The sequence below is a fragment of the Megalobrama amblycephala genome, linkage group LG14 (genome assembly GCF_018812025.1).
Source record: "Megalobrama amblycephala isolate DHTTF-2021 linkage group LG14, ASM1881202v1, whole genome shotgun sequence".
NCBI lineage: Eukaryota > Metazoa > Chordata > Actinopteri > Cypriniformes > Xenocyprididae > Megalobrama > Megalobrama amblycephala.
The window spans coordinates 3,502,748-3,574,836 of NC_063057.1; the positions used below are offsets into that span (position 1 = coordinate 3,502,748).

At 38.1% G+C, this 72,089-nt stretch overlaps 2 protein-coding genes across 14 annotated transcripts in view; both read right to left on the reverse strand.

The window, feature by feature from the left end:
- Positions 1–4,954: 4,954 nt before the first annotated feature.
- On the reverse strand, positions 4,955–25,338 carry mdfic (MyoD family inhibitor domain containing). The gene is made up of 5 exons (XM_048154827.1): positions 24,924–25,338; positions 24,498–24,657; positions 22,468–22,602; positions 10,014–10,307; positions 4,955–5,813 (listed from the first exon to the last, which is right to left on the reverse strand). The coding sequence occupies exons 2-5, from the start codon at positions 24,589–24,591 to the stop codon at positions 5,563–5,565; spliced, it is 774 nt and encodes a 257-aa protein (XP_048010784.1). The 5' UTR covers positions 24,592–24,657; positions 24,924–25,338; the 3' UTR covers positions 4,955–5,562.
- A 28,274-nt stretch (positions 25,339–53,612) lies between these two features.
- The window catches only part of foxp2 (forkhead box P2), a 156,053-nt gene continuing 137,576 nt past the window's right edge, over positions 53,613–72,089 (reverse strand). For 10 of the 13 annotated variants that reach the window (XM_048156379.1, XM_048156377.1, XM_048156375.1 and 7 more), the window contains 9 exons: positions 70,432–70,515; positions 67,186–67,396; positions 66,597–66,673; positions 66,367–66,468; positions 64,283–64,404; positions 64,122–64,191; positions 63,271–63,482; positions 62,884–62,913; positions 53,613–57,210 (listed from right to left, as the gene is read on the reverse strand). In XM_048156379.1, the coding sequence (XP_048012336.1) occupies positions 57,066–57,210; positions 62,884–62,913; positions 63,271–63,482; positions 64,122–64,191; positions 64,283–64,404; positions 66,367–66,468; positions 66,597–66,673; positions 67,186–67,396; positions 70,432–70,515 (1,053 nt within the window). In that variant the 3' untranslated portion in view covers positions 53,613–57,065. The remainder of the gene's footprint in view (positions 57,211–62,883; positions 62,914–63,270; positions 63,483–64,121; positions 64,192–64,282; positions 64,405–66,366; positions 66,469–66,596; positions 66,674–67,185; positions 67,397–70,431; positions 70,516–72,089) is intronic. The other 3 variants (XM_048156383.1, XM_048156382.1, XM_048156384.1) reach the window with 2 other exon arrangements.

Sequence of the window (72,089 nt, forward strand, 5' to 3'; positions counted from 1 at the left end):
GACCAATCAGAGCACAATGCACTTTTAAGAAGGATGGGCTTTCATAGAGACAGGAACTAAACAGAGCGTTACTGACAGCCTGGAAAGAGAGGTGCTGCAATAATATAAAATGTGTGAAAAATAATGTTTTCTTGAACATTCAAGCATGAAAACCTATTCTAGTAGACCCAAAAACAAATTCAAAGGGCATAATAGGTCCCCCTTTATGTTCTTTATTATTCAATAATATCATACTACACACTTGCACAAATCAAACTGCATATTTGTGTGTCCTCTTATGATGCAAGCACGGTGCAACTAGAACTCTGAATATGCGATTTTAGAGCACTACAAAAGGTGGCGTGCAACGGCATAGTTATTTTCCGCCATCCGAGGTGGGGGTGGTGGTCACGGTTCTCTAATGACTTATTTAATATTGTAAGAGAAATGACACAGGGTCCAAGGAGCGCTACGTCTCTCCAGCCTGAAAACAGAAACAATGGAGCCACCTTAATTGTGACATTACAAGCTGTGGCACAGAGAGGAACAGAGGGGGTTTGATTAAAAGGAGAAGAGGTGGGTGACTTTGTGAAAAGGTCACTGCACACTTACCTGGACTTCTCAACTCCCCCTCTTTCTGAACAAGAAAAAAAAAAAAGTGGAAGAATATGAAGAAAAAGAAGAAAAAAATCTCCCATGTGATTAGAGACTACTTCCAATATTTCCAGCAATGCCATTAGTGAAATAAGATGGTAATTTTCTGGCAGGCGGTATCTGGGCAGAAAATGACAGAAGGATGTGTGTGTGTGTGTGTGTGTGTGGGTGGGAACAGAAGGCAGCACAGGTGGGGCGGTGTCGAGGTTAATTGAGAGGTTAACAGGGACAAAGGTTTGTCATAGGTCATGGAAGACCATCATCCTGTGGGAAAGGCTCCGGTTCCTCCTGACTTATGCATGTTCCTGATCTAGCGGCACAATTCCTATGCAAGAATGTGTAGAGAATGCGTTTTTATCAATGGCAGATTTCAGTATCTAGAAACCAAGGTGGTTGATGGCTAAATAAATTAATAAAATATTCAGTATATACACTACTGTTCAAAAGTTTGGGGACAGTAATATATATATATTTTTTTTTTAAGAAATTAATACTTTCATTCAGCAAGGACAAATTAAATTGACATAAAATCTATCTAAAATAAATGCTGTTCTTTTGAACTTTCTACTCATCAAATAATCCTGAAAAATACAATCACCTTTTTCACAAAAATTTTAAGCAGCACAAGTTTTTAACATTGATAATAAAATAAATATTGGTGACCATGATTTCTGACAATAAAAACTGGAGTAATGATGCTGAAAATTTAGCTTTGCCATCACAGTAATAAATTATATTTTAAAATATATTAAAACAGAAAACAGTTTGAACTGTTTTAATTAGTGCTGTCAAATGATTAATCGCGATTAATTGCAATGCAAAAAGTTTGTTTACATAATATATGTACTGTGTATATTTGTTATGTATATATAAATACACACACATGCATGCATATATTTAACAAAAAATATATTATATTTATATATAAAATATTTTTATATATAATATAAATTATATATAAATATGTATACATGTAAACATTTCTTAAATAAATACATGTATGTGTGTGCATTCATATATACATAATAAATGTACACAGTACACACACATATATTATGTAAGCACAAACTTTTATTTCACAATATGGTTTACCTGTATTTTTGATCAAATAAACACGAAGACTTCTTTCAAAACATTTTTAAAAAAATCTTACCATCCCCAAATTTAACAGAATTAACAATAGCGTAAATATATGCACATAAATTAAATGCTAGCAAATGTGACATATATATTTTTGAACAGTTATTCAACACAAAATGAACTAAGCCGAATTTCAAAACAAAAATGTGCATTTTGCATTGCACATAATGATGGTATATTATATAACTGACATAAGGGAAACACTTCTGTTAACTGACAAAAGGGCACAAAGCCACGTCTTTTGGAAGCTTTACCAGCCACCTTCCAAAACTCCTCAGCCAATTTAATAGACTGTACAACTCCTCTAACCTTTAATTCGGTGTGACGTACCATCCTGAATCTATCACAAACCTTCAAAATCTCTCTGGAGACATTACAATTTGATACGCCGACTATGATGCTAACGATATACATTATATCCATCTCTGAACCTTGTACAGGTGAGTCAATTACTGCATGCCTGAATGCGATGGGAAACAGCCCAGCTGCACTGATGCATGACATGCACCTGATAAACATTCAGACCACGGGCGGCTTTCTGAGAAGAAGAAAAAAAAAAACGTGTAGCCGATTTTCAGTGAATAATCACACAATTCAGCATCACAAAGCAGGTACAGATGTCTTAGTCTCCAGTTTAACATTTTATTTTTAGAAAATTGTAATGTTGATGGTCCATTAACAAAACAACGCTTGGTACATACTGAAGATATTTAAAAAGTGATTTGAGGACAAAGAGGAAACACATAAAAACATCAAACTCTGCTGAATACAGTATGCTGGACAGATAAAAATGCTAAGCTTTATTCACATTCTTTTCTCTTTTTATTTTAAATGTTTCAGAATTAAAGAACCTGAATTTTTGTATGTGGAAAGCATGATTATTTTTTTATAGACTATTACATCTTTGTCTGGTCATCTGAAATTGCAATTAGCTACAGATTGGCAATTAAATTTAAACAACTGTCTCTAAAAGGTAATTTCCTTTTCTATCTCAATCTTTTTCTCTGAGAAAGAAGATTTTACATTAATGTCAGTGTATATATTTCGGTAACAATGTATTTATGTGCATTTTTAAGATTTCTTAAATATGTTAAGAAACTGATTAAAATTAACTTGGAAATGAAAATCTCAAAAATATGACTTGAGTTTTAGTTTGCTTACTATTAAAATGCATTTTATTCATTTGAAAAGCCTTTACAGTAACAACAAACTTCTATAAAATCTTAAGTCAACTATATTTTTTGCATATTTTCAGTGTAAAAGAGCCAGTCTTAGTCAGTTTGGTCTAAAAGTGGGTCTCGTCAAAAGACACACAAGAACTAGTCTTATTCTGGAGAGGTAAAGTCTGTAGAGGTAAAGTTGTTTGTTTTGAACCGGTTTCAGTTGAAAGTTTCAGGTCAGTTCTGTCACACTGTGTTCTGAAGTGCAGCTTGGCAAGTATGTCGTAAGCAGTTTTGACGAGATGAGTCAGACGAATCACAAACACACGACGTACCGAAGGCATTACGCACTATGAACAAAAACTAACTGTGTTAACGTTATGATGCTAACATAAGCTTACATAATGCCGACAAATGCCAGCTTTGTACAATTCACAAGAAAGTCTCAGGCAATGCAATCTGAATTACATGTATGATTTAACAGTCAAGAAAAGTAACACTTTGCAATAGTGTGTTCAGTTTTCACCTAAGTACTAAAGCAAAAAGGTGCTTTTGTAGTGTATATTTAGCAGAGGCTTAATTAAAACACAAAAAAAAGTCAAGTTTATGGGTAACTTGCAAGATGCATAAAGTGGATTTCAGCATCTGCAATCTACACTATGGACCCTTTTCACAGAGTGTGATGACGTGTTCATCAGCATCGTAATTCCTGCAAAGTTTTTTTTTTTTTTTTTTTTTTTAACTTATGTACATTTATGGCACTATACTTTGTATTATATTACCTTTGCATCAAAAACTAGTTAGGATGTTTCTAATACAGCGGTTGAAGGATTGATGGTAAAATTTACATTTTTTTTCTCTTCTGACTGCAGTTATCAATCTCTCTATTTTTTCTTCTTTTTGAAAGTTGTGAAAACACTATTGAGTTTTTCTTTTGCTATTTGAGAAAAAAAAAAAATAATAATAATAATAATAATAATATATATATATATATATAAAAAAGGATTAGTTCACTTCAGAATTCAAATTTCCTGATTATTTATTCACCCCCATGTCATCCAAGTCCATACATCCATGTCCTTCTTTCTTCAGTCGAAAAGATTTTTCTCCATATAGTGGACTTCAACAGTTACCAAAGGGTTGAAGGTCCAAATTGCAGTTTCAATGCAGCTTTAAAGAACTCTACACGATCCCAGATGAGGAATAAGGGTCTTATCTAGTGAAACAATCTGTCATTTTCTAAAAAATAAAATAAAATAAAAAAATTATGTACTTTTTAACCACAAATGCTCATCTTGCACTAGCTCTGCGATGCGCCACGCATTACATAATCACGCCGGAAAGGTCACGCGTAACGTAGGTAGAAGTACCGAGCAAGTGTTTACAAAGTGAACGTGCAAAGACTAAGTCAAACGGCCTTTAAAAAAACAAAGTAAAACAATGATCTTAGATGATTTTGAAGTTGGAGGAAAAAATGTGATGGGAGTTTTTCGCCCTACCGCGGTACTGTCCCCTATATCACGCGTGACCTTTCCAACGTGATTACGTAACACGTGGCTCATCGCAGAGCTATTGCAAGATGAGCATTTGTGGTTAAAAAAGTATATCATTTTTTGTTTTGTTTTTTGGGAAAATTACCAATCGTTGCACTAGATACGACCCTTATTCCTTGTCTGGGATCGTGTAGAGTTCTTTAAAGCTGCATTGAAACTGCAAGTTGGACCTTCGACCCGTTTGTAACTGTTGAAGTCCACTATACAGAGAAAAATCCTGGAATGTTTTCCTCAAAAACCTTAATTTCTTTTCGACTGAAGAAAGAAAGACAAACATCTTGGATGACATGGGGGTGAATAAATTATCAGGAAATCTTAATTCTGATGTAAACTAATCCTTTAATGTAGAAGTTTACCCAACTATGATGACTTTTGCTTCTGAGAAACCTGGAAATGTGAAAAGGGTCCATTCCATGTATCCAGTTCTTTTGTGTATCTTTAAAGCACCAGCAAGCTAAATTGCTAATGTCGTTTCAAGAACTTAGGGATATTTTAATTAAATGAGCTACAGTAGACACAGTTTAAATATCATTTAAACAGCCCTCTCTGTTTTTCAGAAACAGTTCAAAATAAGAATCCCACTTAACACCCACAAAGGCTTGACCTCTGACGGTGTAAAAGCGCTATGTTTCCACTCAAATTACAGTGATGTGCAGAGCGACCTCAAGTCATGTGACGTCTACCGTTTTAATTTCAACATCTGCAAGTTTTTAAAATTATAAAGTGTGAAATGTCATTGAAAACAAAAGAAACATGTTAAAAACCTCTGCAAAAAGAGATGAAAACTCAATTGAAACAGTAAATAGGACAAGCTCTGATACATTAAAGCATTGAATATAAAGCGCTGAATATCTATGCTTTTGTGCACTTTTAGTCTACGAGGATATGTGAAGTGCATAATGTATTTTTGTCCTTTTGTATGACCTTTATGGTCATCTTGAGCTCAGGAACAGATTTTTCACAAGTGTGAAAAGAACACACTCAGTTGCTCTCATTCACACACCCACACACACACACACACTCACTCTTTCTCGCTCAACATCTGTCCTGGCTGTTGCCTGCATGCATCTGGGCTTTTATGTTGGGAAACAGATTCCGCAGCACTCCATGCAGATCTCCAGGCAGTCCGAGGACTCACAGCACGCATCCATAATGCCACAGTCCATGTCACAGGGGCAGTTGCAGTCATCTCCCAGGTCGTCTGCGCAGCAGCAGCAGCAACAGGCTTCTGATGTGCAGGTGCCGCACGAGGCCTGAGCCACCACCATATTGCACAGAGTGAGAAATTCACAAAACAGGCAGGCCAGGATGCAGTGGACACAGCAGTCTGTTTTCAGAGTATTGCAGTGGGCAGAACAACAACAACAAAAAACATCAAATAAACATTCAAAATTATTTTGAAGTATTTAAAGTAGTGACCTTTTTCATGCGTGATCATTTTTGCTCTTTTGTTTGAAAATTATGCACTTCACCTTTAAAATGTAATTTAGGCTTAAAAACAAAATTAGGCTTAATATTTATGAATAATATTTTTATATTTTATATTATATATATATATATATATATATATATTTTAGTTTTTTTTAACAATTTTTTTTGGATCATACTGGCTGACAAGAAAAGACTACAGTACGTTTGTCTATATGTGTGAAGTGTGTGTGCGTGTGTGTGTGTGTGTGGGAGGTTAAGACTGTGGTTCAGCAGCGGTGAGAGCAAAAGAGGAATCAGAGAAATTCAAAAGGAACAAATTCCACTTTTGGGTTGATTAGTAGCTTTGTGAATAATGGGGTTATTATCATGCAAAAGCACAGGGTTGGTCACGTAAAGCTGATTAACAGCGTCCAACATTTTCGCCAGCAAATTGGCGCGTTAATGCTGTCGTTTCTCTCATCTCTGATTAACATTTAACCTTCCTCTCGCAGGGCCGCCACATACGATGCCAAATTACTGTTGTTTAAGATGACATGGATACACAGTTTTGCAGGAGCACAGAAAGGCCATCTGTTGGGAAATTTTGTAAAAATATATATAATATATAAAATAAAAATAAAAACATGTATTAATTAGAGTAACAGTAAAGTGTAAAGTAGCCCGTTTGTGCATATATATATATATAAATTATTTGTCAGATCGCTGATCAGCAATCAATTGGGATATTGAATGCAAATAAATAAATAAAAATCAATAAAATGTATTTATTAATTAATATTAGCATAAACAAAAGTAACCTGTTTGTGTATAAAAATAATACATCAACAAAAGTTGTTTTAGATCACTGACTTATCAAGAGCTGAATCCTCAAATTGCTGCAATATAATACATACAACTCAAATTTATTTTATACAACCAGACTGCAGTGTGCTAATAGGTACAAGACACTGCAGAAAACTATAAACTACCAACTACAAACAAAGCACCAACGTGAAAAGAGAAAATCTTTCACTCAAACTAAGCTTCAATAAGCAGCATGGCGCTCACACTGCGCTCCCGCGTAAACAGTGCCGTAGAGAATAACAGTGAACCCCTACCAGCCCGGACGTGCCGCTCGGACATCTAATCAACTGTAGAACCCAAACCGTGGTGCATTGGAGAAAGCACAGCGATGTGGTATGTATCGTTATCAGTCTAAAACGTGAATTTGCATGGCTTTCATCAGTCCGTGGTGAGCTGTCAGAGAGATCGCTGGGTTTGATTGGGGCTCTGGTGGGGGGGTGGGGGGGGAGCAAGGACGAGGCCTGAAGACCACTGGATGTTCATGTTTGTTTGATCAAAGTGATTTTTTTTTGTAGGCGGTCGAGCTGACCAGCGGTGGTGCTGTGCAGCCTGGACAGTGTTTGAACATGAAACAAGTTTGCATGCAGGCCCACCAAAGGCTTAAAACATCAGCTTTCTGAAAAGGTCAAACGGGCGTACTTTTAGATTTTGCATGTGCCAACTTTACGACAGCTACATCAACTGTTTGCTTAATTCATCTGCTTAAAGTTCTCATACAATACACGTTAATCAAAAACGCATACTTGCTACTTGATTAGCAATTCATTTCATAATGATTTGATTTGCGGCATCCCATTAAACAAGTATGAAAAATTACACGTGTCCACACCGATTCTTTTGCTCTATTTTTCTAGTCCTTTTTATAACTAACAATTTCTTTCTAGAAACGGATTTAAAAGCAACAGTACATAATGAATTCCCTTGGATGTATAATTTATCAGCAGCGATTAGTGTGAATCTTAAGGAATGAGAGTCTGTGTAATGTACACAGGAGACAGGCTGCCTTATCTCAGCTGCAAAACCGGCATCGCCCCAATGAGAGGGTTCATGTTTAATGTCAGCCCGAGCGGAGGATGCCTATATTCTGTGAGGCCAAAAACAGCCCCAGCGCCTTGGAGGAAATAGTTTGAGACATCTGGAAAACTCCAAAGGCTAACATCAAAAAGAAAGACAGCGTGACATAAAACAAGCGAGCGGTGCAGGAACATTCAAATGAAGAAAGACTGACTGGTGCACGGGTTTGTTCGTGGCGGCTTTAGAGACCAAATGAGATGGGGATGAAATAAAATACAAAAAAAAAAAAAAAAATACTGGGCATCGAGCAGTTAATTTGCAGTCAATAAGGAAGTGAGCGCTGTAAACTTTCTGAAAGATAACTCCGGATACACTGGGGAAGCTGCAAAGATGGGGAAAAACATGGCATTACGATGCACCGCTAATGACCGCGCTAGCTTTCTGCGTACATCCCGCAGCCTTAATTGAATTTGTCAGAGGGATTTTAGACGACTGCGTACTTACAACACAACACAATCACAAACACGCCATCACTCAAGGTCCTAACCCACTCGCAACGGAACAAAAGATCTCTCAATTAGTTGATTTTCTGCTGGGGTTGCTGTTATCGCAGCCGGCGACGGCAGCCAAGAACACGAGGAATCGCAATCCCCTGAGCAGAGATCTTGTAAAGCTTTATTCTTCAGCTTCCCAGGCTGTTTAGAGGCTAATTTCACAGGCAAACAGATTATGGTAATCCGTGTAAACATTAAAACAAAACAGCTTGCTGTTTTCCAGGGGGAAATTACTACTTGAGTGAGAACATATTGATTCAAAACACAGTTCTACAAATAACACACACACACACAAGCTGTAATGAGACAGACTTATTGAACTGTTCACTCACCCCCCCTCTCCAATTAAGATGTGAAAACTATGATGCCTTTTAAGAAACGCATTTCCGTTAAATCCATAGGGAGACGATAGTGTTTGTTACACACACCTCGTAGTAGGCTCCTACTCGCAAATCACCTGAGTGATAAATCTGTTCTAAAACTTTCCAGTGTTGGAAAACTACTTTCCTGACTGTTCACACACAGGACCAAGTGTCCCTAATAAGTGTGTGCACCTATGGGTACCTTTGTGCAAATAAATCTTAAAATAAAATTAACAAAACAAACCAAATAAATAAATAAATCCTGCATGCAAGGCTGTATTATTCAAACAGGTTTTTTTTATAAATACATAAAAATGTACTTACTAAAACCAACAATTGTGTATAGAGCATAAAATTATGAACCATTAAATGATAAATTAATTAAAAAAATGAATTAATAGAAGAAAATTAAAATAAAAGATAAAATTGTAAGTTGCTTTGTCTGAAAGCGTCGGCTAAATGATTAAACTTCCTGTTTCCAAACTTCCTGAAACACATCCTCATGAGAAAGAAATCACACTCGTCAAGCTATTTCGTGACATTTTTAAGCTATTTCATGAAAACACAATTGGGCCAAGTACAGTCACTTGAGGAATCCCAAGAAGCTGAGAATGATAATTCCCAAATTTTCACTTCTAATTCAGCTAAATGCCAGGGTATGTTGAATGAAACATAAAAAAAAAAAAAAAAAAAAAATATATATATATACAGACTGCTTTATAGAGAATCTAAAGTTCTCAGCAGGTGCAAGACTTTGCTCGATTTAAAAGGGTTATGGTATCAGACAAGCATGACCGAACATCACGCAGTAAAGCAAACGCAATACACGAGCCAGGAAAGTGGCGCTGGTACACAGAAACAAGGCAGAGAGCCGGTCTTAATGAGAGGACACTGTGAGAGAGGATAGCGATGGCCCCTGCTGAGGTGGGGTTGACACATGGCAGACCCCCCGCTCTCCGCAGTCTTGTTAAAAGGTCACACCTTGGTGACCATTACTAATGCACCAGCGATCTCCTTCATTACTGCTCTCTCCTTACCATCACACCTGACAATGTGCAAGCTGCTTTTTTCAGATCGGCCTTCTGTTTTTCCTTCCCATTTGCGAGACAATACAACACCACAGAAATAAAGAGATCAATCTAGTTGGAGTTATGAAAGATGAAATAAAGCAGTGCATTTACAGGAAACAGAACAGAAAAGTCACAGATTAGTTGCGGTTAAGCGGAGGGAGGGGAAGACCAGACATGAACAAGAAAAGAGGAAATCTGCAAGCACATACCAGTTTGTGTGCGAGTGTATGTTTGTGTGTGTGATATCATGTACCCTCTGGAGTAGAGCCAGGTTTATGGGAACCCGTCGAGCTGCTTTTACTCCTTCTGCTGCTGTCACTGTTGACCGACAGGCTAGAGCGAAGCTTTCTCTGCACGCGGTGCGAAACGGGCGATGGATGCTTCCTGGGCTCCGGGGTGTGGCCGGCGGAGGGTGGTTGTGTGACCCCGCGGGGCGTGCCATGGCCATTACTTAGCGCTGTGTGCAGACCGTTCTGCTGCCTGGCAGCCTCTCCATCAGTGGCATGCTGCAGGGATGTTGCTGGCTGGGGAAGAGGCTGAGGTTGAGCTACAGAGAGAGAGAAAAACAGAATTTTTTTGTAATCATCTGTTTGGACCAGAAAGACTTCACAGCTGTTCCCTGGATTGGTGACAAGGTGACAAGATGTTATTACTAACCTGAAAGAAATTAACTAAACTTTATAGCATTTATTAGAATATAAAATGTAAAACAGGAAAAGAAAACACTTTATGGTGAGATGTGAATGACAACTTCACTCTAGTAAATTTCAAGAAAAAAAAACAAACCAGGAAATATGTATTTAGCAAATATTCACCAAATTTTAAAGGTCAAGATTACGCAAAAGTACACAAATGACTCATATTTTTGCATAATGCCCTGTAAAGATTAAAAAGATTATGGTTCCTATTCCAATTCCTGTTGAAGATTACAGTTTATTAATAATCCAATTAGCAATATTTTTAGTCATTTTAAGGAAGAAAGAATGGGGAGGAAAAACATGTAATTACCAATTCACATTTATGCCAGGCTCAGACTGCTACAGGAGTTTTAGACCGTTTTATCTCTGATTTACCCCTTCCGACAATTTGAGAACAATCTTGTCCAAGAACTTGGTCGGTGACGATGTTTGGCCCTAATGGAAGGCGCTTAAAGATCAAAATTTAAACCTCCCAATCAGCTCACAGACACACCGGGGACCGCCCCGATAATATCAAACATGTTTAGGATTTTAAATCAGGATGATTATGACTTTGATTACATCAGTACTTTCACAATAGCCAATGAGAAACAAGTTTGCAAGGAGACAGCGGTAAATGCAAGAACTTTTAAAAAAAGCGTCCATGAAACAAGCTGCATTATGGCTCCGTTGGACAGCGGAGATGGAGGAACGGCTTGTGGAATTGTGGCAATAAAATGATTGCCTGTTTAACATATCTTCTACGAACAAAGAGAAGAGCTGGGGAGAAATCGCCTCGGTTTTGAACATCAGGTGAGTGTAGAAAGCTGCTAGCACAATACGCTAACATGCTGACAGTGTTGCCAAACAATGGTACATTTTATCCCTTGAGGCTGTGCATGACGCAACCAGATCATTTAGGATTTTAAAATTCCTCTAGTCTAATCCCAGCTTTAGTGCATCATACCAAAGTGCTGTCTTTGTTGTCTTTTTATTTATTTATTTATTTTTTTTTTTTTAAAGGAACTTCTCAATTCTCAACCCTAACACCCTGTGATCCATAACCTGAATACAGTCTCTCTTATACCTAAGCCCACATGAGACAGAAACCCAGAACTTGCAGTCTTCATACGTCACACATGTGAGGAGGTGGTCATGGCCTGAACTGAGAGGCTCTATATGATGCAACAGTAGTGTTGGCAAAGTGAGTGCGTTCAGCTCTGCTGGGAGTCTTATTGTACTCTTTCAGCATACGAACCTCATGTTTATTGGGCTCCTTTGAATTATTCATCATCTCCCTGCATTTTTTTTACCTTGTTCTTGCTTTTATGCAATGATCTCTGCATTTTGTCTGGTGTGTTGTAAGGTGGAGACACCTGAATTTCTCAATGAAATCTCGGTGAAATTAGTTTTCTCTTAATTACTTTGTTCTTTTGGTGAGAGGTCCACACTGACTGTGCTATTATTATTAACAAGAGAAGAAATCCATCCCACTTCTTTATAACAACATATCACCCTGGGAGGACGCTGACGGAAATGTAAAATTACAATTAAAAACAGGCCATGGAGGCCTCATCAGCCAGCTGTCCATCTGCGTGTACACTTAAGCTCGTCAACAGGAGAACTCCAATTGTCAAACCCATGTAGGGAGTCAACTGAATACTCTATTGGCCATCAAGATGCTTCATTTGTTTTGATTTAATTTATTTGAGCCAATTTTACAATCCATATGCAAACTGTGGGGTAGTTGTCAGCAAAGCTCAGGGCTGGTGACTAGAAGGTTGCTGGTCAGTGTTTTTATCGTTAAGTAAAACATTGTAATGAAGTTGAATTAAAGTGAAATATAAATATTAGATGAAAAACGTATTTATTTTAGCTAGCTGCCATTCAACTAAGTTCTCAAAGATGGTAAGGAACTACTACCTTACCTACAAAAAGTTCAAAGTTGAGCTTTTAAAAAGTATAAAAGCAACAGCAGTTATAAGAAAGCAATAATTTATTAACTGATGTTTGTACATCAGGACAGTCCACCCGGAGCAGCCTGTTGTTAAAGGGTTAGTTCACCCAAAAATAAAAATTCTGTCATTTATTACTTACCCTCACGCCGTTCCACACCCATAAGACCTTTGTTCATCTTCGGAACACAAATTGAGATATTTTAGTTGAAATCCAATGGCTCCGTGAGGCCTCCATAGGGAGCAATGACACTTCCTCTCTCAAGATCCATAAAGGTACTAAAAACATATTTAAATCGGTTCATGTGAGTACAGTGGTTCAATATTAATATTATAAAGCACCGAGAATATTTTTGGAGCGCCAAAAAAGCAAAATAACGACTTATTTAGTGATGGCCGATTTCAAAACACTGCTTGCAGGAAGCATCGGAGCACAGATGAATCGGTGTATCGAATCTGCTGTTCGGAGCGCAAAAGTCACGTGATTTCAGCCGTTGGCAGTTTGACACGCGATCTGAATCATGATTCAATACACTGATTCATTTGTGCTCCAAATTTTCCTGAAGCAGTGTTTTGAAATCGGCCATCACTAAATAAGTTGGGTTTTTTTTGGTGCTCCAAAAATATTCTCGTCGCTTTATAATATTAATATTGAACCACTGTACTCACATGAACCGACTTAAATATGTTTTTAGTACCTTTATGGATCTTGGGAGAGGAAGTGTCCATTGCTCCCTACGGAGGCCTCAAGGAGCCATCGGATTTCAACTAAAATATCTTAATTTGTGTTCCGAAGATTAGCTAAGGTTTTACGGGTGTGGAACGGCATGAGGGTGAGTAATAAATGACAGAATTTTCATTTTTGGGTGAACTAACCCTTTAAGTGTCTTGCTCTAGGGCACAACGGTGATGGTTTATGGATCCCCCCTTGCAGTGTTTTGAACCAGACCTGATCTTTAACCACAACACTACATTACCTTCTGCTTCGCCAGACAGCCTCAAAAGCGGCCCAGTCAAGGAATACATTCCACATGCATCTTGCAATACATTGCTCGAACAACAGAACAGAGAATTTTGCGGGCATCTGGTGCACACTGATAGGATCGCACGGGCCTGACGAAAGCCCAAAGGCCAGTGCAACCCAAAAGAAAAGTTACCCCTCGATAAAATATAAATGTTGCCTTCAACCCAAGGTATGATAGGTGATAAAAATTGAATAGCCACACTAAGCATAAAAACAAGCGTTGTCTCGCAAACGGTGATAGTACACAAGATGACAGGTCGCATTAAAACACCATGTTATGGTGCGGGATAGAAGGTGAGGGGAGAAAGAAAACAGTCCAAATTGGTCTTCTAACTGCTCCGCTTCCAACATATCAACAACTGTTGAGAGTGTACATTTGTAGTTGAATAATACATGGTATTCCTCTACACACACTGTCAAACACATCACAGGCAAACAGGGGGTGAGTGCTTCTTGACTGTCTAAGCAGCATCCCAATTTGGTCCCCTGGATCTGACAGCCTCAAATATCCTGGGAGCATTTTTAAAAGGCCAGTGTTTGATGGATTCATGAAGAACACACAAATATAATTGCCATTTGTCACCGCACGTTCTGCGTACGCCCCACACGGGGACGGCGGGCCGGGACGCCCAGGAGAGACGCCGCGCCACCGTGGCGTCGCTCTCTATGTAAAACTGTGGATAAACACCCCTTTGCCTCGATGTCACAGAAAATAGCTCCGCTGGAAGAATTCAAAATTGTACCCCAAAGACATGGAAGCAGAGCATGGCAGACCTCCCAAGAACGAATATGTATGAACGTCAATGGTATGGAGCGGCATAAACAAGACGGCGAAAATTCGGTCAAGCAGGAGAGATGTCGGAAAGGAGGTGAGACGGGGCAGGATGTTCTCTCATTTGTGCTGCTCTCTATAGAGACTGAAAGGTAAAGAGAGAGAGAAAAAAAAAAAAAGAAAAGTAGGTCCCTGTATTTTTGCGGCTCGAGGCCTTTTAATATTTCATCCTGAGAGTGGAGCTGTTTGCTGTGCCCCATTAGGACGCCCATCAAACGGAACATACATTAATTCACTTGTCAACTCATGTCATCCAGCTAAACAGCCCCCATCCATTTCTTATCATCATCTGCTAATGGCTAACAATCACTACCTGTATAAAAGAGTTGGCCAGTGAAAAAATGCAAAGTACAGTGATGGTGAAAAACAGCTTCCTGAAGTTAAAATGGTCAAGTTAGATGAAATTTCTCTTTAAAAGGCTTGATCTTTTGTAGGCTGAAGGTATAACTTTTAACAAGAATAATATGTGATTATTACCTGATGTAGTGTTGTTATAGTGTTATGTAGTCTTATTACAAATGATAAAATCTGTGAACAATTAATATTGAACCTGATTATCAATTTTTAAAATGATAAAAATTAAATCCAACAATTAAATTCATAAAAAAAAATCTTTAAATATGAAACTATATTAAACTGACAATATTATAAATATATTACATTTATATTTTTAATTTACCTTTTAAAATTTTTAATTTATATTCTTCAATATCAAAGCAAAAAAAAAAAAAACATTGAAAAAAAATATATATATTGAAAAATCCTATTAAAAAAAGATTGAAAAATAATCCAGGCTAGAGTTGTGGTATTTGTTTAGCTCTGTGTATATAATATGAATGCAACACAAATAACTGTTTAATGCTCCATGGGCCCGTCTTTCTGATTGAAATGCTAATTTGCAAATGTGCACTGTCCTACCAAGAGAGTTCCCACCATCTCCCAAAACAGCCCGGGGTGGCATTTCTCCTAACAAACACCTATGGCAAGCTTACACCTTTCAATCCAAAGCAATATATTCTTTCAGTTGCAATGATGTCCCCGTATTTATAGAAACAAAACCATGGGAATTTGGTTAGAGGGAAGGAAAGTAGAATGAATTATTAAAAAAGGGCTGTGACAGAAAAAAAAAAAAAAACCTTCAGCATATTAAAAATCGTTTACGGCTTGACCTTCCGACTCTGTGGCAAGGTCTTACTACCTGAGAAGAGAAGTAAAGAATTTAAATTTTCACTTAGGTGATCTATTGCCCAAGCTGGATCCATTTTGTGTATAACATGATTCTGAACCTACCAAATAAAGTGTAAAACGAAAGGTGCAAATAGCTCAAAAATTGCCTGGTACACCCAGAACTTTCTTGATATTGTCTCATGCACAACATCTATGTATATTTTTTAGTTGGGTTATTTAAACTTTTGTCCAATTGTGTCTTTAATACATTTATTTGAGACTACTATGTGTCTTGATCACAGTAATTGCCCTGTTCTCTGAAGCCGCCCCAAATGTCACATGCCAGAACTATTTTAACTCCATTATGGCACCTCCTCCGGTTTGCTGGCACCCTACAATATCTAATTTCTGAGAGACACCCTAGCTCACATCTTATTTTATACTCATTTCTAGCAGAAGATGAATAGGTAGTCACTATTACTCAGCTTTTTTTGTGCTACAGCACACTTTTAATTCTTTCTGACAATCATTTAAATTTGGCTGTTCGAATGAAACCTGCCGTAAAGATGTGACACCTGAGAAGGCGTTTAATATTCCAGGGCTACCCTCTTTCGCAGTCATTCACTGTCTGTCCCGCTCTCACTCGCCTATTCTTTCACTCCATCTCTCTGTAACAATGACAAGCCGAGCCAGGCGTCTGGGATTTACTAATTTCAAATTTAGTAATTTGGCTGCTGATTGAGTAGGAAAAAAATAACCCCTTCGGACCTTGTTCTGCTTAATTACATTTTATAAGACAGCCGGCAACTCCAAAGACAAGGAGAGAGATTGTGAAGGCTTGAGCTTTTCATCTATTATACTCCTATTTCAAATCTGCATTTGCAGTATGTGGCATGCTAGCCATCAAAATCATTAAAACCCACCAGAAAACCTTCTGATAGTGAAGAGCAGGCACAATCCATCAGAAGTGGGGATATGCATTAATTACATATTTTTAAAATGATACTAATCACAGGGCTCTAGACTGCGACCATTTTTTGAGAATATGCGACCAAATTTGACGTGGTCGCGTTTGTGCGAGTGCACGCTCATGTACTCAATCGGTGTCTGCCTACTTGCACTTCCTTGCAGTATAGACTTAACTAATCTGTCACGTATTATCGACTACAGCAAATCTGCTATTCTCCCATAGTTAGTCCTGTTGGGAGTTTTCCCTCTTTTGCACCTCGTATTTAAGCACCACCTTTCACTTTCGAATTAGTGTCAACTTGGGGGCGGCAACTGCTCAAATAGCGGATTCATTATTATTCTAAATGAAAAACACAACAAAAAAAAGTACAATGACAAACTCACTTAAATAGGCGCTTTTACATTTCGATTTGAAACAAAATCTTCCGCCATCGTCTTGTCAGTCAGCTCCTCACTCTCACACTGTGCTGCTGATCTGTGCTGCATTTTTAATTGTAGTGTCTGTTCTCTAACTGAACTAAATGATTTTTATTACATTAAAAAAAAATCAAAACGACGGTGGGGGCGGTGCCGTGGTGGGCAAGCGATGTAACCGGTGTTGCGGGCGGCTGAACACCAGTAACACCGACTATCGCAGCAAGCCTTTCAGTCACATACACGTGCATGGCACATTGATGATGAAACACACAAATTAGGAATTTAGGGATTAATTCGCCTAAAACTGAAGAGGTCAATAGCAAAAAAACAAAGCGTGGAGGGCGAGGATGCTGGTGGAAAGGACGAGCCAACAAGCCAGCATACAGACTCAGACACGACTGATGACGAGAGCTCAGGTGCGGACAGGTTGATTTGATTTTAATCAAACATATAGGTTTTGATATAAAACCTCTAGTTTCTAGTTATCGTTTTTTAAAGGTTTTCATTTGATAGTAAAAAGAATAAAACATTTTGCCAGCATGAGGTCTCGTGTCACTCGTGTCAGTCTTTTTACATCAGTGCAAAACTATGATAAGCAGATTAAGACAACTATTCATCAGCATGCATTAATTAATCCCATGTTGTAGAAAAAAAAAAATGCAACCAACTGAGAAAGTTGGTAGCACCAGTGCAACCAGTTGAAAAGTTAGTCTGGAGCCCTGTCAAGATGCAATTTTTAAAAGTTTGATCTACATAACCTGGATAAACTAGTCAAACATTGTGACCATCTCTAGAATGAAGATTTTTTTTGTTTACATTTATATGAATTTGGCAGATGCTTTTATTCAAAACAACTTACTTATCTAAATCAAATCCATGATTTTGCTGCGGCTAGCGCAATGCTCTACTGATTGCACTACAGGAGCTTATGATTGTTGCTGCTAAAGCAGGCCGAAACCACAGTTTTCATACTTTCACCTTGTTTCGAAACCTGAAACAACATTCACGCAATCCATATCTACACCTCCTTCCGTTTCCATCACGGTGGAATGGAAGAATCCCATAAATGCAGAAGTTCTACACAAACGTGGTTATAAAACGCACATCTTGCACAGATTTAGTTTTACACAGCTACCACATTTTCTCGAAAGATCAATTATGACGTGACTCAGACCAAGCCTGAGGGAGCTGCCAGACTTCATACGTCGAGTGCTCCACCCTCCCTCCTGACAACTGCAAACAAAAAAACCCAGCAACACAGATGTGTGGAGGCTGGGGGTGTATTTTCAGTTTCAGTTACATCGGTGACTCAATGATTCCAAAAAAAAAAAAAAAAAAAAAAAAAAAAAAAAAAGTCATGCACAGAAAAAACAATTCAAAAAGTACTTGCATAAGGTTCAATAGGCAGCATGCATCTCTTGGAGGCTGTACAGAACGAGGCCTTACAGAGAGCAACTGAAGCCAGCCAGGAGAGTTTATTAAAAAAATATATATAAATATATCTATGGACAAGGTTCCTTTATTTGCTCCGTTTCAATCTCAGCATTAACTGCACTAATGTGACAGCTGTGGGTCACTGGACTCTGTCTTCGGGGTGCCAATCAAGACCTTAAGCCAGGGAATCAGGCTAAAGGACAGGGGTGCTCGTCTGTTTCTGAGAGGCTTTTTAACGGGAGATGGCCATATCGATTTTAGCAGTGGCAGGGAGCACTGTCTGAATGGAGTCAGTCGGTGGCTCCCCGGTCACCCCTCAGTGATCAGAGGCCTGACGGAATGACCTAGCAGAGGTGCGGTGAACCTGCAAACACGCAGGGCAGGATGGGAGCACATCACGAGAGATCACTGTAATAGAAAAGGGGTTTAACCTTAATGTTGAAGCCAAAACCCTGTTAGAGGGCCAGTAATCCCTCCCGCTCAACTCTCATTTCAAGTGCTTTTCTGGCTGGAAAAGGCAGCGTTGTGTTCGGGTTGCTGTGGCAGGAGCGTTCACGCTCTCAAAGATGCATCGCTGTGCCGCTAATCAAAGCGTGGGCCTCAAATCTACATCTTATTAACAGACAGACGCCACTTTCCAATCTATTATTCTTTGCATAGTTCAAACCCCAGCGCCGCTTCCCATAATGCCTACCCTGCGTATGAAATAACACCGAACTGATGGTCAATGAGAACAATCAGAAATGCTAATGGTGTGCTAAACCTATAGCTCACAGATGTGTAGATCACCTCTTATCGGAGGTAATTTAAATAAATTTTACACTCATAAATCTGCAGAGCTCCAAAAGGGCTTCAGCACTTTGCGAGGACGCTAATTGAAATGCTGGGAATTTTTACATATGAAATATGTCTACACCAAGACAATGAGGAAATAATTAGCACAGAGGTAGAATCACAATGGCCATTTTAATCAACCCCTGCGCTAGCATTTCACCCTATTTATTCCAGTTTTGATTCCATGACCCACGGCTAAGTAATCACTTGAAAATTACTCCTCTGTTCTAATGGGCTCTTGCTTCGGAGGAACACGTGGTCTGAAAAATTAGCATCTTGAATCAATCAACTCTTTCCACCCAAAATGATCGAAATAAAGGCACTCTTCAAAAGTGAATGCAGGTGAAATGCATGTGTACTCTCTTAGAAACAATGATTTGATTTTGAGGATTAATAGCAAAGCCGAGTTATAAACGTCAACAATAAATACCTGATCCCGAACCTAATGTAACCCTTGAGTGAGAGCACAAAATTCCAGACATAATGCAGAGGCGTTGTCATTGTACAGAATGACATTCATCCTAAAAATGGCTGACACTCAAGTGAATTATTCAGTGATTAAACACCTCTTGATCATTACATCATTACACTGAAATTCATACAGGCCAGAACAAGTTTTTCTGTCGTTCAGCTGTGAGGCTGGCCACATCCCACACATATGAGAATCTGAATGTGTAAAGCATTTGTTCTTTGTGTCGATACTGGACTGTCTTTCTGTAGCTTAATAGAGAAATACGCAATTAAAAACGACACCGAAAGCTCAAGCGGAGTATATTCAACCATCGTCCGTTTTTTTATCTGCCCATGCAAGTCAACGGACAGTGCTGAATAAGTGCGATTCATCTCTAGACAGTGAATTCTGCTAGCAAATTAAAATGGAAATATGATAAAACAAGATAAACTGTTGTAAAGTGGCCAGTCAAGTTGATTTCCTATCGATTTCCTGCTCTAGGCTTTAAATATCACATCATACTTCCCAATCCAATTAGTGCACTGCCTTACAGCCCTGCTCTATCCATACTTGGCCAGACAGCCCTTATACATGATGGTATAGTCACATATTCTAGAGCCTTATGCAGATATCCAATCGCTAATTATTCGAAATTCAAAACAAGTTGAACGTGGACCAAACTTCTGAGGTTTGGCAAGAATTTTATTTTTATTTTTTTCCAAAAAGTCTCTTAAAAGGTTGGTTTGAATAAGGTTTTTTCCAGATGTTCACACAGAACATGTCTTTGCGTCTAAAAACCCCAAACGCAGCACTCAGGAATGGTTTAAAAATAAGCACAGAATGTGAAGGTTTCGAGACACGCTTTTGAGATGTGATGCAATAACGGAAATAACAGAAATAGCCAAACAGCAGAACAGATAGAATGAAGCCTTCAAATAAAACAGTTGTCATGCCAACTTGCTACTGTAAACAAAAGCTTGCCCCACCTCTGTTTTCATCTGATTGGTCCACTGTTATGAAACTGATATTGTTGTGTAGCACTGCGTGTAAAAGTTGAAACTCTTTTAACTGACACGGCATCGCGGCACTCATGTGCGAGACACTGCAAAAAACGCAAGCTCAATAGTCATACACATCCATCTAGCGCATTTACATAGAAAAACAATGAAAAAGTAGCACATTGGAATGGAAAAACGCATTCTGTATGAACAATCCCTTATGCTTACCAACAAAAACTTAACATTATGCTTAACAAAAACTCAGTAAAAAGTACTGTTGTGAAATATTAATAGTTTAACGGTATAACTGTTATTTTTACTTCAATATAATTTAAAATGTAACTTATTCCTGTGCTGGTAAAGCTGAGTTTTCAGCAGCCAGCCATTACTCCAGTCTTCAATGTCACATGATCCTTCGGAAATCATTCTAATATGCAGATTTGCAGCTCAAGAAACATTTTATTATATTACGATCAATGTTGAAAACAGTTGTGCTGCTTAATGTTTTTGTGGAAACCGTGATACATTTTTTTTCAGTATTCTTTGAAGAATAGAAAGCTCAAAAAACAGCATTTTTTTTATAGAAATCTTTTGTATCATTATAAATGTCTTTACTGTCACTTTAGAACAAATGAATGTGTTCTAACAGAATAAAGGTATTTAATAAAAGGTTAATAGAGGATAATTTTTTGTGGCAAACTTGCGTCTTCCATAGAACACGTTTCTTGCACGGTCCACCAGATTTCTACACAGTGAGACTGTGGGAAGAGGGTGTGTCAAGACTTTTCCCCCCTCCAAAAACAAGTGGTGAGAATTTTCCAAACACATCCTTTGTTTCAAATCTTTGTTTCCCTAATTATTTCCAACCGACCCAGTAGTGATGAGTGAGATTTTCCATCACTCCTCATCCATTTGACATCATTTGCATAAAACAATGCCCTGACTTAGTATAACTACTGAACTGATCCACCCTTGATCTTACATGTAACCGCCAAGATGTTATCAAGCTCAACATTTTAAGAGTACACAAACCCATATGAGCAGAACAAGAAAAGTCTCTATGATGCAACTCCATGCTTTACCAGGTAAGAGAGCTCCTATTTCAGTACATTCAAGTGCTCAGCTGTGATTTCCAGATCCAGGCCAACCAAGGCCAAACCACAATGGGATATCCTTGTTCACTAAGCTTTCAAGACTTTGGCAGGAGAAAGAAACTCTGAAAGTAACAACTGCACTGCAATAGAAAGACGCTGGTTAAAATCCCGTACATTTTCTTTTAATCAACACCCAACACTTCACTCAAACTAGTGCTTAAGACTCCTACTGCACCTATAGTATTATCTTTCCAACGAAAATAACCGAGCAAAGCGCTTACATATAGATTATGCATTATCATAATCTCAAATCAAAGCTACTCCCAAAGGCAAAGAATATCAGTGCAGCAGTAAATAATGAAATCAATTATCATCACAGTAAATGTTTTAAAATGACATCAGTGTTTTCCAGATGTAAGCTTCAGTTTTCAGTAGAGCAGAACTGTAGAAAACGCTGACAAAGGTTGATGTCAGTTGATAAAGAAAATGAGATTGGATCACAAACTCTTTGAAGTTTATGGTAAAGTACAGACTGGTAACAAATGAAATGCTTTACATGGGAACAGATCAGTTTCACATACACATTACTGACTGATAAAAAAAAAAGGTTCAAAACTAGATATTTCTGTTTCGATAAAACCATTAAGAGAACTGTTTTTTTTCTTTCTCTGTAGACATGGCATCTGCTACACTACATCGGTTATAGAAAGTGAAAGCTATGAATCACTCTATCGAGTGAAGACGAAACTTGTGGGCAACATTTACCAAAAAATGCATAAACAAGAGTTTTTGGAGTCTAGCCAATGATGTCAAGCATGTTTGGATTACATGACTCACACATTTGTCAGCACTTACTTCTAACAAGACCATCATGGGTGTGGTTCTCCCCAGTCATGTGACCCTGCTCGTCTGAAGTGTGACCTCCTGGTATCGGAGTTTGGGATGTTTCCGTAGCATCCGATGATTCATCAGTGCAGCTGTTGCATTTATCTGGACCAAAACAAAAAAAAAGGAACACAATATAAATCATATATTAAATCTCAGAGTTTTGCTCTATTTCATAGCTGCCAGGAAGCCAAGCATGCAAAAGGCCAATGTTGAAGTTCATATTGACTCAAGAATAGAAAGACGAGCTCTAATTTGCCAGATAAAACAGATTCCATTGGTGAACGGTTGCAAAACCGTGTGGGTGGATCAGGTAGGCCCGGGCCAGAACTCTGGATCTCATTTTCTCGATTCTGCTCCTGGGTACACGGTACTTGCCAAGGTTTTTACAGCTATAAAGAGCACATTCATCTAAATTGGAAAATGGATGTGGGCAAAACCTGCCTGATAGGCATACAAAAAGATAGGCAACCTTTAAACGCTGCACTTAAACTTATTCAGCTCCAATTCCATAGAGTAAACGAGACACCGTACGCTTCTCCGATTCATTCTATTTGTGGTAGAATGTACATGTACACATGTACAGAGGCAACAGGCAACTGCTATTTATTTAGTATTGTCAAAGCAGTTCTGTTGCACAAACCTGTGCTTTTCCATCACTCAAGTGTATGCTGGGAAAAAGGCATGTGACTCAGCAAACAGAAGCTTGTTTTTCACTTTTGCGAGCATGGAGAGTTTAGTTTCGTTTTTTTCTTTCTTTCTCCAGCCCTTGTTACAGCGTATTATGGGACAAGATCAATACAATACAGTAGCTCTAGATACAGAGATTGATATCACTTCATCTGGGCTTGAGGCTGATGAATGGAAACCCTTTATTCCAGTCATGACTCCTCAAATGCACATACAGTACCGGCAGCCTTGTGATGCATCGCTGTATTTAGTGATTACAGTTTGAAATAAATTGCTCTATTCTCCAAGCATACACAGTCCCCGGGGAGGGAAATCCAGTCTTAACGGAGAGACTTTGAAGGCCCTACAAAAATCCATTTGTCACCGGAGCCTGTGATTGCTTACTTTGTCCTACTTTGCCATTTTTTGACAGTGCTATAATGATGCTTGGTATAAATAGGATGGTTAACGGTTCAGTGCCTAAGAAAAAAAGAAGAAGAGGGGGGCCAAGCTTATTTTACATGTGATAATCTCACAAGCAACTAGAAAGTTAATTAAAAACTATAATTGGCAGTGGTTCCTGCTAATAGTTACCAAGGCGCTCCTTCAATCTTTATTGGAAAATAATGAAAACATTATCATGCCTACTGGCGCAACATACATATGGGGAATCTGTTTGCTAGTTGGTATTTATGCAAGTCAGTTACTGGTGGGTTCAGAAAGAGTGAGACACCAGGTAAAGTGGGACAAATAGATTTTATGATGAATTAACTTACAAAAAAAAAAAAATTAGGTGATAAGGCAAATAAGTCATCATTATTAATAATAGTCAGTAAGTTCATTCAGCAAATATTTTCATTTGCCTGAAATTATCACAGTAGACTTGGTCAAGATTTAGCATGTCAAAAAAAGAAGAAATCTGCTGTAAAGATGTTTTTGTAGCATTTTAATTGCAGAAAACATACATGCTATAAAAATCTGCGTCACATTTTTGCAGATGATCTGTCACAAACAGTTTTAAGTGAAATGCAGTGACTAACTGTTTTCAAAGACCTAAAATTATCACACTGAAGCTATATTAATAAATGTTTAGAGACACTCAAGCAATACTGTCATGGAATCACTAGAAAAAACTCATGTGTAAAGCTTCTATCATTGCTTTATTGTGCAAAAACTCCCACTTTTTTCATAGTCTACCCGACTACTAGCTAATACAAACATAGAAATCACAATTTATGCTACAAATACACATTAAAACAATAATTAATCCGTGCATTAATGGTATAGAAATGATTTAGAATCTAACAAATGACTAATACCACGTTTCTTACCTGTTGATTTTGACAGAAGTGGGTTTGTCTCCTCTTGAAGCTGCTTTTTTGGCCCTTCAGGCCCCTCCGGAGGTAAAATAGTCTCCGAGGACATGAGCCAGAAGTTTAGATACTAAACACACCCAAAAACAACAATGCCCCACGCAATCAGCCCTCAAACCTGTAAGACAACAACAAACTACTGTAATATCAATCGCTTATTCACTGCGTCAAAGTAAACAAAATCAACTCCAATATCTTTCCTATGGAGTGACGTCATCGGCGAAATGTCGTTAAAACTTAGTGGAAAGTTTTGCTTAGGTTTTTTCTTCTCTAACGAAACTCGAAATGACACAAACGCACTCGTAAACATCTTATCAACTTCTTAAGTCAATGTTATTTGTTTGCCAAACATGTAACATAGCATTTTCAAAGTTTGCGGATTACCTTTCAAACATGTCAACGGCGAAACTCCTTTATTCGCATCCTTTTTTCAGGCAAAACCGGCGTACCGTTAGAAAAAGTTTCCTTAATACCCTGCTTAGGATCAAAACTCCTTAAAAACTATCAGATTCCACCCAAAAATAGTGCAAAACTCCCTGTCAAACAGACGCTGAATAATGAGTTTGGTTTGTGCGCGAGAGTCCCGCGCGCTCGAGCTGCTGCTCCTGGAGAAACTTTGAGATGAAACATTTTCATCACATCCGGATTCCGATGATCACAACCAGCTGCATTCAGATGTTTCAGCCGAGGCTGTGGATTGTTCGTGAAGTGAGACTGTTTATAAATGAGTATGTCTGTCTCTCAGACATGCAGGTATGTTTACATAGTGATCTGAAGGAGGAGGTCAGATTTACTTCTGCTGTTCCCAAAAATGTGCTTTTGAAAGCGTCGAAACAGTTGATGCAGCCTAACTATAACTAGACTTCTTTTTTAGTTTGCTATTAAAATGTTACCATCCTCGACAATTGCCTGATTAGTTAAATAAATAAACAGATAGCCTACATACATACACAAATCACACAAATTTTCTATTAAGTCTAATTGACTGAGCAATTTCTTACTTTTTGGAGTTGTGAAAATGACTCATTTATGATAACTGGCTATGATGAATATTAACAGTCTCTTTAATAAATATACACTCAAAGAACATGTAACCTACAGTACCAATGTACCATTTTTTTTTTAAATTATGCATTGCATTGTGTTTTATGGTTGAAATATATATATATATATATATATATATATACAGTACAGTCCAAAAGTTTGGAACCACTAAGATGTTTAATGTTTTTAAAAGAAGTTTCGTCTGCTCACCAAGGCTACATTTATTTAATTAAAAATACAGTAAAAACAGTAATATTGTGAAATATTATTACAATTTAAAATAACTGTTTTCTATTTGAATATATTTCACAAAGTAATTTATTCCTGTGATGGCAAAGCTGAATTTTCAGCATCATTACTCCAGTCTTCAGTGTCACATGATCCTTCAGAAATCATTCTAATATGATGATCTGCTGCTCAAGAAACATTTAATGTGTACAATTGTACAAAATATTTGTGTACAATATTTTTTTTCAGGATTATTTGATGAATAGAAATTTTAAAAGAACAGTGTTTATCTGAAATCTAATCTTTTGTAACATTATAAATGTCTTTACTGCCACTTTTGATTGATTTAATGCATCCTTGCTGAATAAAAGTATTAATTTCTTTAATTTCTTTTCAAAAAAATAAAAATTCTTACTGACCCCAAACTTTTGAACGGTAGTGTATAATGCTACAGAAGCTTTGTATTTCAGATAAATGCTGTTCTTTTGAACTTTCTATTCATCAGGGAATCCTGGAAAAAAAGTACACAACTGTTTTCAACATTGAAAATAATCATAAATGTTTATTGAGCAGCAAATCAGCATATTAGAATGATTTCTGAAGGATCATGTGACACTGAAGACTGGAGTAACGATGCTGAAAATTCAGCTTTGCATCACAGGAATAAATTACTTTGTCAAATATATTTAGGCCTAAATAGTACACAGTTATTTTAAATTGTAATAATATTTCACAACATTACTGTTTTTTACTGTATTTTTAATTAAATAAATGTAGCCTTGGTGAGCAGACGAAACTTCTTTTAAAAACATTAAAAATCTTAGTGGTTCCAAACTTTTGGACTGTACTGTATATATATATATAAAATCGCAATGGATAATCCCTAAATTCTAGGGCTGGGCGATATATCGCATGCGATTCTCACGCGCATTTCGTCAGTAGCCTAAAGCCGGTTCCCTGATTACCGCTAAATCGCCATCACCTGCTTTCAAATGGAGCGCCATTTAACAGACAGAGCCGTAGTTCACTGATAAGCCACGCAATATCACGTTCATATCGCAGATGAATCGCCTTCGATAATGAACGCGATATTTGCGTGGCTTATCAGTGAACTACGGCTCTGTCTGTTAAATGGCGCTTCATTTGAAAGCAGGTGATGGCGATTTAGCGGTAATCAGGGAACCGGCTTTACTGACGAAATGCGCGTGAGAATCGCATGCGATATATCGCCCAGCCCTACTAAATTCATTAATGAGCAAGGCACTTAACCTCAGGTTAGGAGTTTTCCATTATGAGGAGAACAGCAGATTTCTATTGCGATTGCATCAATGCTTACTCAGTGTCTTTAAAACCTTTACATTCTCAGCTGTCTGAAATCTGCACGCATACATACACAAAGAGCCCTCAACTGATTCAGTCCATTCTCGTGGTGGCCTTGCTGGTGGATAAAGCCTATGAGCATGGAAGTGATTGATGTGAAATATGCCCTCCTCATTGACTGGGTGAACTCCATTTTCTGCTCCTAATACAGAAATCACTCCAGGTCTGTGGCATAATGATTTACGATGAATCTGTGTCAATGTTGAACTCACAAACCCCACCTAATCCATCTTGCAGAGACCCTCCTCGCTGCCGAGAAATGCTGCATTCTCCATTTATAAGCGTTGAATCTATTACCCCACTGATTGGTAATAACTTTCGGCCTTTGCGCCCCTTAGACAGTAATTACTCGGATACTGATGCTCTTTGAGACCCGGCACCAAAGGTAAAACTCGGCATCAGCAGGGCTTAGTTGACCCACCTTGCTTTCAAAGTTATCACTTTAAAAGTTACAACTATATTTAAGGAATAGTTGACTGGAAAATGAAAATTCTGTCATTATTTCAACCAAGAAAGTATTTCGTTTGACTTATAAGCCATGTAATCGTGTGAGAAACAGATGAAAATTAAATCGTTATTCCTTACAATATTCTCCAAATCTAAGTCATATGGACTACTTTAATGAGATGTTGAGACATGAGTAAAATGGCAGAAGTTTCTATTTTGGGTGAACATTTCCTTTGTAGAAAGAAAGTAGAAAAAAACCACTCTACAGTCTTAAAAATAAAGGTTCTTTTTTGGCCGCTATGGTTCAGTGAAGAACCTTTAACATCCATGGAAGCTTTCCATGGCACAAAAGTTTCTTTATAGCTTAAAAAGGTTCTTTAGATTATTAAAATGTTCTTCACACTTCACATGAAAACTCTCTTTTTTTTTTTTAAGAGTGTAGTTTCCTAAAAGCTGAAATCAGACATTCCCACTTGAATATTTCATTGTGTTTTGTTAACACGGGACAGCGGTTCTATGATTTCCTGTGTATTCCATGGTGACACCGCTGACAAACATTTATCTTGTGTTAAATCATGCGCTTCTGAGCCCGAATAAGGAACTGAAGTCACAGAGAGTGCGTGAAGCCGTCATGTCGTGTCACTGTTGTGTCAGCAAAGCATCTGTCAGAGTCACATTTCAGAGGAAAGGGGAAACGTCTCTATTGACTTCATCTGTTTGTATGGCAGGATGCCTGATTGCTGAAACACTGCCAAATCACCCTGGGTAATCCCACTCGATGGAGTCCCACCGAACGCTGGGGTTCACAGTGCATGCATGCAAGAAAACCGCCTGTCACCACAACAACATCGCTGACAAAAAGCCACCTACCGTGATTTAGTAAATATTTGAGCTATCGCAGCAGGCATGGAGGAGGAACAATCGGCAAAGAAAAAAACAAACCGGTATTCAAAACTTGACCATTTTTTCGCAAGCTACACTGACCCAACAGCCACTTAAAGGATTAGTTCACTAATCAAATATCCTGATCATTTACTCACTCTCATGTCATTTTTTCTCTATATAGCGGACTTCAACAGCTACCAACAGGTTGATGGGCCAAATTAAAGCTGCATTGAAACTGCAATTTGGACGTTCAACCTGCTGGTATCCATTGATGTCCACTATATAGAGAAAAATCCTGGAATGTTTTCCTCAAAAACCATCATTTCTTTTCGATTGAAGAAAGACAGATATAAACATCTTGGATGACATGGGGATGAGTAAATAATCAGGAAATTTGAATTCTGAAATAAATTAATCCTTTAAAACTGTTCTTTGAGTGACTTTCACACTGCAAAGTAATTAGCATATGAATAACGGCATACACAGAGATCTTACGAGTACGAGAAGTGATATGCATATGCTCAGAGATCCGCCCACTGAAGTAGCTGCAGTGTTTAGTGCGAGCACGATGTAAGGTACCCACTTTGAAGTTGGCGATTTCCTCAACTTCTAGATTGGCTTCGCAGAGAAAACTGTGCCACTCAATTATACCTGTTATTCATCAAGGAGAACAAATTGCTCCAAGCAGGCAGGCAGGCAGGGAGGGTTACCTGTAGCTAACAAAAAGGCGCAGGAGGCCCCTTGTGGAGCGCCGCGACTCGGCTCTCTGTGTTCTTACCATTTGGTTTTTGTTATGGAATTAAAATTTCACACCAAATGGGTAGAAGGAAACGTGGTGGAATAGGAAACCTGTAATTAGCACTAATGAGCTTATTCTTGGGGTCTGTGATTGGAATAAAAATAGGAGACTTACTGATTCTTTTCCCATCTCGACTTTAATGGCCAGCAAAAGAAAGGTGTCACTTTGAACCATGGCGCAGCCACAATGCACATCAGTAACTGATCAAATCTTCAAAGAAAGCTTGCAGAAGTCTCAGCTGAATGAAAAAAAAAACTTAATAAGTCCCGCTTTGAAGCCGAGAGAAAGCCCCCCTACTTCTCAAGCGGACCGTGAAAACTGGACGAACCCTGGCGACCTGGATGATTAATGGCGTTTGGGTTATTTTTGACCTTTTTTTTTTTTTTTTTACAGATTCATACTTTTTTTTTTAGCTCACTCTGATCAACATGCTAATGGAACTTGTCGTCCGTTTTATCAGCATGGGAGATGTTGTTTCAGTTGTGCTAAGTCAAGGGACATTATCAGGGCAGCGCGAAGGTGGCACGGATAAATAAACTCATTAAAACAACAGGCCTCGTGATTAACGATGTGTAATTGCTTTGATAGAAATGAAAACAAACATCATTTATTGCTAGGCGAGAGAGAGAGTCAGAGGCCGAGAACAGTGGGGCGGCTTGTACACGCTAACGCACATCTGGAAGGAACTGTTCAACCACTGAAATATGCAGGTATAATCAGTAGCAAATGTCCACACCGACATGTTTCAAGTTCATAAATATGTATCTCAAATAAAAGGAATGTTGTTTTATCTGGGCCTGGGAGTTATTAGGTAACTAATAACATATTTTAAAGTAAAAGGCCATCGCAGTGTCTGCTGGGAAGCGCAGAAGGAGGCTGGAGCATGCAGTCGCGCAGTCGCACACGTGAACAGCTGCGAAATAGCTAACAGGTTGTGATCAAAGTACTGAGCCATATGCAGCCAATCTGACCCGGTTGACATTTTACTAACAACCTAAAATATATGTCAAATTATCCAGTCTGTCGCAATACCACAGGTTTGCTTTTAAGAACGTGGGTGTTCATGTATATTGAAAGAGAGAGAGACCCTGGAAAGGAACATGGAGTGGGAAGACTACTTTCTGAAAAATCAACAAGCAATCAAAAACAATCCTATTAACTCTCTAAATACATGTTTCTGATCTTACTGTGCCAGATTTATCAGTACATATTATCCCATTTAACATTTATACTTTATTTAAGTAATTTAATTTAGCAAGTTCTTGCATTCCCTGGGAATCGAACCCATGACCTTGGTGTTACTATGATAATGTGCTACAGGAATAATAGTCGAAAACTCTCTTAACTTGCACCCATGCATGACTTCATAGTTATATTTTTTATAGAAAAAAGACACAGAATGCATTTTTGCACAGCTGTTCTAAGTTTTTCTTGCTCAAAAAAGGAGTCTAAAATAAGTCTCTAGGATGTATAAAAATTCAAGGCCTAACAGGCCTTTTACTTTGTTTGTTTTTGCTCTGCCAATAAAAATCGTTCCAAATGAAGTCACAAGCAGTTGCATCTTGCAGCTAAAAAAAAAATGCAACTTGCAACACATAGGTGGTGTTTTGTCCGTGAATGAATGATGTTTTTTAAACTAATCGACTGTGTGAACAATTCAATGACTCTCCTCATAAAAGGCTTGTTCGAGATGCATCAGCTCTGTGCAGACTGATCGGCGTATGACATCAAAGTACTGCAACAGTGATTCAAAAGCATAAGGAGTCGTATGCTCTCCAAACAGTCACTTTGTCGCCACCTACTGGTGTAAAAAATCAATCTGCTATGAAATCAACGTTATGTACCTAAAAAAAAATTATGTTGACTTGATTAGAGTATTTTTCTGGCCACATTTACATTTATGCATTACGCCGCATGACTTACAATATATTCCAGGCATACATTTATCAGTTTATGCATTCACTGGGAATCGAACCCATGACCTTATCATTGCTAATGTAATAGAGTGGTTCAGGGATTACGTCGAAACGTCGAAGGGATTTAAAATGGGGGTTTTCAATTTATGAGTTACATAAAGCCTGTGGTAAACATAACTTTTTTAAGGTTTTTTTTTTTTTGCCTTTATTATGACAGGACAGTAAGTTGACAGGAAGCGAAGTTGGAGAGAAAGAAGGTACAGGATAGGGAAAGGTCCACGAGCCGGGACTCGAACTCGGGATGCTTGAACTCGGGATGTCGGCGCGCTGCCCACGAAGGTATTGCACCGACATGGTAAACATAACTTGACAATACTTTGATGTTTTGCTCTACAATGCAAGGCTTTATTTTATTTAGAAATTGAAAAACCCCATTATAAAACCCCATTCGAAAATCTCAAATGAACCTCTGGCGAATCCTGTACCACTCTATAGCCTACATTCTGTTTGAACTATGTATGTGCCTTATATGTGTTTTGATTCACCTTAATATCTCTGTACATTATTATCATAATCTATAATAAACTTGTTCATTGCTATGATAATATTGTTGATCTAATCTCAGTTGTTTATTGTGACTCACAGATGTGGATTTAACATAAACATTAGTTGGTATCATGGGTCGCTACAGGCAGGGGATGGGCGGCATTTATTCCAGGCATACGTGACACCCCATATTCACACTGTCCTGTACTAAGCCACCTCACGCTGAGCATACATACCCTCGAGTCCTGTTAACCCACCCCTGGGTTACTGCAGATCAGTCGAGACCCACACGCGCACGCACGCACGCTCCGGCGAGAAGCCTCCATGCATTATTGAAATACCGCGCGAGAACACTAGCATTTCCACCCACTCTGATTAATTTAATGCTCTCCCTAAGTCCAAGATTAGGCTCTGGCATAGGTCGTAATTAAATATTGAAAATACGAAAGTGCAGGAATATTCAATTCTTTTTAAAGAAATCAGAGTTTTAATTTACCTCATGCGGTGGCGGCCTCGGTCACCTGCCGAGAGAGAATCCACACTGCATCACCAGATGCATGAAGCCGGGTTTGGCGAAGCCATGCCTTTAAATTGAGCCCCCCGTTTCGATTTATGGAACGGGAGTCAAATATTTATCCAGTTGATGAGGCAAACTCAGCGTGCCGCACTGACAATAATTAAAATCCGGCCCAGACAAAGGTGAACACCTGATCATTTCTAATAGTTTGTATTCGTGTGGTCAGGCCTAGCGCTGTTGGTTTGAGTAGCTGCCTACTAGAAGTGTGAAGCAGTCTGAAGTGTATTTACAATACGGTAAACACAGTATGTTGGGCCCGACATTTGTCAGAGCGAATGTTTCTGTGTGGTTCGCCTTTATTAAACAGTTTAAATCACGTCGTACAGGCTATTTAACAAACTCAAGTCACCCACTTAAGAGCAGAGCTTTGGAGCGACTGTGAGTAAGGGGAGGATGGCTCTTTCATCTTATTGCTCTTTTAATTTCCTCTCCTCCTCTTCAGAATGTGAAGAACAGCTTTGACTTCAGAACGGCTGGCGGACTGGTGCTGTATATGTGAGCAGAGAAAACCTGTAGGACGTTAGGTTAGATTTTGTAGTAACTTTATAATCTGCCAATTGTCTCACAAAATAGAAGAGGATTATTAGTAAGGTAAATTCTATACTCATGTTTTGTTCACAATTTTCCCTTAAAAGGAATGTCCTCAGATTTAATAAAAGTTGTCCTGAGTTGTTTGCTGTTGAGTTTTGGTCAGTCATCCATCCATCCATCCATCAATCAATATCCAGGTTACATTTTACCCCAAAAACCTCATAACAACAAAAAAAAAAAAAAACATTAATATATAAAACAAAATATATTTATATAAATAAAAATAATTAAATATATAAATATGCATGCATATACATATACTATACATAAATTTAAGATAGAATATACTGTATATTAATAAAAATTCTATAAAATTATATATAAACATATGACAAAATACAATAATGAAAAAATCTTAATAGGTACTAAAAATTGATTGAATTTCTTTTTATTTCTGGGTGAAATATTCCTCAATCTGGATGGAGTGTTTTCTCTTCCAATAAACATTTGAAACATCAGGCTGTGTGTGTCTTAAATGTATTTCTGAACTTTTCGGTGGCGTACAGTTAAACATGTCCTTCCAAATGTCATATCTAAGCCAGGGACTAGCCGCATCATGGCATTGCACGAGAGATGCGTGTTAAAACGAGGATTCCACAAATCACAGATCAAAGTTGTCTAATTATGTAAATCATGAATTCTCCAAATGTCAGCATTAGGAAAGAGGATTAGGATTTGCCATGGTAAATGATAAATTACCTATCAAGCAGACGAATCAACAAAAATGCAGCTAATGTAACACATATTTGGTCTCCACAGTCAGAGTGAGGCGGGTAAGTTATCTAATAAACACAGTGAAATGTATTCATCACAGTTTAATGGTAGAAAAGCAGAAAAGTCCAAGGAAAGTGGTTCTGTTATCATTTGAGACCCTGACAAAACCTGAGAAATCTTAACCATAAAGTTCCCAGGAATAGATGTTCTACCTTCAAACAGAAACTATACATGACAAAACAGCTGTTGAGATGTTATCAAATGTCAGCGGAATGTAAATTTGGCGAAGCATTCTCCACAGATGGCAACAGCAGCCAAGAATCTGACCCATTTTCCCGGTTCCTCTGAATGAAAGGCCACCCTGCTGCAGACATGGAGCGCTGGGCTTATGGGACCAGCATGTTCATTGATTTCTTGCATTGATGTCCAGTCAACAACAAATAAAACACAATCAAATAACACAATCATGACTGCTTACCCATGATACAAATTTATGAGGGCATATGACACCACCCTTTTAGAATGTGTCTGTGTGTGTTATGGTTTAGTCAACTCATCATGTTTATGAAATCTATTAACAAGGAAACTGATGTCTACTACAGATACTGATGTCAGCTACTGTTTTGAAAGCAAGTTACTTCAGGGGTCAATATGTTTTTTATAGGCATAAATAAAAATAATTATCAAATGTTATACTTTGTGATTTAATCAGAGCTGTATTTTGGTACAAACACATGTGGGATTTGGATGAATGAATAAATTAGGTTACAGTATTAAAAATTAAAAATTGAATATACCGTGGCATAGTTGAATAGCAAGAGTTCAGTACATGGAAATGACATACAGTGAGTCTCATTGTTTCCTTCTTCTTATATAAATCTCATTTGTTTAAAAGACCTCCGAAGAACAGGCGAATCTCAACATAACACCGACTGTTACGTAACAGTCGGGATCATTAATATGTACGCCCCCATTATTTGCATATGCCAGCTCATGTTCAAAGCATTAGACAAGGGCAGCCAGTATTAACGTCTGGATCTGCACAGCTGAATCATCAGACTAGGTAAGCAAGCAAGGACAATAGCGAAAAATGGCAGATGGAGCAATAATAACTGACATGATCCATGATATCATGATATTTTTAGTGATTTTTGTAAATTGTCTTTCTAAATGTTTCGTTAGCATGTTGCTAATGTGCTGTTAAATGTGGTTAAAGTTACCATCGTTTCTTACTGTATTCACGGAGACAAGAGCCTTCGTTATTTTCATTATTAAACACTTGCAGTCTGTATAATTCATAAACAACTTCATTCTTTATAAATCTCTCCAACAGTGTGTAATGTTAGCTTTAGCCATGGAGCTAAAATAAAATTTAAATACAATAGTCACATTATCCGATGTATGCATGCAGCATGCATGACGAACACTTTGTAAAGATCCATTTTGAGGGTTATATTAGCTGTGTGAACTTTGTTTATGCAATAATAGAGTCGAGAACTCGGGAGGGGGCGGGGAGCGTGAGCAATTAAAGGGGCCGCAGCCTGAATCGGCGCATTTCTAATTATGCCCCAAAATAGGCAGTTAAAAAAATTAATTAAAAAAAATCTATGGGGTATTTTGAGCTGAAACTTCACAGACACATTCAGGGGACACTTTAGACTTATATTACATCTTGTAAAAAAATGTTCAATGGCACCTTTAAACAATACAGTTAGAATCAAATACAGTGGACTCGAATCTGTGAATCATTTTTGTGATTTGGTTTATTTACACAAACTGTCTAAATGAGCCGATTCGAAATGAACTTGACTTTCCGATGCTACATATGAAAGAGCGGATTTTACAACAATAGTTTCACCCAAATGAATCGAACATGACATGTAACAAACCATTTTGGAATGAATCAGACTTTCCAACAATGAAACAGGGAACTGTTTAGGGCGAACCGATTCTCTACAATGAAAAAAATGCGAAATATAAAAGAGGGGACCATTTACCACAAACCGACTCACTAGAATTAATAGGACACAACATATGAAAATGAGCCATTCGGAGTGAGTTGGACGCTACAGTGTGACTCTCCAAAGTGTTTAGGACAAGCTGGTTCTCAGAAATGAATCGGAATTTCAAACGCTACATATGAAAGATAGGGTCATTTAGGACGAACCGATTCACTAAAATGAATCGGATGCTATGATCCGTTTCACTACAATGAAACCTATTTTCTAGAGCTAAATATGAGAGTGAGGACCATAAATCAGTTCACTAGAATGAATCGGACTTTCAATCTCTACATGAACAAAGAAAGAAAGAAGGAGAGAGAGGAGACCATTTAGGTGAGTATTCCTTCTTCTTAGATATTAAAGTCACCATGAAATCAAAATGGACAATTCTTATTCTTCATGCAATATTACAGTATATATACAGTACAGTTCAAAAGTTTGGAACCACTAAGATTTTTAATGTTTTTAAAAGAAGTTTCGTCTGCTCACCAAGGCTACATTTATTTAATTAAAAATACAGTAAAAAACAGTAATATTGTGAAATATTATTACAATTTAAAATAACTGTGTACTATTTAAATATATTTGACAAAGTAATTTATTCCTGTGATGCAAAGCTGAATTTTCAGCATCGTTACTCCAGTCTTCAGTGTCACATGATCCTTCAGAAATCATTCTAATATGCTGATTTGCTGCTCAATAAACATTTATGATTATTTTCAATGTTGAAAACAGTTGTGTACTTTTTTTTTTCAGGATTCCTTGATGAATAGAAAGTTCAAAAGAACAGCATTTATCTGAAATACAAAGCTTCTGTAGCATTATACACTACCGTTCAAAAGTTTGGGGTCAGTAAGAATTTTTATTTTAAGAAATTAAAGAAATGAATACTTTTATTCAGCAAGGATGCATTAAATCAATCAAAAGTGGCAGTAAAGACATTTATAATGTTACAAAAGATTAGATTTCAGATAAACACTGTTCTTTTGAACTTTCTATTCATCAAATAATCCTGAAAAAAAAATATTGTACACAAATATTTTGTACAATTGTACACATTAAATGTTTCTTGAGCAGCAGATCAGCATATTAGAATGATTTCTGAAGGATCATGTGACACTGAAGACTGGAGTAACGATGCTGAAAATTCAGCTTTGCCATCACAGGAATAAATTACTTTGTGAAATATATTCAAATAGAAAACAATATTTCACAATATTTCACAATATTACTGTTTTTTACTGTATTTTTAATTAAATAAATGTAGCCTTGGTGAGCAGACGAAACTTCTTTTAAAAACATTAAAAATCTTAGTGGTTCCAAACTTTTGGACTGTACTGTATGTGCACATAAATATTATTACTTCTTACAATCTTTAATCATACTAACGGCCCTCCCTCTTGCAGTGACATCTCTACTCTACTCTGATGATGCGTTTACTGGCGTGAGGGCGGGACAACCTGTCGCTCACATAAGATCAACCAATAGCAAACCAATGAATTCCCAATGGACAAAATCAAGTCTCACCCTACATTTTTTCAGCCATTTCACTCAGATATACAGTTGCAACTATTGCAACTTCTATTTCATGTCAACTTTTAAAACATGATGTAGCGTTTAGTCATGCTACGCTGCTACTCGTAGATTGTTGTTATGAATGAATGAACAAATGAATGAATGAGTACTGTTTTTTCAGGTACAAATGATTCTATTTAAAAAATTAATTCTGTAAATGATCAGCATGATCAGTATCGCAACCAGCTTTATGTATGACATGACACCACAAAAAATCTCGCCCATCAGGCCACAAATAAAGGATATATTCTCCAACAGCTCTACAGAAGTCTGTACTTTAGTGTTAATAAGCGCAGAGCAGCAAACCCGGGCTTGTGTGATCGCACCTGGTCTGTCTGTTCTAAAATTCCTGAGATCCACTGTAGCGTCATGAATAAAAAACATCCCTCTTGCCTGCAGGTCTGTGGTGTTACTCACCTCCACGCAAAACACACCGGAATAAACTTGAGACAGAACAAAACATTTGATATTACACCCCATTTGCATATCATTAGCAGAGCAGGGACCATCACCCCCTATGGGTTACTCGCTTATAAATATATTTAAATATATAAATATCATGAATACATTAATTGATATTGCCCTCACATCCTCAAAAATGCATCGCTGCCAATGTATAGCTATTTCTCCCGGGAATAAAATGACATATTTGCAAAATCTCAGTCAGACACATAGACATTCACAGACACAAAAAGCACCGAACAAGATGTTGTTGGTGTGTTTTTCTACTTTTATCATCCTCGTGCTGGAATCTGACTTAAGCCAGACTACTTTTTCTATTTTTGCGGTTCACAGGACAGAGCGATTACATCAGCGTCTTCAAGCCTGAAGACGTGAGCATGGCTCGGGGCGAACACCTGGCTGTGGTTACAGCGGTGGTTGAAGGGCAAAGCGTGTATGTGTGTGTAGCGGAGAGATACACAGCCACTCTGATCAACTCCCTCACAACCTCAGAGAAGCCCTCAGAAACTCTTATCACATTCGATTAATATTACAAGCCTTCAGTTATGAGACAAGAGGCCACCCAAGTTTCCCATAAGGCCTCTAGTTTAGCGCTGCTGGCCTGTGTCTCACTGTTCTGCTGGAGTCAGTGTGTGTCTGAGGAGCGAGAGTGAGATGCGTCATCCTTCCTGTTTCAGTTTCAACTGCTTGATGCGCAATATCCTGGAGATGAAGTTTCAAAACAAAACAACACGAAATATTCGCAGAAATGCATTATCATTATCATTATCAGTGACTCAAATAAATTTCTTATCTGTATCTACGGTCAGTATAGTCTGAATATTAATAACATATCCTTATAAGATATGTGATGGCTGAAATTTATAAATATAATCTAATTTGTACTCAAACTTTAAGAGATTTGACTTCAGTGAAGCTTGAAACTCATGTCTTGCAACCATTTGTGATGCACCACGTGGAGATTTGAGAACTACAGCAATTGCAAGAGAATAATTACTTTAATTTTGGTCTGTTTCACACAAAAAGCTTCCTTTAGAGTTGTAATATAATGCATAAGTCATCATTTTTAGACAATTTTTGGATGCTGACTGCCCCTGGTTACTACACTCAAAAAAATGAACTTTCACTGTTGTTATTTTCACTCATACCACCCTTGTTCACATTACTTAAAAAACTCATGTAACTACATGAACGTAATTTAACTGCGTTGTTTCTACTAAAATTGAGTATTGTCAGTTTTACTTAGTAAGTGTTTGTTCAGTCAACTTAACATTGCTGTGTGAAATGCACACATTATTGTTTACATAACTAACTGTGCAGTGGATCCGTAGTTCCCAGCATGCTTTGCAAGGGACTGCATTAGGAGAGTAAATTTAGGGATTAAAGTGTTATTTTATGTGTTTTTCAGTAAAGGGAAAGATGTTTATGTTAGTGTTTAATGTTCAGTTATGTTGGACATTTAGAGTAGTTTCTATAATGTTTTTGAATTTTGTGGTTACCATCATGCAGAAGAGTGTCGCCTGTGTTTAGGCTGTGCGCACGCATATACGCATGTTTATAGGATGAAAGTTTGTTCAATTAGTAATTTTTTGAGTGCATTTTGGGGTGAGGGGCTGCATTCTGATATGTTGTATCCTTTCTATTTAAATGATTATTCCAAAAAAAATGTTCACCTTACGTAATCAACATAATATTATTAAGTAAACTGTACATATAAATATTATGTAACAGTGACATTCAAATTATTTGTATTTAATCAAAGAAATTTTGTCAGCTTTACTTGAATTTCTTTTGCTCATTCAACTAAATAGTTTTTTGTACAAATTACTCAATATTGTTGCGTGGAACCACTTGACACTTATTTTTTAAGTAAATCCAACAATTCATTTTTTTGAGTGTATATGCTTTTATTGTATGGAAAAGAGCTTTGTTTCCAGTACTCACAATTCCAAGTGATTTAGAAGTAAATGAGTTTTCATTTTTGCGCAAACTTTTCTTTTAAGGACAGCTTATAGGAACACTTTCTCGTAAGTGACAAGTTTGTTGCCCCCTGCGTGACCTCGCTATCTAAGCCTGTCATGTGACCGTGATTCATCCAATCCCCTGCCAGCTTTCATTGTTACTTGTTGCTAGCGCTTTGCTGCCGTGCTCCACTTAGCCAATTAACAGTAAAATAAAGCCAAACAGATTTGAGCTGATAAATCTTTAATGGTACGAGGGATTTTACACAAATGCACACTTGACAGTGCTAATTTAAAATAAATACTGAGCTTGATTAAAAATTCCCCCGGCTGATAGAAGATAAATGTTTAAATAATTTATCAGATTTAATTGACATGACTGTGATGTTGTAAACAGAAATGTTTTGATGTTCTTAATGTATTTTGACACCATGGCTTCTTGGGCCGAATCCAAGAGAGAAACGCAGGAAAAAAAAAAAAAAAAAAGTGAGACAGCCGAAAGTGGTGAAGGGATGTGTGTATGTATGCATGCAAATGTGTGTGTGTGTGTGTCTAGCTGTCTGATTCATAAGCTAGCTGTGTAAATGAACTTTTGCTCATCTGTATTTACATATTTTGAGTATAAGCTGTACCGTTGGGCATTTTATAATGAGTAATTATGAGAAAAAAGATGAAAGGATAGGGAGAAGAGGACGAAGAAGGGTAAGTGAGATGAAATGAGAAGAGAACCATAGACATCTATGAGTACAATATGTGTCACATGACTAAACATGCATCATTGATTTTGAAAACCTCCATTTTCACAGTTCACACTATCACATGAAAACAGCATTTTCAAATTTATCCAATTGGGAGAAGTTCAGTTTTCGCATGACAAATCCACCATCTCAGAACGGACTAAAGGCTGAAACATAGAGAAAAAGATGCGTTTCAAATGTATACAGATAAATGTAGCCTTAAACACCCCAACTAACAAAAATGTGTTCTAAGAACACTCTGCTATCGTTCAAATTAAGTTATGAAGGTGTTCTGAATGTTCAAAATGACCAGTGTTTTAAATACTTTAAAAAAGTTTTTTCTTGGTTATGCAAACGTTCCACAAACATTATGGGAGCGTTACTTTTGAAAGTTCCCTGAACGTTCTCAAACAAGTAGTAACATTTTTTTTTTTAAATGTTAAACGAACATCCAATTAAAACTATGTATAAATAATGTTTTTGTTCTATTGTTTTAAGAATATTATTAAAGACCAGATAACTCTGGACAAAACCACCATCTCAGTGTGGATGGAAGGCCAAAAAAGAAGGCCAAGAAATGTATCCTGATCAATGTAGACATAGCCTTAAACACCCCAATTAACAAAAAAGGTTTTATGAATGTTCTTCTAACATTCCCATTAAGTTATGAAAGCGCTCTGAATGTTCTCTGACTGTTCAAACCATCTAAATGTTTTAAAACCATTTTTTCTTGATTATGTGAACATTCTGCCAACATTTTGGGAATATTACTTTTTAATGTTCTCTGAAACAAGTACACTGTAAACCCTAATACTTGAAATAATTGGTTTGAGTAGAAACCAGTTAGTTCAATCAAATCAACTTTTATGAGTATTTAGAACTTCCCTTTGCTTTTGGGTTCACAAAACTGATCGGTAAAAATTGCATTCCGGGGGGTAAAATCAGCATTTTTGGAGAGGTTCCCCTGGTAAAATTCATATTCCAGTGGCTAAATACTGTGCTGTTTGGGGTTGCTTCAACCTGCGGACATGAAAACATCTTGGCAACATTGCTATACTTATTCGGCAAGTGCTATGCTATGCTAATGCTATCAATGCATTGTGTTATCAATTAGAAAGATAGAATTTGTTGAATAAGCTAAGTTAGCCTTACTTAAACTTTACATTCCTTAACTTTTTTTGTAAATGATTACCTCAAATTTTTTCAGTTCTGCCAACTTATTCGGTGAACGGCGGTTTCGCACAGGACGGGGAAGGTTTCTTGCGCGTTCGGTCTTTTCAGTGTGGCAAAGTAGTTTAATTCCAAATAAACGTTTATCTGACTCCATTTTATTATGACCTCGAATTTAGGTTAGAATGCCAATTGATTATTGACTATTTATATGATAATTTATCTAGACATTTGTTTATTCTATTTAACTCTTTACTCTTATTGTACTCGTTCATTTGGTTCTCATAGTCGCACAGGGTCCTCGCACCAGCTGTTATGCGGGCCTACGATCACAGACTCGCCAGTCTGAATAATAACCAGAGGTTATGGCTAAAGCAATTTAACAATGCTGCCCATGCTTGCTATTGTTAAAAGGTACGCATGTAGCCCCATACAATCGCCTATATAACAACTTAGTTAAAGCTCCGACAATAATCAGGGGTTACGACCAGTACTATGAGGTAATGTCGCCCCTCAATAGTAATTGTAGTAATTGGAGGTTATGACCAGTACACCTTTGTCTAGCCCCATAAGTCAAGCAGTTAGTCATTGCTCCATACAAATTCGAGATCTAATATGTACTTAACCCTGATCATAGATTTGAGTTTGATAGAAAAATACACATTGCTGAGTGTCCTGGACAGACCAAGACAGAAACTTCTTTCAAATGGAAACATGCGCTAACAATGGGAATTTGCATTAATCGGGGTCCTAGACTGAGTAGTTTACACCTTTTGGGGACAGAAGGCTATTTGCATGAAAGACCCTGTGAAGGTGGACACAGCCATTACAGAGAGCAAAATATCTCTAAAATCTTAAAACCTTTATTACCTTTTGGTTTACTTCTGTGGCAATGAGACCTTTGTACCAGTCGCACATTTCAAATGATACCAAACATGTATAGCATTGTGTGATAATTGTTCACATTAAACCATACACTCTAAAAAATGCTGGGTTAAGAACAACCCAAGTTGGGTTGAAAATGGACAAACCCAGCAATTGGGTTGTTTTAACCCAGCGGTTGGGTTAAATGTTTGCCCAACGTGCTGGGTAGTTTTATTTAACTCAACTGTTGTATAAAAATGACTGTATTGCTTGCTTAAAATGAACCCAAAATATGCTGGAAATTAACATTTATTAATATGTTTAATAAATGAGCATTTATGAATAAGATAATGAATAATAAACAATAAACATTTATTAAATTGCTTATTAATAAATGTACACCTTTTGATTATTATTGTTGCCTCTAGTAATTATGTGTGTGATTTTTAATTTCTCACCTATTTTGGATTCATTTTAAGCCAGCCATATAGTCATTTTTAATCAGTAGTTGGGTTAAATAAAACTACCCAGCAGGTTGGACAAACATTTAACCCAACCACTGGGTAAAACAACCCAATTGCTGGGTTTGTCCATTTTCAACCCAACTTGGGTTGTTTTTAACCAAACATTTTTTAGAGTGTATAGACTTTGGGTGAATTTCATGTAGAGAGAAGAGATGGGGGAAGAGGGGGTGAAGGAAAGGAAATGTAGATTAAGGCAATGCTGAGGTGTGATTGCATCTTGGATGGGGATGCTAATTTTGCAAGAGAGAGTTCAAATGTTAATTTCCTTTGTTTTCTCAAAGAGTAGCCCTCTCTTGGTCCAGACAGTCCAGCATCAGTTTTACATTTGGGTTAACACATTTCAGAAAAATGTTCCATGAGCAATGTTTAAACAATGTTTTTGTTCAAACTTTGAACGAACATTCTATTAACCTTACTGGAAGAACGTTTGTTCGTAACTTTGAGAGAACCTTGTCAGAACGTTCTCTTTTAACAGTATACAAGCTCTGAGCATGCTTCAGGCAAACGGTCTTCAGGTTGACCCTGGAAAACCCACAATAAAACACATAGATGTTCATTCTCAACGTGAGCACATCTACTCACCATCCTCCAGCAGGGCAGGCCGCGGGGGGACGATGTGACACGAAGCTTCCTGAGACGCTGATCTCAAACCCGCGAGCGGCATGTCAACCAGCTTCCATCCTAGATAAGACTCATCGGAATGCCGGCGGAACGGCTGCCGATGTCCGCCAAGCAAACATCTCATCTATAAACAAACACTCTCACTCACCACTATAAATGAATACATCAAAATTTGATGGAGCGGCCATGTTGCAGATCCACGACCCACAGCGAGAGATGCCATGATACAATGTATACCAGCATACATGAATAGCAAACAAGAGGGTTGTGTTCACCAGACTCTGTTGACTGAATTTTTAAAGATGTTTTTGGGATTTGACACAGGCGTGACAGGGAAGCGCGAAGGCATGCATGCCAACCCGAGCGTTCTGACCTGGTAAACAGAGAAGACTTGAGGGGTGGAGCACTGAAACTCAGTTTCAAAGCCACACAGATCACATTGAGTTTACTGAAAACGCAGCGTTTTTTGTACTCAGTACCTGCGCAAAAGAACGTCTGCTTTGTGCTGACGTTACAACGCAAGATAGTTTATTGTGCCCCGTCGTCCCGCACATCAAAGGCAGACGTCGCCTTTAAATGAAGTCGCCCAAGTGGCGGAGCTTTTTATTAACTTCCAATCAATAAACATGCAGTCGGGGCGAGAGGTAATCAGGAAACACTGCCAAATAAGCTGACAATGAATCAAAGCCGCTGCTCGGAGGCAACAGCTAAATCCTAACAAGCAGTTTATTACCGGTAGCTGTTACTGACATTAGTCAAAACCAAGAAAGATAAAATAGAATAAGGAATGCGATGCTGGGAAAGCACCCACGGGCTGCGTGTTCCTCGCATGCTTTTGATAACTGCACGCCTCCTCCTTTGATATGATAACAAATATAAATTGTTTAAAAACATCAAATGCGTGGGAAGTCGGGGCCCACGCTTCTGCGGAACACTACGAAAAACTCAAGGTGCTGACAGTTAGTCTGTATTAGCTGTTTATCTGCAAAAGTTTCCCAACCTCATCAACTGGTCCAGAATTGCTCTCTCTCTCTCAAACCAGTCAATAATGCTAAACATTTTCTGAGAAAAACCTAAGTGCCATCTGCCCATACAAAAGTTGCTGCTATGATGTTAGGGTGTTGTAAGGAGTATTCTGGGAAATTGCTAGGGCATGCTTAGTTTCAGGGGTTTGCTCAAAGTCCGAAACGTCTCTGTACATTCTGGCATAATGTATCAGTATCTCTGCTGGTGTGTCAGACAGTGTGAAGAGCTTGTAAAACTCACTTCAGGTTTAACCTCAGGTGAAGGGGCAGCTTGAAATCCAGTCTGCTCTTGTTCAGGGGTTTGTTGTTTCAATCCTGAGCTATAAACTGAAGCAGGAGTTATTAAAGGCGTGTATGGTGGATGATGTGTGTGCGTGTGTGTGTGTGTGATCCATATGCCTCTGGTATACTAAGAAGATGCTACTGAGAAGAAAAAAAATCTCATCCAAATAATTTTCTTGCCCCACAGGCAGTTACATGCAAATAAGAGATCAAAAGCGTGTTGGATGAAAAAAAAGGCAGATTGGTGTGAATATCATCAGGCGGTGGACTACATGCACTGGAGAAAAATGATGCTGATGCTCACTGACCAGGTACAGAGAGAGAGAGAGAGAGAGAGAGAGAGAGGCAGGAGAGCTTTTCACTTGAAACCACAGCATCTTTGATCAGGACATACAACCACATATACGGGCACCACATTTCCTTGATGTAGGTTCAGCATCCCAAAGTAAGGATGTGAGACTTTTTTTTTATTTTTATAAAACACACATAGGCCAACATATATTTAACCTTGTAAATGAGGACATATCATAGACTTCCTTTGTTTAGATAATAGACCTTAGCTAGTGTAGACAAGATGACAATTTTTCTTGAATGAAAAAGAGGCTGTAATCATTCTTAGATTATAAAAATTTAACTTTGCTGTTGATGGGTTATCTGATTTACTAAAACATACTAATATATTATTTATAATTATAATTAATATATATATATATATATATATATAATATAATTATATATATATATATATATATATATATATATATATATATATATATTATATATATATATTATATATAAATTAATTCCCACTCTCTGTTTCATTACAGCTTCCAAATCATGATGTTTGGATATTTTGAACAACATCACACTGAATGGAAGACAGAAGTTAGAAAGCATCTTCACAATATTACATATATAGCGATATATCATCCGGTCAAGGTCAATATATATATATATATATATATATAGAGAGAGAGAGAGAGAGAGAGAGTGGTGCCTTTTCATTCTGACCTTTGATAAAATATATATATATACAGTATATATATATATATATATATATATATATAATAAAAGTGACTATTAAAATGTCATCAGCATCAGTTTCAATCACAAAATCACAAATTAAATGAAAATGGTGTACTGACTGGTGTTATAAAGACAAACCTAAATAAATCTTTTGTAATTTTATAATAACATTTTTTTACAATTAAGGTACATTCAGAGTATATAACTTATCATTTACTATAAATTTAAGACACTAGATTTTTCCCTGATCATACTTGCTGTGAATGGTATAAATACATGACCTTGACCAAAGGTCACTATAAATTCCATATCAACATCTTTAAAGAATATGTGGAGCTGATTTGCGTATTTAACATCTAACATTTCATATATGAATACTACAAATGATAAAAGCTATTTTATTTAGCTCCAAAGGAAAAAAAATCATGTGATTAATTGTGCTCTAAGAGTACTTTTAATTGAAAGATTTCTGCATGTATAATTTAATAAGATGTACATTTGAAATCTTATTAATGTGATGTTCTAGGGCACAGGCAAACCCTGTGTATGCATTGAGACACCCCCAAAAAAGCGAGTTAATTTTGCTGGAGAAAAGATATTTGCTTTAATCTCTATGGAGTCATGCCATTTAAATCCTCCAGTCATGGCGCGTGAATGCCAGCTATCCAGAGCAGCGCGAGAGGGTTCATCCGGCTGGATTAGAGACACATCCAAACACACGGCGGCATTTTTAACACTGGTCAGCAGAAGCATTGAAAAAAATTCCCACCTCGGGTCGCTGGAAGAAAACGGAAGGCTTTCCCATTTAACATAAACCTTTAATCCATCTCCTCCTGTCTTTTTCACCCTCTCGTTCTCTCTCTCTCTCTCTCTCTCTCTCTCTCTCTCCGCACCTTTCCATGCCTCATTATTGCCAATCATTTGAATGCGAATGCCCACTGTCACCTGCTCTGTAATCTGATTACTTCATGCAAGAATTAGTATGTATATTTAATGCAGGATTTTCTTTTTTTTATCCCTCTCTTCTCAATCTTGATGAATGCACCGACGAGTCCGCCAGCGCCATGCTAATAAATGACAGCTGATTTATGCATCTGTATTCTTTTATTTATAAAAAATAGCAAGCCGTCCGATATTCCGATATTAATAATACAAGTGGATCCACTTTGATTAGGCCAGCGCGGCGAGCTGTGCATATTCAGCATTACAATTAAATCTTCTGATGTGAAATAGGAATGACACGCTAATGAAGCGAGCCAGCGAGCCTGAACCAAGACTGTCCAACATCATTATGGGATATCTTAGATGAAGAGTAATTACGCGCGGAACACTGAAATGTCATTAAAAATCTTCAGTAAGTGATTTAACCCACTATTCCTCACTAATGCCAGACTGTTTTTTCTCCTATTTCCCCCTCCACTCCAGGCCGAGGCCGAACAGAAAGTTCATCTTCAGAAGTTCTGGATGAAAAAAAATATATGCATGGACTTAAGAGAGTGATACAATCGAGTGTCCTAATTTAATTTTAATTCGGTGCTTCAGTACTCTATACTGGTGGTACGTAATTGAAATCATTCTTTAATAAATTCTGATGAATTGGCAATTAGGTCGGGGTCTGTTTCCCGAGGTCGGCCTCAAATTGACAGCGCAGGACCGTGAGCCATATTACTCAGGCGTTTTTGAAATATCATATCTCATATTTTGATGTGGTGAAGTGTTTAATAAATGTTCATTTATTTGATTAGACACTTAATCTGATTTCATTTTGATTTGACAGCAGGGTCTATAAATTATATCTAATCTATATCTATGTAGGCCTACTAAAAAAATTTAAATTATTATTATTTAGAATTTTTAATTTTTTTTATTATTATTATTATCAAATAAATGTAAATTGTTATTTCACATTACAATTAATCTCTCTCTCTCTCTCTCTCTCTCTCTCTCTATATATATATATGTATAAACAAAAATATAAAAATATAAACAAAATATAAACACATACACACACATGTCTATATATGTATGGGTATATATAGGCTATATATATACATATATATATATATATGTGTGTGTGTGTGTGTGTGTATACTCATACATATACACGCACACACACACACACATATATATAAACATATACACACACACACACACACACACACACACATACATTATATATATATATATATATATATATATATATATATATATATATATATATATATATATATATATATATATATATATATATATATATATATACATTTATTTGATAATAATAAAAATAATTTAATATTTTTAAATAATTTAAATGTGTATTTAAACATACATAATTTAAATGATTTAAGAACAATAGTGGAATAAATTCTGACCATCAGAATGCAAATCGGATAGAAATCCCCAATACATACAAAATATAGAAAAATGTATCAGTGTTAGCAAGTATTTATGATTTTCATTTTGTTTTTCTTTACTTGGAAGTCTAAAGCCTTACAAACTGACCTGCTTATGTAAATAACTTTGAATGATGTATTATTGTGCTATATATAAATAAACTTCCCTCACTATGATGTTATACATTTCTCTTAATTTCACCAATGCTTGTTGTTAACCCCTTACATTAAGTTACATTTCATCAAACAATTTTTTATCTGATGTATTTTTACACTGCTGTAAACATCCACAATAAGTCTTGCATTTTAATCCAAATGGTCGTCCGCATCTTTAAGTGGCTCAGTGATCTGTGATATAATGTGTCAGGGGTTTTTGTGGCGGTGCAGAAAAGCAAATCAGTAATGGGGCCATCCAGGAGACAGGGTGTACACCAGCAACCCTGAGGAGGAGAGACAGAGGGAGACAGATAGACAGAGAGGGAGCTGTCCAACCCAAACGTGCCTTGAAGCCATGCAATTATTTTTTGCAGTGTGTTCCAATATCAACTCGAGAGCAATGCAAATTATTTAAGACACACTTTTTTAGGAGCTGCAATTATAATAATGATGATCTCAATTAGCGTTGCCATCGCCTCGGACTATTTAGCAGGCGATTCTGCAGCCGCAGGCGAGTCCCCAATGGAGAGCAGGAACACAGTGTCAGGGCTGAGTGAAGAGGGACACGTTTGGCCTCTGAATCTTTAACCCAATGATATATTTTTTCAAAATAGCACAATTTTTGATGCCTTTTGCTAAGCGAAAACCAAATTAGGCAGTTGTATGTACATACTGCCATATTAAAGATGCAGTCGACTATCATACACAATCATTTCAGCAGGCCTCTCAGTTTGTACAAACAAAAATTACGTGTAATGCATTTAAAATGGAAGTCAATGGGGCATTGCACTAGGATATATGTTAAAATACACACCGTTTTGAAAGTACAGCTGCGAGAATCACAAACATGTTTAAACATGACACTAATATGAAAAAATCACTTACATGTACATGTCTGTGTATAGTTATATAACATGTATCAACTTCTTTTTACTATTTTGCATGATGTGGGACTTTTTGCAGTCACTTACATGTTCATTCGCCTAGTAAAATAGTGCTAAAAGGAAAACCTGGAGAATTTAAAGCTTGTATATTAAACATTTTGCCCAGAATAATTAATACACTGGTGTAGAAACAATTTTCATTAAAAAATTCCTAGTAAATTTCACATTTAATCACAAAGAAACTGCAAGTAACATTGAATTTTGAAGTAGAAAGACTACTTACTTCAATCTTTGTTTTATTTACAACTTTACACTTTATAAGTGCTTTAACAAAAATATGAGCTCACATTTTGCTTTTAAACCCCTTGCCCCATAGACTTCCATTCTTAAAGTGTTTTAATGTAAACATGATTCTTTGCTTGTTTATATGAACTGAGGGACACTATGTCCAACGGCATTCATCACTCGATTCGTTTGGTCTGATCGCGCTCTGACAACGGCAGTGATGTCTCGCTCTCATTGAAGTATATGCGCGAGACATCACTGCCGCTGTCAGAGCGCGATCAGACCAAACGAATCGAGTGATGAATGCAGTTGGACATAGTGGTGTATTAGAGGTAAAAAAATTATATAAATACTGTTCGGTTTCTCACACAAACCGATCGTTTCGTGTCTTAAGACATCAATGTGTCGTCACGAGCCGCAGGGTTTAATTTGGATTTGTCTGTCGTGTTTTATTTACTCTTATAGTCCAAGTTCCCGCTGACTTGCATTATACCACTGACAGACGGCAGCGGTTGCAGTTAAAAATCATCTTTTTTGTTCTACTGAATAAACAAAGACACCTACATCTTGGATGCGCTTGGGGTAAGCAGATAAACATCAAATTTTCATTTTTGGGTGAACTATCCCTTTAAAGGGGATATATCACAAACCCTTGATAGCGACAGCGGTGGCCGTTAAGTGAACTGCAGCTGGCAACTTATTGCTCGTCCTCGCACTCGTGCACACGGAACTGAACGTGATATAATCACAGCGAAGTCCTTTTTCGTTCTTTGCTTAGACCCCAAAAGACATTGGAAATACCTTTGCAGGCAATGTTTACACCAGCTCTGCGATTCACCGGCATCATGTCGACAGATGAGGTAATTAAAATTACACTGTTATGATAGTTTGATAAGTATATGGCTATGTGAGACTGTAGTTTGAATTAATCCCTTTTCTTTGCATGACACATTTACACTTACAGTACAGAATGGCTCTTCATTTCAGCATTCATTTCATGTGTTAGCTATAGAACGGATGAGAGGCTCTCGGGAGCGCGCGTAAACGTCACATCCTTTTGATTTTCCCGGCTAAAACGCCCCGAGTCCTTCACATAAAAATCAGTCTACAGGCTTTCATAGAAAACCGAGGAAGAAAGGAAGGGTCTCGTTTCTTAAGTTTCGCTGCAAGCTGTTCACACATTGGCAGTAAAAAAGCAATTAATACATGGAAATTATTATATATAGATAGACCCTTTAATGTGTACATGTAATTGTCATTAGTAGTCTATGGCACCAGTGGATGTTTGTGACAAGACCTATACCTAAAGAACAAAATGTATGCTGACCTATTTCAGCTCTCTCAGTTCATGTGGAAAAGGCTTGCACCTCCATCCCATTCTTTTATTCATTGCTCTGTAAATAACTCCACTTTATGAAAAGCAGCAAATGTGACTCACGGATACCTCTAACCACAAGCCATTATTATTTCATGGCCTTTGAAAGAGGGGTCTGTAATGTGGCTCACACTTTAATGTCTGCTCTCGCTCTGATGTTGTGTGGTACACAGCGGCCCTTGTTGCACGTTGTGCCATCCTCACTTGAATTCACAAACACTTCCAAGTGCATAAAAAGCACAGAAGAATAGCGTCCTGAGAGGTAGTGCGATGTGGAAACAGCTGGAGTAACTGCAGCAAACTGGGCGCAGGGGGGCATTTTGATTGGGTGAAATCTAACAAAAAAAAATCAAAATTCTTCTCAGTGACCAGTGGAGAACCTGCTAAAAGACGTATTCTCAGGGGCCTGTTAGCTCGGTCTTTGTGGTAAAGTCAAATCCCTTCAGAGTAAAAAGCCACTAACGGAGCGGCCCAGCAGTCAAGATAAAACTGTTATGCATGAAAATGAGCGCCAGGTCACACCAGGGATTCAGGTTCAAACACGGCCTGCCTGTGCACCAGCTCGTGAATTTGACAAGTTTGCTTTTAGTATTTTTTTTTACAATTTTCTTGCAAATTTGTGGTCAGCGCATTTCAATTTCAAAGGCAGAAATGAGGTTAAATCGCATCTGTCTGCGGTGACCTCAAATAAAACGTGCCGTTTCCTTGGGAAAAGGGTTCATTTGTTTGATCAGAGTAAAACCAGGATATGAAATAAGATCATTTAAGACCCACAAGCATATTTTTCTTAAAGGTACAGTGTGCAATTTTTAAAGATTTTTTTATCCTGAGCTAAATTAAAGGGGGCATATCATGAAAATCTGACTTTCTGTGTTTAAGTGCTATAATCAGGTCCCAGGTGCATCTACCAACCCAGAAAATGTGAAAAAGGACATCCCAGTAACTTTGTTTTGGCAAGCATGTGAAAAAACAAGCCGTTCAGATTTCGATCTTCTAGTGACATAGGAAGGGGAACTTATTATAATATTAGCGCCCCTTAATCTGCACGTTTTCTCCCACGGTGCAGTCATTCGGTTTTCGCAAGCGAAAACGGTGTACCAGTCCTAACGCCATGGCAAAAGTTCGAGCTAAGCATGCTTACTGTTCTGTCATTGGCTGCACGGACAAGCACAGAACACTATTTAGAGTCTCATTAGCTTGGATAACCTGCAAGTTGACCCTGGCAAGCTCGATTGCTAAAAAAGGACGTTTCTGTCCGAGCGATATTTTGGAAAAAATGTTAGACCATTCACAGCATTTGATAGCAATCATAAACGTTAACCTGGTGTGTATGGCTCTGTTTGCCAAACAGGTAAGCTATGTATAGTGGCCGTCCATACGGGTTTTGCAAAAAAGATTAACATGACGGCACATGCTAGTTGATGAGCTGAATCATCTCCACAGCAACTACATGAATTTATCCACTAACCATTCAGAAATGTCCAGTTGAATTCTAAAAGTTGTAACTTCTTCCTGAGTCTCTCCATCAGTGTCCGACTCCGGTTTGAACGATGTAAGGCTGAACACCGTTACTGACAATCCTCATTTCGGCTGTGTGAGATTCTCCAGCTTTGTTGTTGTTGAGCGCGAGCTGTTAAAGCTCCACCCTCTTTTGGAAAGGGGGCCGGAGACAGCAGGTCATTTGCATTTAAAGGGACACACTAAAATGGCGTGTTTTTGCTCACACCCAAATAGGGGCAAATTTGACAAGCTATAATAAATGATCTGTGGGGTGTTTTGAGCTGAAACTTCACAGACGCATTCTGGGCACACCAGAGACTTATATTAAATCTTGTGAAAGGGCATTATAGGTCCACTTTAAAATGCAAAGACCACTGAAAGTTTGTCATATTTATAGGATTAATCCTCAATCTGCGTATTAGTGTCTTGAAACAGCAAGATTAGCTCAACCAATAGCGTGAGTTTGGGGCGTGACCGTTTCAAAACAATCATTTTTTTAACGTTTGTTTGGTTATAAAGTGCAGAAAAATCAATAACAAAGGATCTCAGCAACTCGACTACATGAACGCCCAGCGCTATGCATTATTTCTTGCAAATAAACCGATCCTCCGGGCTTCATGTAAACACATAACACACATTGCAACTCAACTGGGGGCCTCAGATCGAAAGAAAGCAGCAAAAACGCATGGAGGATGCGCTCCATGTTTCCCCCCACAGAGGCCTGACTGCGTCCCAAATAGCCTTTTCAAGTAAGCTGTGCTGGGCCACACTCTCCTCAGATCAAAGCCGAGGACGGAGAACACGGGCCGTGTCCATTACGCGCACCTCTGGCTGCACGGGCGGCGCCTCTCGCCTCATCTAAACAACACTCGAGGTGCTGGGAGCCGGAACAAAGCCGTGTAAGTCTGCTATTAAAGTTTTATTGTTTTTCTTTTTCCCCACCTCTCTTTTCAGAGCTGTTTTTGAGTTCCTGCGACAAATTCCTCCACGTTGCATAAAAGCATAATGCAGCCCCATTTCCACAGGCTGCGTCTTTGTAGAATAAAAGATATATGTGTACAAAAAAAAGTAAGAACTCCCTGATGTTGGAGGTAGACAGTTGCTTTTCAAATCCTAGTTTTGGTCCTTTATTTTATTCAGCAGTGAAAAGCCATGAATACAGAAAATAATAACGGCCGTTACAGTTCTCAATCGTGACCTCTACTCTCGCAGAAATCCGTAACATATGGACACAGTACACGGTAATGAAAAGTATCAAAAAGGAGTCTCGATTCGAAGGAAACGAAACCAAACGAAAAGGCAAAAACAACCAAAAGGTATTCACCAATTACATAAACATGTTTTTTTTTGCTACAGTCCCAATTTACTGTATACATAGGGGATCATATTCCCAGAGAATGATAGTTATTAGAAAGGATACATGACTCAACTGCCAGACGTAATGCTTCAGAACGTATGCACAGAGGTACAAGCAATAAATACACACATTAGGAAAAGCCTTACAGCTACGCAACGCAGATGCAGGAAAAGCAGGTTTGCTATTCTTAGCAAGCAATGAGAGAACAGTAAAAATTCATGAAATTCAGGAAAAAACAAAAACAAAAACAAAAAAAAACACTGATCTTTTTAGCTTAGAAAAAAATGTCTGGTAAATTCATGGGTCCACCAACATTTTTTTTTTTGTATCTTTTTACATAATATGCACAATTATCAAAATACAGACAAAATCATCCCAGAAAAAAACCCAGACAATCCTAAAATCTATTGGAGGAGATTGCCGATCTGGAGGTTCTTCTGGTATTATGTGCAAGCAACTATTTTAGACATTTTTTTAAATGTTTTTACAAAACCCATGCAAACTCTACAGGTAATATGCATTCTGTGGCTGAGAGTTTCTTTTGTCCATCATCATCATCATCATCCTCCTCCCCCGGAAACAGTATAGCTGAGGTATGCACACTTTATGCACTTAGTCCATCAACATCATCATCCTGACGTTTATTATTATATGTGGTAATTAATTCTTATTTCCAGTCCACCAAATGAATTTAGACATGCATTTTTTAATAACACAATATCCCCTTACAGGTATTTTTACATATTCATTCTACAAATGTCTGAGGACAAACTAGATCAATGCAAACCTTCCACATCTGCCTTTGGGAATGTAAACTGGCGCTTTTGGCGACGTCCTGCATGAATTAGGCGGAGAAATGTGTCGGTGGCGTTCTAACGACTCGTGCAATCTGCCATTTTTTTCGTATTGTGAAGAGGTAGAAGCCTTTTTTGGATAAGTGGGAGAACCCTTTTTGTATCTTCTTATTCAAAGACGCTGTGTCCTTATATTTGGTGCCATAAAATTATTATGAATGTCATCTTCAAGTCAATTTGCTGACTCCAGCAAAGGATAAGGGATATGCTTTGTTCCTGGATCCAGTTCCGCTGTCTTATTAGTGTGTGTTTTTATGCATGTGTGTGTGTGTGTGTGTGTGTGTGTGTGCGCTAAACTAGCAGCCAACCCCTCGGTTTGGCACGAAACGGGAACAACTGCACAGTATGTTTCACACAGACAGATACAAACTTTGACATTATCGGTTACAACACAAAGCAGTTATCCGTTTCAAATGGGTTTTCTGCATTAGAGAACAATCAAAGAAAGTGAAAGAAGAAAAGGAAACAGGCTTTGCGTTATTTTCGTCTCCATCTGCTGTATAAGAAGAGGCAGAAATCTGTATAACTTTGGTTTGACTGAAAAAGAAACAAACTTTAAAGCAACAACCACTTTTCCTCGATGACATCAGCAACTTTCAAATAAAAGCGAGCGATCGTGTCTTGTTTCGCCTCAAATAACCGGTTGCTACTTATACACCATACATGGTCTAACCACAAACCTTCCCATGATCCAACACTAGCTGTGTCCATATAGCCATGAATTATACAATGAGTCTGAATCAATGGAGCAAAGCAAACGTCAGCGGGAAAAGGATTCGTCCTCTTCCTGTCATGGCTCTGTTATTTGCTTTTACAATATAACCAAGCCACATCATTTCATATCGACTTGAAATCATGACTTTTTTGGCTTCACTAGATATCTTAAAGTTTGGTTATTATATTTTTCGGTTTCGGCTCTGAAGAAATTGACGGATATAAGACATGACACGCTGGACAGTCACAATGAACAGTACATTTCACTAGTAAAAACGATGACACGATGGCTTACGCAAATAATAATAATAATATTTAAAAAAAGGAATACAAAAGTAAATTTAAAAAAAAAAAAAACACTTTTTTTCTGCACTTTCACAAATGGTTATTTTGGTCATGATCCATTTATAGCTGCTCTCTTGCTCTACCCGGACCTCATGACGGTTAGTTGAATCGAGGTCTTCCCGTTTCATTCGCAAACGGGGTCGACCGACATCACGAGGCCAGAGCGAGAGCTCTGTCTGTTGATCAAATTACATCAAAATCACTTTATCTTTGTACAGGGCTAAAGGAGACAATCCCAGAGGTTATTCGAAGGTAGTTAGTGGAAAAAAAGCTTCTCTTTGTACTAGTTAAAGTCACAGAAGTCTGACCAAAGAGTCTGGCGGCTTCTGTCTAAGCTATTGGCCGTTGATAGTGTTGGCTTTGGTTTCTAGCTGTTGCCTGTGACTCTTTGCAGGTAGACAAAGCTTTAGAACAAGGAGGTAAAGAGACTAGAAGAATATGCAGAAACGCATCTTTTTCTTTCAGGTTTTTCCTCTCGGCGTGGTGCGAACTGAATCACATTTCACCTTTTCAGCAGAAACAGAGCTAGTGAGACTCGAGACCTACTTTTTTTGTGTACTTGTTTTTGGACGGCTGCAACAGTCTTGATACCACGGTTGTGTTATTGACGTGACTTTAAGAAATGCCATTTACAGTTGGTGGTGACGCAAACATGACTTGAAATGAACATAAGCTAAGTCGCGGGAGGAACAAAACGGCAACGGTGAAAAAAAATATAACAACAACAACGACAACAACAAAAAAACAGCTTTTTTTTTCTTGTTTTTAAATTTTTTTCTCGACATACAGGCAGTGACACTAATTTCTGATACTACTCATGTGCAAAAAATAACAGAGCAACAACTTGAATTGAACCAGCAATTGCATCTAACACCGACGACTACTGTGGCTTGGATATTCACAAACTTAAAACTTCTTTTTTTTTTGGCAGTATATGTGGCCGTTGGCTTTCTACAGAACAGACTCGCTCCCGTTTCACTTCTGTCTTTTTCGGTCCATGAGCCTCGTGTTCGTTGTGTGAGGTGGCCAAGCTGATTCGAATGAAGTCTTGTCCTTTTGTTCTTCCTTTTATGTTTGTTTTTAAAAAGCAGACGTCTCATGTCTGTCCATCTGTGGTCCCTAAAGATCTGCTGTATAGATTTTCTTCGGGCCAGTCTCCAGATGCATGCTAAATAAATACTCCCGCCTCCTGCGTTCAGTCTTTTTGCTTTTGCGGTGGTTGTGGATTAGTTGAAGGGCGGAGCCTGAAAGGGGCAGAGCCACGGCGGAGGGGTGGGGCAAAATAGTCATTCCAGGTCCTCCGATAGGTTGCCCTCCTCAAGCTCCCGGTCATCATCCAGCTCAGGACTGTGATTGGCTGTGGTCACCAATGACATCGGACAGTCTTCGTCGTCCATGTTCAGTGGCTCCTCCTTGACGTGAATTGGAGGCCTGCGTAAACAACAGATGATCAAAATCTTTTTAATATTTTTTATGGAAACCTTTTTTTCATGATTTTTTGATGAATAGACAGATCAAAAGAAAAGCATTTAGTTGAAATATGTTTTTTTTTTTTTACATTATGAAAGTCTTTACAGTCACTTTATATCCATTTAATGTCTTTTCTGAATAAAGGTATTATTTATTTATTTATTTACTTTTTACAGATTCCAATGGTGATAATGATCTTATATGTGACCCTGGACCACAAAACCAGTCATAAGGGTCAATTTTTTCGAAACTGAGATTTATACATAATCTGAAAGCTGAATAAATATTGATGTATTGATATATTTCCATTGATGTATGGTTTGCTTGGATAGGGCAATATTTGGCCGAGATACAACAATTTGAAAATCTGGAATCTGAGGGTGCAAAAAAAAAAAAAAAAAATTGAGAAAAATCGCTTTTAAAGATGTCCAAATGAAGTCCTTAGCAATGCACATCCACTCACAAAAATGAATTTTTGATATATTTATGTTAGGAAATTTACAAAATATCTTCATGGAACATAATCTTTACTTAATATCCTAATGATTTTTGTCATAAAAGAAAAATCAATCATTTTGATCCATACAATGTATTGTTGGCTATTGCTACAAATATACCCATGCGACTTAAGATTGTTTTTTTTTGGTTCAGGGTCACATATGACCATTTAAGAGATTTATTTATTTTGCGATAAAGACCATCTAACTGCACATAATCCCACTTATTACTTACTTACTTACTAAATAAATAAATAAATGTACATTACATTTGATTAGAGTTCATATGATTTTGTTATATGAGAAGGGAAGAGACAACTAGCATAGTTCTTCAAAATGCAGTGACTGGCCAATCACAATCAAGTATTCCAGGAAGATGTCAAAATAAGCACCGGTAAGCGTTGTCAATAGAAATGCAACCTTAAGTACAAAACTGTAATGAAATAAAATAACGCATCACCCACGCAAAATAAAGATTAGGTACACGCCACTGGCACGCATTCAACATGGCACTGTAGACACCCTTAACTCTAGATGTCCATGTTTTCAAAGTCGCAAAAAAAGCGTTAACAGCAATTAAACCCCGATTAATGAAGCGCGTGTGGAAATGCGAAAGCGTTGACAGTAAAATATGCTCGCCGCTGAGAAGTTTACTGATGGCACCTGCTATTTAAAAGGGAAAAAAGAAGTAGCTGCAGCCCCATTATAAATAATGGAGAATTTCTCATCCTCTCGCCCCTGGAGCAAAGAGGGGGGGGGGGGTTTGTTGGGTGGGTGGGTGGGTGGGATAGAGTAGAGCTTTTTTTTATTTTATTTTTTATCTTGTTAATAGAAAGTGCAGGCCTTCGTTAATATGCAGGGGCCGTGGTGGCACTTCTCAAGTGAGGAGACAACCTGCAGCTAGACTCCACCATTAATCAACTTCAGACTGCCAGTTGCCTCGGACACCATGATCCATGTTTTTAACTCCAAATGGATGAATATCTTTACCGACTGTCAATAAATGTAGGGAGGAGGGTAAAAAAAAAAAAAAAAAAAAACACGAAGCGGTTTGGCGAGGAGCGGCGAGATGCCGAAGAGAGGGCGGAAGTGAGGTTACTAACAAGAATAATAACTCTGTCATACACAAACAAGGCTTAACATGATCTCGGGCCCTTGGCAGGGAGAGAGGTTTGTGCTACCATGATAAATCTGACAAAACCTAATTATTTTTGACACGTCGGATGCATCAGGAAATCCCGCTGGACTGGAGAGAGAGAGAGAGAGAGAAAGAGAGAGGAATCCTTATCAACTAGTCTCTGTATTAGGCCGTGTCTGGCTGTTCTCTCCTGGGTCGCGCTCATCAATGGCACGGGGAACTTTGAATATGAAAAGAATTTTAAAAGGTACAGATTACTTTAATATTTATAGCAAAATAGATTAATATTCAGATGTGGAAGCGCCAGGATGTTTCTGTCTCCTGTACTCGGCTACGTGCGCCGGAGAGAAATGGGACGACTCTGCCGGACCACCACAGTGATATATTTCACACCCTCAAGAAATACCTGCGAATGCGAATTAAAAAGTTCTCCCTCCTTTATTAAAGCAATTAATTCAAGCACAATAGCGTCTGGTTGTCACACAGCGTAATCTTGGGTAGATACTCTAGCACCGTCGGCCATTACTATAGTTGTTTTTCGTTTTACTAATTTGAAAGTTTTATAGAATTTTCATAATTTTATGGAATTCATTATCAGAATTCCCATTCATTCTATTGCCAAATTAGCCATAAAAACGTTTGTAAACATCTATTTTGTCACTGTAACAAAATGGTGCTATGCAAGACATTGCTGGGAAGTTCTTTCTCATAATTTTACAACTTTGTTGTACTTTTATGTACTCTCAGCCATAATAGTGATCCTACAGTGTTCATAAACATATATTTTGCAATTAAAAAAGTGTAACTTTCCGCCCACCACATTTACGGTACAATAACAAACTGATATACACTTAAGGGTATAATGCAGCAACAAATGGTCAAGCTTTGGTCTTTTTAGTTGGTAATATCCCATCATGGCTTGCTCTAATTTGTATGTTCATCTGCAATTTTGTTATTTTAATTTGTCTTCATTATTAGCAGGCATTACAGCCATACCAATGAATCTATAATGTTAACAATCTATAAAAGACGTCGTCGACAGTCACTAAAGGGCTTTCTCATAGTTTTACTTTCTTTGCCAGAGTTTTATGGAAATTTCTTTATTGTGTATAATTTTTGCAACTTTTTCCATTTATGTAAATTGTTTATTCCCGCCATCGTAGTCATAATAATGATTCTACAATGTTAAGAAACATCTATTTTGTCATCAAAAAATGGGGTAATGTTTTGTCTCTGACATTTATTGTATAATAACAAACTGATACATACTTATATATAGTATACACAAATGATCGATATTTGGTCTTCAACCAGTGTTAATTTAGGTGAGAATATCCCATCATGTCTTTCTCTCATTAGTATCTTCACCAGCCATAATATGAAGCTACAATGTTAGTAAACATCAATTTTGTCATGTTTGATGGTGCTACAAAGGACACCGTTGACCGTCAGTGCTCACCTAATGTTCCGCTGACCACATTTATTGTACAATAACAAACAGATATACTTAAAAGATATTACGGCGAGACAAATGATCCCGGTCGGTCCGACGTTCCACTGGCCATTAAGCTCGACACAGGCCTTTACTCCTAATGTGAAGAAGCATGGCTTACAGCTTTCATTTGCATTAATTATAAATCAGCGGCATGCTTGTGAGGTCGGAGGAGGAAGGAGAGAGGAAAAGAGAAATGATTAGTCCTCGCCGTCCCTTCTCCACTGTATTAAGATGTCAGGATGAGACATTTAGTGTTTAATGAGAGGCTGGCATGAGAAAATCTGGAGCCGGAGTCTGTGCCAGTCTGTGTGTGCGTGTAGACACTGGCACAGTGCTTGAGTAAGACACTTCCCTCAACCAAAATGATCAGAGATGACTATTACGGCAAACACCGCTATTTTGTGCGAACATGTTGGTTTAACAAGTTTTGTTACATGGTTCTCTGGAATTCTTGATTCTGATTGGTCAGTCACAGCAAATAGTGATTAAATATTTGTATTTATTTATATTCTGAATAACATCAATATTGAAATTAAGCTTTTTTTTTTGGACACAAAACTTGCTTTTTTAAAATGACTGCACATCATCTCTTAAAAAAATGAGAGTAAATGAGTTTGCAACCCATTTTACTTCCATGAAGTGAATTCTCTGGATAAAATGTACATTAATAAATACATTTTTATTTTATATTGAATAAACTGACAGATTATCATATTGTATTTTGCTTAAAGCTCTTAAAATTGTTCTCCTCTGAACAAGATACAACAAAAATCATATACAGTATCAAAAGCTTGGAAACACTATTTTTAAAGTCTTTGAAAGTAGTCTCTTATGCTGCATTTATTTGATCAAAAATACAGCAAAAAACTGAAATTTTGTGAAATATTATTACAACTTTAAATAATGATTTTCTATTTTAATATACTTTAAAAGATCATTTATTTTTGTGATGCAATGCTGAATTTTCAGAAATTTTCTGTAACAATATACACTAGCATTCAAAAGTTTGGGGTCAGTATTTTTATTTTTTTTATTAAAAAAAAGAAGAAATTAAGACTTTCATTCAGCAAGGATGTGTTAAATTGATAAAAAGTGATAGTAAAGACTTGTATTGTTCGAAAATATTTATATTTTGAATAAATGCTGTTCTTTTTGACTTATTATTCATCAATGAATCCTGAAAAAAAGTATCACAGGTTCCAAAAATATTAAGCAGCACAACTGTTTCCAACGTTGATGATAACTGAGTATCAAATCATCAAATTATGACAAAAATTCAGCTTTGCATCACAAAAAATAAATTATAATTTAAAGTATACTAAAATAGAAAACCATTATTTTAAATTGTAATAATATTTCACAATATTACTGTTTTTTTCTGTATTTTTAATGAGCTTAAGAGACTTCTTTAAAAAACATTAAAAATAGTAATACATCCAAACTTTTGACCAGTACTGTATGTGTACACACGTGGTTATCTGCCATTAATGCAACATGTTCAGAGAAAGGTTAGTCTAATTGTTCCGTTTCTCCGGAGACAAAATGCGGATGTGTTGTCCTCTTTAGCTTCTTCATTATTAAATACAGCCCAGAAACAGCCACTCGCAAAACATACTTCTTCCATTTTGGGCATGTACAGGTCATGTAAGAGAGTTTTCACCTTTATTGAGTATTTATGTCTTAACGCTTCAGCCAGAGAGAGAGAAAATATGAAAGACGCATAGGCAGAAAGAGCGAAAGAGAGAGAGAGGGGTCTAAAAACACCAGACTTAACTGTCCATTATTAAAAGTTAAATAACCTGAGGGAGTGAATACACAGGGATTCTGTCTGGATCTCAGATTTGGCCCACTTCACACTACTGTCCTACTTCTGAATCAAAAACACTCCTATTAACACACATTCTTAGAGCGTGCGGTGTGTGTTTTTTTTTTAGCTAATAGGGTCTTCGGCTTAGCATTAGCAACTGAAAACGCATGAAACTCAAATGTGTGTGTGTGCACGCGAGTCTGACGGCGTGCGACACACTTCCCGCTGCCCTTAACGCTCATGCTACTATCTTTGGCTTGGTAAACACAGCCATCCAGCATGAGTGACATCACTGATTAGGGTGAGCACATGTTCTATATCACCATTCCTCCGACCGGCACCGCATTAATCTTTCATCAGCCTGTTCTCTCTCTCTCTCTCTCTCTCTCTCTCTCTCCCTCTCTCTCTGTGAGCCATTAAAAAAGATGGAAAGGCAAAGATTTTAAAGTAATTAATGATATAGTTAGCTTCTAAATATTAATAGGAACAGTCTTGCATAAAATATAACATCTAAACCTCTGCGATGTGGACGGTGGGGTAATTACAAGGGAATCTATAATTATGGCAGCCTTTCACTTCTTACCTATTTATAGGTAAGAGCTGTAATTCCAAGAACCAAATGTACACTTAACCTCAGGTCTAGATGATTTTTTTACGAAATTTAAATGGAATTTAGGAACAATGCAAATATTCTTACCACTGCAAGTTCAGTGCTAAAAATCCAGATCTGAAAGAACAAAATATATTTTTTTAACATTTTATTATAAATAATATTATTATTTTTTATAATAATAATAATCTTAAATACAAAACATAATTGAACTTTTTTTTTTTTTTTAAATGTCACTGGCCTTTTTTTTTTTTTTTTGCACATTTTAATTTGATAATTTTACATCATTTTTATGTCGTTTTTCTTTTCAGCTGATTAAAAAACAAGCACTATTAGCCAATAAAATAAGTCTATTTTTCATAATCTAAGCAAATCTTGTGGGATAAAATCAAGCCCTGCCCATTACATCCTACTGAATATTTTCTAAATATCTTCAAATGTGCTTTTTATGTCTAAATGCAAGTGTGAACTCACAGTTGGGTCTGTGGGGAGTATCCGGGACTGCTGTGTCCGTTAGTGTCCAGGTGATCTAGTGTGCCGTTGAGATCTTCATGCGTGGTGCCCTGTAATAGGCCGGTCGGGCTGCCGCTCATCAGTCCTGGAGGACTCGCCCCCATCATACCTGACGCGCTATTCATCAAGCCTGGATTACCCAGCAACGGCAAAGAGGTCTCTGCCAACGCAGCCTATGAGAGAAAGAGAGAGAGAGAGAATAGTTACACTCAAGCATTTTCAAGCCTTTTCGGCAGGCGGCACGTCATAGTGCACGGCTTCCAGCTCGTTCAAGATTATCTCCTCTTTTTTTTTATCGAGTTACTTCCGAATTATTGCTGAAGAATCAGTCTCTCTCCGTATGATAAAACAGATGAGAAATGCCACAAAGTGGCAGGAAGAAAAACAAATGGGAAAGTTTCCAAGTTGCAAAAACACTCTCTTCACCTTACAAGACAGGCCTGAAATGAACAGCGAATAAAGAAAGCCCAAGCATCCACATGATAATGAAACCATCCAAAACTTTACCTCAAAACAGTCAAAGAAAAAAAAAAGACTCCTGACATTTTTGCCTCCTGCACATTAAAGTTATATACAGTAATTAAATTTTAAAGTTTTTGCCACGAGCACCTCGCTGGCCGACACTGCGAAGCCAAATCATTTATGACAGTTTGGATAAATATTAATGATTATGCCCTCGCATTTGCACAGGCTGCTATCAATCTGAGGCTGGGCTGGAGGAGAAGGTACCTGCCTCTACCACACGGTGTCCTTCTAGACTCTCACTGCCTGTGCCAACCTCACATACACACACACACACACACACACGTTACCTGTAAGCTGGCATTGAGAGCCGCCCCATAACCCAGACTGGATGGCAGGTTCTTGACCAGCGTTGGGCTCCTGAACACAACACAAATGTTGAACTATTATTATTAATCTGACTGTAACAACATCTGAGAGACATTTATACTATATTTGTGTGTGTATGTACCCTGTTATCTTCTGAGATCTGCGTTTCTGATATTCCATTTCGTCCACGGTCCACACAGCACCCTTCACGTTCTCCACCCGGACAAAACACTTGTGCAGGCTGAGGTTGTGTCGCACTGCGTTCTGTTAAACATACATATATGAAATCAAAAATCAGCATATTTACTTCAATAAATGTATATTAAAAATATATATACACTGTATATATAGTTTATTTATTTATTTTTGAAGCTCTCTGTTGTCATACCCAAGGCCACATAAGTGGGGAAAATATTAACCAATAATATCCCAGCCACCTTTTCACTATCCTAAAATAAAATGATATTATGCCCCAGTATCATCTCCCACAGAACACTATTTTTGTTGTAACAAAACTAAATTATGGAAAATTCTTTAGCAGTTTTTTTAGCAAAAGTAATTCATCCTACAGTAATTAGGAACACATTTATTTAGTTTTTCAAAATGACCCATAAACACACTTTCATAATCATGAAGCATTGTAAAAAAAAAAAAGAAATACGGCACGTCTCGTATGTCGCCATAAAAGAATCTAATTAAAACATGTAGCAAAGAAGCCAAATAATAACCTTTGCTCATATTACATTTTTTTCATGTTTTATTTGAGGGGTGGGTGTTTTTTGCTCTAAGAAAAGGGAGAGAGAGGAATATAAAAAAAAAAACCCTCATAAGCAGATCTCGCATCTGACCTGAAAATCCCAGGATTTGATTGATCTTAATGCCCATGGCTCTGAATATGATAATTTTAATATTAATGAGCAAATGAGCAGTTTTATTATGCATGCTATATAGTTATAACTAATAAGCTGGCGGGGCTGAGAGCTCGATCCCCAAGCTGAGCTGATGAGACCAAGCACAGATATTAAATCACCTTTCATTCCTTTTTAAAAATTCTCTCTGTTAATCAAATGACAAGCCCGTCACCAGCCGGCCCTGCCCGGGCCCTCACAAAAGAGCAGGGAGGCTCCGAATGGAAATTCCTGCTCCGCTATTGTAGAAGGAGGGACCCGAATACGCTGAAAGCCCCAGCTTTGCCTCTTTGTTCCAGTCGGGACCAGATTAAAATATTTCCTTGATAAGGACAGAAGCAAAGAGAGCTGGAAACAAGGATGCATACGTGGCCATAAAATGCCTAAAAACGCTCATTCGAGTGTCTCCGAAACAGGCGCTCCGGCAGTAAATGAGTCGTGGCCCAGCGTGCATCTGTACGGGGAGCTATTGCACACCCTTGTGGAGCTGTAATCATACACCAGCATCATTAGCAAGCCAAATCCAAATTAATTCACTTTGCTAAATCTAGTGCTGGGAAATGCTTCGCATGCTGATGAGAGCCGCAGAAACCTTTGAGAGGACCAGGTTAAAATAGAAAGGAAAAAAAACGGACGTGTATCTTATCGACACGCTAGACGCTACCCTGTCTAAAAATAGAGGATGGTTTTTATTGTATCCTCCTTTTCTTTTTATCCCCATCTGACAATGTATTTGTTGGGACAGAGATACAAATGAGGCCTTTTGTCCTGGGAAATAAAGTGCGTTTCCTGGATGACAGAGGCATTAGCGCTTTAGAGCCAGGCAGGTCTTAACCTCTCTCTCTCCATTTGTCTTGTTCTCCTTGGCTTTTCGTCTGGCCGCATGAGTTATAGTGTGATACCGAGCCTCGGCCGACATCAACAACAACAAGAAAAGGGATGTAGCGGTGTATCTACAAGGCAAACAGCCATCTTTCAACGTAATTAACCAATAATATGCAGGGTGGGGAAGGAGAAAAAATGAAAAGGAGACACTGAGAAAGCAGTAACACGCCACGTCTAACAAAAGGTGCTGATGATTGAGTGGCTGGTTAGTAATTAGCGCGTCAGAGCGCACACCTCCCCGTCAAGACTCGGCTATTAATTGCACCAAATTAGAAAACGATATCAGAGGCTGAATTATTCTTTCACTTGTCACAGAGAGAGCGAGCGAGAGCGAGATAAAGAGAGAATTCGCCCTTTTTAGGAGGCAGGTTAAAAAGAGGCACGATCACCGCTAATCGTCCCTCGTCCCTCACAGGCCTCCGTAACACGTTACCTTCCAGGTGGCGGCGTTGCGTCTGAAGTAGGCGAAGGTGCGTGTGAACCAGCTGTAGATTTCGTTGAGCGTTAGCTGCATGTCACTTGACTCCATGATAGCCTGCGATGAGATGCCATTAAGGGGTGCGTTAGAGACTGGAGTGCGTCGAGGCGCTCTCACCCAGACTTAATTCAAGCAGCAATTAATTACAATCTAATCAGGCTAAAGCTAATTTATTTCCCACTCACCTGCCTGATGAGGGTTGCATAAGTAAACGGCGGCCTGACGTCGGCGTTCTTGTAAAACTCATAGTTTGGGGCGATCTCTGCGGAGAAGAAAATAAATAAAGAAACAGTAAGAGGCAGCAGATAAATAAAAAAAGAAATAAATAAACCACAGTGTCGCCACCTGGGATAATTGCTAAACGTGCCTCCGCCAGGAATTCATTCAGGATTTTATCAAATTAAAACGAGAGGCGGATGGAGTTTGGGGGTGGGGACACCTCAAATCAGCATTTTACATGTCCAACTAAATACATTTTTAATTAATCTCTCTCTGGAGAAATCTTAAACATTAACACGCTCATGAAATTAGAGCCCACGTCGATATTTTGTATGTGTCTGAATAATTCATGCCTTCCCTGCTGCTCCGAACACTTGCACAAGACCGGTAAATATAAACATCAAACAAGATGATGTTTTTACATGCATCGCCTTCTTGAATATTGCATTATTTTATATTTGCCTGTAATTAAAATTCATTGAATATTGATGATTTGATTTTTGCCTAATTTGCATAAAAAGCTCACACACACACAAAAAAAAAGCTTCTACAAACCTGAGGACAAGGGCATGGAGTATTTGTCGGTGTGGCGTCTGCGCATGGCGCCCATGCTGGGCACGTTGGCTGGACTGAGAACGTTGGGGACCTGGGGCATCTGGGAAAGGGGCGTGACTGGAGCGGTGGGCGTGGTGGGCGTCTGAGGTAAGTTGGGGGGCGAGACGGACGGGAGGTTCTTTGACATGGTGACGCTGGAAACGAGATTCAGCTGTAGAAGCGAGAAAGAGAGAGAGCGCACGTTTTAAACGAGTGCTGGCTCATTCCTACAGCTGTGTTTCCCCTAATAAGCATAGGAGGAAGCAGCCAATCTGCACTAATTACAGGATGAAATTGTATCATAAGAATTCTAATTAGAGCACGCTGTTAAAGATTATCTAATGATCAGGCTGTGAGTTATCCCGGCCCATCTCTATCCCATAAGAGCTCCCTGGATGCAAAGCACACACACAGTGAGGAGATCACCTGGCTTTCTGCCATAACCTGGTACCTCGCTAGTGATCCGTCTCGCTTTCTTCCTGTCGTACCACCCAAACACAGTGTCAGGTTTTTATCGATACGCACTTATCCGGATTTTTTCGTCTCCCAACTTCCACCCTGACCTTTAGTCTCACTGTTAATTCCTTCGAATGGTAATGACATCATTACATATTCAAACCAAACTGCCTTAATTGCGAATCGGCAGGCGGAATTCCGTTGCTGTCGGAATTGAAAACGACCGCCGGTTGGACATCAACAATTGCTTTTGGCACGTGTTGATAAATACAATGAAATGTCAAGCTGGCTATTCTCAGGCAACCGCGTGGCTGCTCTATAGACAATTACAGCTCCACTTAATGATAATGAGATAATGCCAACACAGAGAGTGGCACGCGCTATACCACTTCGTGAGAAAATCAATGACTCCTCTAGGGGAATGTTGTATTCTGGCTAACGACTGGAACTAAGACCTTGAAAGGAAATTAATGACAGAGACGTGTTGTCTACCAGAGGGATGTCTTAGCAAAAGGGTAAACGGTTATGTTTTTGACATGCTGAGCAAATACTTGTGTCTTAAAGTCAACATGAAATTAAAATGGACCCCATTTAGGTGCTCCTGGTGCTATTGTGAACAATATATTAAAATAAATGTGTAAGTGAATAAATAAATAAAGTCATTTTTCTACAATGAATATATGGTTTAATTTTAAAATACACAACAACAACAACAAAAAATTCACAGTTACAAAAAAAACGCAACATTAATGTTAGCAATAATTGTGCGAGATATACCAATAAATGTAGCTTTCTAATATGAGACACAAATAAAGTTTTCCTGCAGAATTTATGGGCTTTTGTACTTCCATCTTTCTCCCTGCTTGCAAAAACACAGTTTGATGTGTAAAATACATTGTATAATTCATCAGGGACCGGGTCACGGCACCAGATTTAAGGATTGTCCTTCTGAACATCTTTCTCATTGCAGCCAAACCACCACATCAGCCTGTAATTACACAGTACTCATCTAAAAAGGTTTTGATACACTGTCAAACACTGCTAAAAAGCACTTCATAATAAATCCTATCAGTACTGAGTGAGTGAGCGAGCGGGGAAACAGATAGAGTGTGCTGCATGTATATTTAAAATGTTAAGACAAGATTTTCCTTGCCTCTCCTCACCTGGTTACGGCAACAAGCGTAACATGTTTGCAGGCATACAATCCGGTGTTTGCAAAATGGAATTTATTAAAGCTTAACTGAGCAGGAGTGAATGAGACACAGGGATCAGCCCTTTACTACTGCTGCTCATCTGAATATATATTCAAGGTTGGCTGAGAGGAAGGGAAGGGGTTGGGAAAAAAAGAGCCCCTCATTATTCAGGACTAGCAGCCTTGGTAACTTTGATTTTCAGCCATCCATGGCATGGCCAAAAGGTAACATTTAATGAAGTGCCATTCAGAGTTTAAATGGGGTCGTATAACAGTGTACCAGCACCTTGTGTTGAGCTACTGATAGCTGTTGAGGGTTTGTCTGTGCTCATTTTGTCGTGCTAATAAATTCACACTATTAATATTTATCAAAAGTGTGGGATGGTTCTCTGACGGCCCTGCGCGTACAAGGGCGTGAAAGTACCGCCATATTATCTCTAACATCCCTTTTTTGTGAGGAGGATACACGTGTTCTCTTTTGTACCTGCGAAACCGATAACGCTGAAGCCCAACACTCGCACTAAAAGACAAAAAGGAACGTGCCCAAAAAAAAAAAAAAAAAAACGCAGACTCTCGCTGATTATTTAAGAACTCGCCATTAATTGCTCATCATCAAATGCAATTAGCAGTCCTTTCATGTGCGGTTTATGTAATGTAATACTTCATTAATATTATTCATTCGTATGCAGTCGTGGATTATAGGCTGAGCGTTTTTTATTAGAGTCGATTTCACCGTGCTGCTGGAGTTCTGAGAATGGAAACGAGAAAGAGAGAAAAAAACCCCTGAATAATAAATCGACAGAGGTGAGCAGTCGATTCCTGATGGATTTACAGGATAATTATTCTGTCTTGTGATTATCTGCTTTATAAGGTGGGAGGTGATGAGAAAAATTATGCTGGTGAAATTAGCTACTTGCTAAGCAGCGAAAACACTCTAACAATGTTTTCCCCTGCAAAATATTGAATATCTAATAAATAATTCTGATAAATAATATTTATCACAGCCTACTCTCTTTTGTAAACACTTTCATTTCCAGCACAACACTCTTGTGTCTTTTGTATTTTGCTTTTGATTACTGGTTCTGAACATCTTTGGGTGAAAATCTGACTTTTTTTGTTCTACAGGGATCCAGACAGATGGGCTGTTTTCAAATATTGCTCCAATTTTTTCTTCAGATACACAGCAATATCTCGGAATGTTTACAGATTACGGGTTATTTCTTTACAGATCATCTTCTCGCAGCTTCTATCCATCATTTCAAACTGTTTGTTTTCTGAAACGAAACGTCTTCCCCCTACTTTAAGTGTGTCTGCGGTCACGGCGCTAAATAGCTTTTTACCGGCCAATAGGTTGTTTGCCGTGCTAAAGCCATCAGAGTGTAATGGCTCTGCGTTTTTGGTTGCGATCGGGTGTATGATTTAATGCTCTCTCCTTCCTGATAGGGTCCCAAGAAAGCAGGCATTACAAATCCCATTCTCCTCTCATCCTCCAGCTGTGTTTAGAGAGCTCATTTACCAGCCGAGTCCTGTTTACTGTACGCGTACCAATATGCACTCACCGGTTTTGGTGATGGTTTGGGCTCCGAAGGCCTCATGTGCAAGTGTGCCATCATCGCCTGAAGACGCTCGCGTTCTTTAGAAAGCTGTTAGCGGAAAGAGGGAGGAAAAGAGAGAGAGAGAGAGAGAAAAAAAAGAAAACAGACTGGTTTTAGAAATGAGTGATTTTCCCCAGACTACAACAGTAATACATCTTGTTATCGAGCTTGTAATAAATCCTGCATACGACCGAACGGGCTTCCTTAAGCTTGCCTCAAAGAAACAGACATAAAGCAGTGGTTCTCGACCGGTGGGTCGTGACCCAAAAAAGTCTTTTCTGATGGGGTCATGGCCAGCTGCAAAGCAACAATGTGAAATGCAAATAAAAATGCAATTAACCATACACTTGAGTATAGTTCAGATAGAGCGGATAGAGAGGAGAAAACACACCACACACCACATATTTTGTCAAAAGCATCAACAACAAGTATTTTAAAGCAAGTCCACTTGCCAATCGGTACTATTAGTAATAATTGTCTATTTTATGTATTTAAACTGATTAAATGATTCATTCTTTTATGCATACAACTTTACTGCAAAGTGTTTTTCTTTTATGTTTGATTTTTAAGGCCATTTTTGTTACTTTCAGATGATAAAAACAGTGTTGACCACGTCCTGAAGCAAAACCAGTTGAGAACCACTGAGAGCGAGAGAGAGAGAGCAAAGATAAGAGAACCATTCCTTGTGGTGCGGTGATGGAGAGCTGAAGGTGGTGCTCGGAGGTCACAGAAAACAAATAGCACTTCATCTTTTTGTCAATAGCAGAATTTAGGTCAGCAAAGCTCTGACAGTAACAAGCTACTCAGGCCATAAATTAGAGGGTCCTGGTCGTCGACTCAAAGTCCTGTGGACACTGTTAGGGCTGGACTGGATCTAGCAGCTGCCGAGAGGTGAAGGGGTCCCGCAAACAGAGTGCCAGTCGGTCCCGCCTCCCTGCCTCCTCTCGGGTCCTCTGAGGTCCAGTTAGTGCCCCGGCGATCTGTTATCATCAATCTAGCTCACGGAGAGTGACAGGGACCGGCCCGCACGGCGCACCGCCTTGAACTCCGCCAGCGAGCCGCCATCCGAGCTCTGAACCGGGCCTCATTACCACTGACGGAGGACAAAAAAAAGGAAAAAAGAACGGAAAAAAGCCCAGAAGGACAGAAAACAGCAGCGCTGCTGTAATTGGTCACAGTGTAAGCACTCTGGCTTTGTGGTATCAGCGAACAAGAGAACAAGTCAAGGGAGAAATCGTGATGTCCGTCTGTTATTTTACATATAAACAAGAATTATTCATCGTTCTGTTTCAAGAGCCCAACAAATAAATAGGGAGGGTTTCGCAGAGCGTAAAAACCTTTAAAGGTTGAGGGGAACGCTTGGCTTGCATTCAGATGGGCATCACGGAGGCTTAGAGGCTCCACGATCAGAAAGCAATCCACACTACAAAGGCAAGGCGGCTTTTTGCGTGTATAAACGTCAGGGAACGGCGAAATCTGCATAAAAAAAAACTCAAGCTGCAATTACACTGCAAGCGAAACTGGTTATTTATTTGAAATTAACAGAAGATAGAGGGATTTTAACCCCAGTGCAACCCATACGGCGTATCCCATGATGCACCGGAAGGTGTGAGGCAAAGGAC

Coding starts and splice junctions, on each gene's coding strand:
- mdfic (XM_048154827.1), bottom strand. CDS start 24,591: ATGTCCTCGGAGACTATTTTACCTCCGGAGGGGCCTGAAGGGCCAAAA. Junction 22,603..24,497: donor ACTTCTGTCAAAATCAACAG/GTAAGAAACGTG, acceptor GTTTTGGTCCAG/ATAAATGCAACAGCTGCACT. Junction 10,308..22,467: donor CCATGATGGTCTTGTTAGAA/GTAAGTGCTGAC, acceptor CTCTCTCTGTAG/CTCAACCTCAGCCTCTTCCC.